The 60,948-nt window shown below is 39.6% G+C and overlaps 2 protein-coding genes across 3 annotated transcripts; both read right to left on the bottom strand.

Annotated features, from left to right (window-relative positions):
* Positions 1-1,573: 1,573 nt before the first annotated feature.
* Positions 1,574-18,857, bottom strand: FAM149A (family with sequence similarity 149 member A). Of its 2 annotated transcripts, none has more exons than XM_086464500.1 (14): positions 18,790-18,857; positions 16,391-16,501; positions 15,041-15,173; positions 13,124-13,266; positions 9,760-9,885; positions 9,444-9,620; positions 7,453-7,643; positions 5,906-6,060; positions 4,752-4,855; positions 4,289-4,516; positions 3,847-3,967; positions 2,893-3,033; positions 2,410-2,488; positions 1,574-1,647 (listed from the first exon to the last, which is right to left on the bottom strand). In XM_086464500.1, exons 1-14 carry the CDS (start codon positions 18,855-18,857, stop codon positions 1,574-1,576), a joined length of 1,851 nt encoding a protein of 616 aa, XP_086320626.1. The 2 variants fall into 2 exon arrangements, with proteins under 2 accessions (XP_086320626.1, XP_086320627.1); XM_086464501.1 differs by having other exon boundaries at positions 2,401-2,488; positions 2,905-3,033.
* Positions 18,858-36,292: 17,435 nt separating this feature from the next.
* TLR3 (toll like receptor 3) lies at positions 36,293-45,652 on the bottom strand. The gene is made up of 5 exons (XM_009953213.2): positions 45,623-45,652; positions 42,217-42,665; positions 40,573-40,764; positions 37,184-39,009; positions 36,293-36,536 (listed from the first exon to the last, which is right to left on the bottom strand). The coding sequence occupies exons 2-5, from the start codon at positions 42,655-42,657 to the stop codon at positions 36,308-36,310; spliced, it is 2,688 nt and encodes an 895-aa protein (XP_009951515.2). The 5' UTR covers positions 42,658-42,665; positions 45,623-45,652; the 3' UTR covers positions 36,293-36,307.
* Between the last annotated feature and the right edge of the window lie 15,296 nt (positions 45,653-60,948).

The raw sequence follows: 60,948 nt of genomic DNA, 5'->3' as shown, positions 1-60,948 counted from the left end.
TTTCTCTGCGTTCTTGTCAATGTCTATATAGCACAGGAGGGAGCACTCACAAAAAGTATATTTTGGACACATTGCTGAAAACTATTTAAATGTGAATTGTGAATATTATGTCATTTTTGACATGAGATTCCTGAAGAAACTGCATCAAATTGACCTGCAACTGTATGAAATCAACCTGAAACTTCAAAGCAAAAGTATTCTGCTTTCTCACATACTATACCATAATATCACCAGTGAGTAAACTTATTGTAGCCAAAGAAGAAAAATACTAAGCCAGGAAGGTAATTTAAAAATGCTTTCATTTACTCAAAAGAATGCAGTGCTTGATGACCATTTACAAAAACCAGGAATCTGATTAACAGGACAGATATAAAATATACATTACAAATGCTTTGCCTTGGATTACCAATCCTTGAACATTCCTAAAAAGAAGTAAGGAGACCTGGTGTTAGTTCCCAAGTAGAAGAAACTCATTCTATACTTAACTGCACAATTTGGGCAAATAATTAAGTTTCTCCCCTCCTCCCTTTCCCGTTCAAAAGCTCTTCAAGAGCATCTACTCAAAACAGCTTGCTTTCTGATGGAAGAAGGAATCCCTGACTGTGAACGCATATTACAAACAGCCAAGGACCTGATCAAGGCTGTTATCTCTGGACAGAACACAATCCCAGTCTCCTCTTTGATCTTCCCATTTGGGTCTATGCAAGAGGTATGAAACAGTGCTTTCATCACTTAAGTACATCTTTTCATGTTAAAACTTTGAAGGCTCGGGTATTTCAAAGTATGATTAATTTGTACAATAACAGGCAATATTTTATAAGAAATCTCCAGAAGTGGGAACAGTCCTACCAACTTGTCAGCATGCAGCTTCAACTGCTCAGCATCTATAAACATTTTTAGCGTGGCAAGAAAAACAGTACTTCCTGTAAACAATGTTTATCCCAGAAGTTCCCATAGTTACTAACAATTAGAACAGCATAAGCAGAAGCAATGAATGAATTCCATCCCAAAAGAATTACAGGAAGAAAAAAAAGTAGGGACAGAAAACATTTACAAGAAAGCAACTGCAATTAAGCAGACAGACTGAAAAATGAAGAAATGTTAAAACAGCAGTTAAAGAGGAGATATCACAAACTCCTGTTTAAAAGTATAAATTTTATGTATGACTGATATTTGGACAGACTAGAACATCTTTTAACACTGAGGAAACATGAAGAAGTGGAAATAGAACTTCATGGTCTAAACATAACTTACTTGGTTCTATAAGCAGAATAACAATTCCCTAAGGAAAGACAAAAAAAAGGGGCAATGCCTGAGCAGAAAGTGCAGCAGCAGCATCTTGACTCTGCAAACAGAGCAGACGCCTCAATCATTTATTTTATTTTGCTCTAGTTTTTAATCTAACCTCTGGTCAGACAACTTTAAAAGAAGGCAACAGGCATCCTGAGGATTGCAAGGCTCAGAGAAACCAGCATACTGCACATGTTCTCTGTTACACAAGATAATAGCTGGCAAATTCAGCACTTCAGTCTTCCATTCAGTGCAGGGGGTTTCTGTTGCTTCCTAACTTGGGTTAAGAAGGAATCTGAAATCTCTTCCTTGAGGTTGGAGGATTTCTCTGAAAGGACCTGTAGCAATGCTGTGAGCCTAGAAAAGATAAAACATTGTTTATTTAATTGTGGTAGAATCTGAAAGAAACTCCAAGATTATGTATGAGTTACTTCCATCAGCGTGCTCAGATCAACTTTTTGATTTGCTAATCTGCTCTTATTCTTACATCACCTTTATATAATTATGCCAATCATATAATTATTTAAACTCAAGGAACTTCAAAATAAACAAAGGTTATTACAAGCACTCAAATACCTCAGGAACTAGCTAGACAGCTTTACTGTAACAACAGAACTAAATAAGCCATGCAGGGCTGCTCTCTTTTTTCGTGTTATAAATCGAAAATAAGGTTGTAAATCAGTATTTATTTTTTTCTTTATTTAAGAGAGCTTTATACTTATGTTAAAAATGCACATTTCCAATTTTATTTTTCCCCACATAAGTTTACTGATTTGGTCAACTTACATTTAGGGCTAAAATAGAATTTATGTCATGAAACAGCTCACAAACTTGTATTTGTGTTGCTACTCTTAACAGCCGCAAAACACTCTTGCCGTAATTGTAAATATGCTGAAATCTTAAAAAAAAAAAAAAAAATTACGTTGAGATGGAAACCTTTTCCTTCCACGTCGTAACAACGAAGAGAAGCACTGCAGGATTCCTAACAGTCCTGCCAAGCACACCTGTTTTTCTTTAATGCCGAGATGGCTCTCCCTGAGGACTTCACTTCTCAACTGTACTATGGGTTAACAGGTTTTGTTGGCCTTTTGCCTTCCAAGGGATTCTTACTCTGCCTACCTATTAAAAATCCTTGACCTGTCCCTCTGTGATTAGCAAAATCCATGGGAGTCAGTGATCTCTTCTGAGGCGTATCTGTCTGTAAAAAGGAAAGACATACCATTAGCTAGTAAGGTACGCTTACCTAATTAAATGGTTTGATTACGATTTTACGATCTAGTCCAGCAGAGTGAGTCCTACCAAGCTGCAAAGCTCCAAGCAGTACTAGAACTGCACACTTCTAGCGCACGAACACCCACAAAGGAACTATTTGATCAATTAGACTTGGAGAAAAAAAAAAAAAAAAAAAAAATCTCCTCTTCATACACTAGGCCTGCTTTTCAAGGTCCGATTTCCTCCAAAAGCCTTTGAACATCCTTCTCTCTACAGGTAGCAGGAATCCCCGTATATTAGAAATCAGGACAGACCCAGTAAATGAGACCTTCTGTAGACCAATAGTGGCCATGAATGGAAGCTTCTTCACTTTTCCATGTCTCTACCTACATTGTAACATACCCTGAATGTATGAGTTGTGTTGGGCCTTGAAAATTGATCAATAATAACAGTTCTTTCTCTGAGTGGCCGTTGCTCTGTGCTGCCAGGCACTGCACTTGACACTCTGCTATGAGCATATCGTCCTCGATGCTGAGAGAATTAAAAAGAGCATTAAGGGAATGCAGAAATTGTGTTTGTTAAAATAACATTTTTTCCGCTGTCATACAAAAAAAAAAAACAAGAGAAGGAGAAAAGGAAAATATGTTTTCACTAATCAAAAGCAATTTAACATAATTTAAGGATACTCATGTTTTTCAAACAGATTTGAGACTGTTCCCTAATATTAGTCTATAATCCCCAAAAGCTTATATTAATTAAAATAATAATAATAGACTTTACATGTGTCTAAATTCAAAATATTGTTCAGGAGCAAAATAGTATCAACATGCCAATTTACTTTCATTCTGGTGATGTATTATTTCCCTGTCCTTCAAAAACAGGCCAGTTATCAGTAAGATTTTACTTTTTTTTTCCCCATTAGTATCCTTTTCTACTTCAGTCAGCACTATTTTTCTACTTCTTATAACCTAGCATTAGTGATTAAAACACTGAAAAGAGATACTTAAATCCAGATGCATATGACTGCAAGGTTACTACCTGGTTGGCTGGTTGTTTTTCCTCTTTTTTTTTAAAAAAAGAAAAAAAAAATAAATTAAAAAAACCCCAGATTTTTCTGTTGTCAGAGAAAAGTCTTTCCACCATGATCTCTTTGTGACCTGAGGTTCTAAACTGGCTTCGCTTGCATTCTAATGGCATACTCCAATGTAACACATACTAGCATATTAAGACTATGTATTAAATACAAACAAACTGTAAAATTGCTCATTTCAACCGCTAACACAGAGCAATTTATTTCCAAATACCTTGAAGCTCTTCACCAGTACAAAAACAAACACAACTTACAGAGCACTGTTGTAATCGAGGTACTGAAAGACATTGTTCAACAGCCTCCGAGTTTATTGGTGGTAACTTGTTCCGGGTTGTAAATGCACGAGCAGAAGACAAACGACCCGAGCTGGCACCCCTGCAGAATTTTAAGGGTTCCTCTTTTAGAAAAATTCATATTAAAGACTTCTTCACTGAAATAATATGAAATTATTAAGCAGTACATTTCTTTATAGAGATCATCCACAGAAAGTAACAGCATCTAATACAGCAACAAAAAAATAAAACAAAAGCCTCTCCTCAAAAATACCCAAACAGTTCTGCTTGCTTTCTTTTTCTCTCTGAATTCTAGAGTGAATAATAAATCTCAAGTTAGTTCTCAAGTATTTTGCAAAATCCTTCACTGGTGAAATTTCAGTAAAGATCTGAGGAAAGCAAAGAATAAAATGAAAAAACTCACAATGTAGTCCCCCTAAGGATTTCATCATTGTACATATTAGGAGCTTTTGAGGAGAGTTGGTCAGAAGTGAGAGAAGGTAACCTACAATGGCTTGGTAGCTTCCTAGAAGATGCCAGCAGTACCCGAGATGATGAGAGAAAACTGTTATCAGCAATTCTCCCCAACCTAGTATGCACTGAATTTGGAGCACTGGAGCCAATGTTATGCTGTTTGTCTTCTTGCTCATTCCTAGGGAAAAAGGAAAAATGAGATAAGGAATGAAGAAGAAGGAAAAAAAAAGAAAAAAAAAAAAAAGGAAAAGGATTTCTTAACAGAGTATCATTGCAACCTCTACGAATCACTGTCACACCAGTGATAAACACAACGGAGATGACTGCCTCCTTATTGCCTTTTCATAATTGCAGAACATCTTTTCATAATATGAATTATGCCTCATTTTGAAAATGTCAATACCGACACCTACTGTATTTTTTCTACTGTGGCGACGTGCCTCTGTTGGAGAGGTTTTGCTTGAATTGTCATTACACCATTCAAATCACTACAGAAATTGCTGGAGAAACGGTGAACCTAGTAAAAACAATAAATATGCATTGACCATTACCTTTTTTAAAGGAAGACCTCAAAAAGCATGTAGTTAGGAGATATTTTACTTGTTTCTTAGAAAAGTTGCTGTTAAGATGGTTCAGTAGAATTCTGAGTAGCAGATGGGCAAATCCGTTGTTTTGCTTATTTTAAACAGATTCTTACAAACAGAACTTCAGTAATTTAGTTACTGAATTGCAACTCAATTTGCAATGTAAGTTTCAGTTGAAGTTGAAGTTCGATTCTCTGAAGTCTCCATTTTCAGCCCAGCCCATAGGCACAGAGCCTGGGCATTACTTATCTAAGCATTTTACTACTTCTGGCTGCTGGGACCACTACAGAACCAAGCGTGCCCATGGGGAGCACCAAGACTGCTGTGCTATCTCTTCTGGTTTTATTTCACTACCTAACAAGCATGGAAAAAGAGCAGATGGAAGAGAAGGAAGTCACTTGAACTGAATAGATGGAGGTGGGGGCAGGGGAAAGGACACAAACAGAAGCAGTGGCTGGAAATGAAAACAAAAAACCACCAAGACAGGTAAGGGCCAGCATGCTTCTGGATGTACTGCACAGTCCTCTTTTACAAGAGGCAAAGGAAATGAAAAGGAATGAGAGACTCTGAAACTCACAGGGTTGTGAGTAAAGCACTTGAAGTTGCAACCTTGCTTCCCTGCAGTTCAGGGAAGAGCCTGATTTGTTTTCTTAATTCTACCAAGGGGAAATGACCAGATCACAATAAAAGCAGAATTATTTTCTAAGGACAGAATACAGTTTAACAAGTGTTCTTCTGTAAATCAACTTCAGCAGTATCTTAGTGGTAAATGGCACATTTAAGAACCACCAAAGAAGAACAAGTGATAGTAAATAAGAAAGGTACATTTAATGAACCTTCATTTTAAATGAGATAATTTATTTTAAGTATACCTAATTGGTTTTAAAAAAAAAGGGAAAAAAAGAGCCTTTTCTAGCTTCAACCAGGACTCTGTCTAAGGTTAGCAGAAAAAAGAACACCACGTGATGGAAAGGTATTTTTACCTGTGAGGAAGCAAAATGAGACCCAAAAGATACACTTCGTGCTTCAGAGCCTTTGGAAAGAGGAACACTCCCAGCATCTGCTACAGGACGAATGGCTGGCAAATGTGGCAGTTTTGCTGTAACAGCTTCCAGTTTTTCAACCTGTTTGTCACACTCTAACCAACAGCAAAACAAAAGTAGAGGGAATAAGAGGTATTTTGTATGTTTATCAGCCATCATTTGTTGATACTCAAACAATATTACACTTCACAGTAAACAAAGACTTTCATATAGTTTTATGTTTCCATGGTATTTAAAAATCTACCATAAATTATGTTTTTCTGAAAGCATTCTCATTTGTTTATGCTTTCTCTGACACTGACAAACAAGTTGGTCTATCCAAAGTTGGAGGAAGATGTTTAAGAAAATACTGCTAAGACTCTTGGAATGTTACTTATAAATTCTCAAAGATATTTTTAAGCAGAAAAAAAAAAAAAAAAATAAAAAAGTCTATTGATCCTATCCTTGGCTGACAGCAGCTGCACACTCCTTCATTTAGGGTATATACAACCATCTTTCTTCTATTATAAAACCAAATTCTTTTACATTCCTAGTTGAAATACTTTGGTTAGCTATTTGTCATAAGTTTATGCTCTTCATAAAGATAAAGCTGCTAAGCTATCCTCCCTAAACTATAATATTGAGCTAAAAAAATCTACCTGTGCTGCAAAAGGCCCTTTTATGTTTCAGTAGCACCTGAAATGTTAAGTTCTGATGCTGCAAGTATTCTGAGATATTTTTGCAATTTCTTACATTGTTGTCAGCTTACATTTGAGGTTCAGCATACCTTACATTTGAGGTAATTTCCAAAACCCACCCCCGGGTCTTCGTCTGTTACTGTCTTTTTAAAATACATTGAAAGAAGAACTGAAATTTCCCTCAGGCCTCCAAAGATGACACAATAAATAGAATTTCACTTCTAGTTAATTTTCCTAGCTTTTGCTTTTCCTCACTATAGTCTGTTAGAATACGAAAACACAAAATAAAATAAAATTACATGCATCACCATTTCTTCATCCTGTATTAAACTCATGAACTCCAGACTGTCTATCTCGCTTTAACAACCTGACTACCTGGTTCTTTTTATTAACAAAGATCAAACAATGAGGACTAGGAGACTTTGATTCCTAGGTTCCAGATTCGGACCACATGTCAGTGATACTCTGCTAACAGCATCAATTTGCGTCCCAAGTCTGTGATTATTTTTTTTTTAACATGCTCTCCTGCAATGAAGCTCTTTCCATCAGTATTCCTCCTTTTTTCACACATCTCATACAAAACTCCCTGAAAATTAGTAGGAATGTTTCTATTTTAGGTGCATGCATGTGTGCGCAGATGCCCATGGCAAAGCACTACACATCTTACACTGCTGTACTACCAACATGGTTATCTTAAAATAACTAGACTTCCCAAGCTTTATTTAATGGGAGGGGGAACATAAACAAAATAAAATATCTCACTTTTCTGAGTTAGATTCAATAAATACCATATCTGCAAATACCAAATACCTGTGATACTAGTTTCCCAATTTTTTTTAATCAGTTCCTCCAATATTCCAATTACACTGCTCCAGATACAATCAAATACTTCAGAAGCCACAGCATCTTTGATACAGGCATTAGGAGAAACAGGGGGAATGCCACGCTTACTCCTCTTCTCAGCCAGATGCATTTTCTTTTGTTCCCAGCTCTCATCATCACTAATAGAGGAAGCAAATTCAAATGAATTCCCATGGGTCCTGATTTTTTTTCCCTTCCCTCTAATACACCGAATGAATAGAAACATACATATGGAAGAAAAAACCAGTCAGATTTAGATCACAGAAAGCCTCCAATTCAAATGTGCAGAGTACCTATGGGAACAGAACCTATTGAATACATATAAAGATTTCTTTTTCTTTTACTTGCAGGTGAAAGATTAAAAAATCCAGTCATGGCATTACAACAGAAGGGTCTGCAGCTCTAGAAGGAACAGCTTTATATGTGGCACTTAGTCATCTGAGACTAAATCCTATGCTTTTTACCGTAAGGGAACTATTGTCTGTTGCATTTGGCAGGAGGACTACAGATAGCATCCTGTGCACATGCACACATCTGCAACACTCCACCACCGATGAAAGACAAACAAATTTAAAGGATTTCTGCAGCCTGACAAGAATAGCAGAGCCCATAGCCTCACACTCACCACCTTCCCTTCCACTACTGTGTGTACAGTTACATTTTTTTATTTTTCCCCCTCCCTCCCTACCTAGGGAAGCATAGTCTAGCAATATTTCCTAACTTGGTCTTCTAACACACCTCTCAGGAAGAAAGTTTTAACCTTTTTCTTTTTTTAATGCCAGCATATTTCTTTCTAAGGAAATGCAACTTGTTTTGAGGTTACAAGGATGATCAAATTCATGCTGGTTTCTACTATCTCCCTTTCTCTTCTCAGTCACTTCCTCACTTCTTCCTCAAACTGGACTGCAAACTTCTTAACTATAACTGAGATTTGACTGAATGGTCCAACTCACAAAATGTCAAGCCATTTTCGTATCAGGCTTTGTAATGCCTAATGTTTTAGTTATGGAGAACAAGATATTTCAGAACTGAACAAAACAAAAAACAACATATCAAGGAGGCACAAAGGACAGAAACACACCTTCTCTCCCTCAAATTAAGTTTGCTTACTTAACAAAACAAATAGAGAAAAAACCTAAGAGGATTCTTAAACCCAAACCCCTTCCAAAAAGGCAGCCAACCAGGCCCTCTCTTTCAAAAACAGGACTAAAAGGGTCTCAGTCTGGTTCCTCAGCTTTTCAGAACAAGCTTTTATTTTCCCTGTAAATGCATCAAGATTTAGCACAAAAAGTTATGCCTTGTGCCCCACTAGTCCTACCGAAGTTTCCCCCTTGTAGAGACCTTTTAGAAAACAGCACATTGTTGCCCTTCATCCACCCAGTAGCCTAGTTGCTGGAACATTCAACTGGCTCACAGGGAACCTAGGTTACATTGCAAAGAAGACAGTTACATGACCCCTGTCACTCACAAGAGTGCCCTAAATGCAGGCTGTATCCTGGATATCTCCTCACAAAGCTGTTACACGCTGCAGAGAAAGAATTTGAGATTTATTAGGGCAGACAATGAGAACATGTGCAGTGTAATAACCCTAAACAACCTGGTGGCCAAGACACTCACTTAGGGAGAGGGGATTCCTTCATTCTACTCCCTGTCTCAAAATTAAATGTCCATTTTACTGAATCCTCATACACAAAATGCCTCAAAACAACTAGTGGCTAAAACACATTCCACTGACATGGGAGATGTGAGTTTTGAAGAACTAGAAAGTCAACATCACTAATCTTCCACAGGCCCAGTGAATACTCTGACCACTGTGCTACTGAACACAGGGACAGAAGGAACTGTATTCTACAGAATAGAAACACAGTTTATGAACCCTGACTGGCTTCACTGATAATTTTTCATTATATTCCCCCAAAACACATATATCTGTTATTTACATCTCCTTGTTATCAAAGGCAAGATATTCTTCTATTTTTCCATCCACATCATAGATTTCTTCTTCCAGGAATGAATACATGGATGAATCGGAGGCAGAAATCCTAGTGGAACTTGAATCTAGTGATTTATGTATCGGAGATGGTATTGGGATCAGTTTAGAGCCTGAAATGCAGAGCCTGAAAAAAATATAAACACAATGAGAATTAAATATTCAAAGAAAGAAGAAAGTGCGTATTTAATTATACTGAAATGTTTAAGTAATATTTGTACACATTTCTGAAGAGGGAAGACCAAAAAAAAAAACAAACACCATACTCTTTTATATTACTAGTACATTCATGGAGGCCAGGTGAACACGTAGTATCGACACAGGTATCACTTCTGCTCTGAAAATGCTGAAAGCCTTCATCCTTGGGCAATAGGAGCTGCTTTCCTAGAACCCTGAATAAAAAAGGAGAGAGTAAGCGGTATCTTACATGGAAATCCACTCCATATGCAAATATCAAGAATACAAATACCTGCGAACAGTAGGCAATGCAAAAGCACACCTTACCTTTGCTTCGAAAAAGCAATTTATGGAGGGGCCAGGGCCTTGTGTAATACGTTCACATTGTCTAGTATTTAAGTCATTAAAGTTACACAGACTTATGCAAGATGAGATTCTAGCTTATATTTTTTAAGAGCAAATAATCAAACTTGTTAGATTGTTCTAAAGGCAGATAAACACACTTTTCTTATCAAAAGAAATGGATGCAGAAGACAAATAGCATCTGCTATGACTTCACTTATCCAACTCCAGTACCCATCAATGTAAGCAAAGTCCTAATCCAAAAATGTTTACATGAATGGTTAAGGTTAGAATTAATCTTCAGAAAATGCACAAACTCCAACATGCATAATGTACAGAGGCAGAAAGAAAAGGTAAAATCAACTCTATTTAGATATACACATATTTACTCCATACAATAATTTCTGAATACAGTATAAGTGAACAGTAATCACTGCTTACTGAACCATTTTCACTAGAATCCACACAGGATCTCGAAAGAATTTACCAGTCACATCTGTAGTGCAAGCAGCAATGTTCAGACTCACCTGAACACATTTTCTTGAGACTACCTTTTACAGAACAGCACTTCATGCCATGTGAAACTCAGCAATAGCCTTTTTTACTTTTTATTTTGTAAGCCAAGAACAAAAAGCTTTCTCTTTACATATATGATCTTTATCTTATTGATGGCAGTTCTAAGTATATTTATTCCCACATGCTAAGCTAAGTACTCATATATCAACATAGCTGGATTACAAATTAAAAAAAGGACAGGCAGCAAGCTCTTTGAAGCACAACTCCCAGAAATAAATCTGGCATCCCAGAAGCTATTCTTTAGTGTAACTAAACACCTTAAAATGAGTTTTAAGGTTTAAGCTTAATAATGAAAATAACTTTTTTTTTTTTTTCTTTTTCAACCACAGGATGTACTACATCACCGAGTTGTGATCAGTGGTGCTGAGTCTAGTTGGAGGCCTGTGACTAGTAGTGTTCCCCAGGGGTCAGTACTACGTACAGTCCTGAATATTCAATATATTCATCAATGACCTGGATGAAAGGACAGAGTGCACGCTCAGCAAGTTTGCTGACAATACAAAGCTGGGAGGAGTGGCTGACACACCAGAAGGCTGTACTGCCATTCAGCGAGACCTGGGCAGGCTGGAGAGCTGGGTGGAGAGGAACCAAATTAAGTTTAACAGGGGCAAGTGTAGGGTCCTGCACTTGGAGAGGAATAACCCCATGCATCAGTACAGGCCGCAGGCTGACTCGCTGTAGAGCAGCTCTGCAGAGAAGGACCTGGGAGTCCTGGTGGACAGCAGGATGACCACGAGCCAGCAATGTGCCCTTGTGGCCAAGAAGGCCAATGGCATCCTGGGGTGCATTAGGAAGAGTGTGGCCAGCACACTACTCTGCCCTGGTAAAGCGACACCTGGAGTACTGTGTCCAGTTCTGGGGCCCTCAGTTCAAGAGGGACAGGGAACTACTGGAGAGAGTCCAGCAGAGGGTCACAAAGATGATTAGAGGACTGGAGCATCTCTCTTGTGAGGAAAGGTTGAGAGACCTGGGGCTGTTTAGCCTGGAGAAGACTGAGAGAGGACCTTATCAATGCTTATAAATATCCAAAGGGTGGGTGTCAAGAGGACAGGGCCAGGCCCTTTTCAGTGGTGCCCAGTGACAGGACAAGGGGCAACAGGCACAAACTGGAGCACAGGAAGTTCTGCCTGAACATGAGGAAAAACTTCTTTACTCTGAGGGTGGCAGAGCACTGGAACAGGCTGCCCAGAGAGGCTGTGGAGTCTCCTCTGGAGATATTCAAAATCCACCTGGATGCAGTCCTGTGCAACCTGCTGTAGGTGAACCTGCTTTAGCAGGGAGGTTGGACTAGATGATCTCCAGAGGCACCTTCCAACCCCTACCATTCTGTGATTCTGTGATCCCTTAGTACTATATGACAGAGACATCCCAGATTCCTTCAGTTCACTCTCAACCTCTTGGACTTGGTTGGCACTGCCAGCATTAAATTTGAATCAAGAAAATCCTAAGCTACAGGAGATCACTTACTTAAAAAAAAAATCCACCTACTGAAAATACTCTGAAAAGATAGTGAAATAACTTAATATTTTGAGTGAATTACACAGCACAAAAACCTGTCTCAAATTTATGCATGTTCTATTAATTTTTACAGTATCTCAAAAAGGTAAAGCATGGCTTAATTGTAGCGAAAATTGCCTCAGATTTATTTAATAATTCTCTCTTTTTCCTGACAGAGTGTGACAAGCTTTGTTAGTTGATTTTAGTTTACATTTACTAGTAACCAGCCTCTGCAAATTATCTCAAAGCACTGAAAGCATACAGCAGCTATTCACAATATTCTTTTTAATGGTGTTAAAAAACCATTGACTAGAAGACAGACACATGCAGGTCTACGTTCAGAATAGCTTAAGAGTCACCACATCTCAGAAAGAATGATATGCCATCACGTATGAAGGCAGGCCAGTACACCACAGTGCAACACTGACTTCTGTCCCATGTTGTAAGAAGCAGTCATCAGGATGCCTAGATATTTTGCATATCTATGCAAAACAATTCTGCACATATGCATCCTGATATCTGTTCCACTAGTTATTGGCAGGTTAATATCATATGTTGTTTTACATTGATTTACATAGCCTAGGAAGCATTATAGCTGTGCAGTATGTATGTAGCATGTGGTCACCTTAATTTTTGCTGTGGTTTATTTTTAGGAGAATCAATAAAATAACTAACATTTAATTTCTTTTAATTTCACAGTATGTCTTCACTTACAGTAAAAACAAATGTTTCTTTATAAGATGTATTCTTTAATTAGAAAAAGTCATTATGAAAATAGTGCATTATTTTCTCATTATATTCTGCTAAAATATCTTTGCCTGCAGCCACTGTATTAAGCAAAATAGAGCATTAGCTGCCAGTGCACCACCCTCCAGATGTACCATGTAACTATGGCACTGTTCAGTCCCAGAGATTCAGATCTAAATGCAAAAGTGCTATTGATACAACATATCAAGAGCAATTCATATGAGGGTATTGCAAAAATTTAAATTACCGTGGCAACTTGTTAAAACCAGTACCAGCAAGAAATTTCCTTACCTTATGTGCGGAAATTGTTCAACCCAGTCTGCACATTCTGCCTGCAGGCTCTGAGTTTGGGAGGTCACTTTTCCTTCAAACAGCATTTCATCAATCTCCCAAAATAACTGATGCACTCTCTGTGTGTTGGCTTTATCAAATTCCTATATATCATGAAAGTAACAGTTGTTAGTAAATACGCTTATTTATATTAAACCCCACAATATTTAAAGAACAGGACAACTTGGACAGATTTAGCTGAACATCTCAGAATGGATCTTCAGACTACCTACTTTGGAGACACAATTTATATGCTGCAGTGCAAAAAAAAAACCCCACCCCCCAAAACAACCCAGATAGCTGGCCACAGCTGGCCTAGGCAAGGTGATTTAGCAAAAAAGAACTAGCCATCTAGTATTAGCTGACAGAAAATACCAGTTATAAGATGTCTAGACTCCCGCCTCCCTCCCTGCTGCAGTATGGAGTGAAGCATGCACACTGCATCTCTGGGACCCACAGCACCAAAGCTCCCTGCTTTTTTGAACAGCGCTTTTCCTTTCTGAGTAAAACAGCTACGAGGGCAAAGAGGGGGCTCCTTCCTTCTGCATGACAGTCTGGTGGTTGGGAAACTGCCCTCAGTGTGAGAAATGATCTTCCGCACCTCTCCACTGAAGCTACAACTCAGCGCAACCAGAAACAGGTGAGCGCAGGGGCATATGAAGGTAGCAGGGAAGAGCCTGACTTTATCCTGTGATGTGGAAACAAGCACTTGGCTGAGAGTTCCTCCAGTGGGACACTGTTCATAATGATATTTGGCCACCTATATTAGACACTTTGAAACAGGGAAAAAGTGATAATTCTAAGGGCCCAAACCATATCTGTTCACTGCTAGCTGCCCCAACCACTTCAGGCTCCAGAAGGGATCCCACTTAAAAGGAAATGGGAAAATAACTCTCACCCAGGTTATTGTACAGGACAAGAAGTAATGGTTTTAAACTAAAGGATGATAGATTTAAACTAGATATAAGGAAGAAATTTTTTTACAGTGAGGGTGGTGAAACACTGGAACAGGCTGCCCAGAGAGGTGGTAGATGGCCCATCCCTGGAAACTTTCAAGGTCAGGTTGGATGGGGCTCTCAGCAATTTGATCTACCTACAGATGACCCTACTCACTGCAGGGGGGGTTGGACTAGACGACCCTTCAAGGCCCCTTCCAGCCCAAACTACTCTATGACTGTATGATCCAGGGTCAGGCTTTCTCCTGGAGGGCTGGCAGCGACAGATGGGGTCGGTACCCTAAAGGTTAGGATATTATGCAAAAGGTATGGCAGAACTACCACCAGCAGCCACAGACAGCTTTTCAAAATGAAAGCAGCAGTGACCACAATGCTTTTGGATTTATTCAACACGGCCAGCCCGCGCCAGGCCTGCCTCAGAGGTCAGCCTCCCTAACAGGCTTAACCACTCTCTGCATCATCTATGAACCAGAACCGAGCCTAGCTAAGAGCTACAGATTTACTTGAACTGTGACATTTACATGCATGCTTACAGATGTACTTTATGACTCAAAACATCAAGAATAGTGCAATTTAGACACTACCTGCAGTATACAGTATTTGAAGACACATATTTTACCATTCTCTTAGACACAGATATCTAAGCCTACCTTCTCTAGTAAAACAGGATTTTTTTCCCCAGATTCCATTATTTCATATTTTTATTCTATTTTCCTTTGTTACACATCAGCTGCACTGATATCAACTTGCAAACATGAACTATTGTTTAAATATTCAACTAATATACTTACTCATTAGCCTATAATGAATGAAAGTGGTTAACTTCTCCTACAGGACACATGCTGCATGTCCATTTCCTGTAAAAATCAATCTATTCTACAATATTTAGATAAAGTGTACTAGAAAAGTTTCTGTGACGTACATCATCCCTCCAGGAGTAAATGGAGCTTCTTTCAGTAGACAAACCAGTACTACAGCTGTTTATTCCAGACCAAGAATTATTCAACTCCGTGGGTGTTGTACGGCCACTTGATGAAAGTGATGAAAGCGTTTCACTGTGAAAAGAAGATAAATTAAAATGAAGAACATAATGGTTTTCTGTATAAACATTTTAAAAATAACGCAACTGATCACACCAATAGACAGTGATATACATTCCTGTTCGATGCAAGATTTTCAGGACATGCTGTTAGAGTCAATGTGAAGAGTTGCAAATGTACGTTTTTAAGTAGAGAGCAATGAGTGCATGCTCCTATGTGTACCATTTACTGTCTTAAAGGCAATTCCTTCTACAGCATTATGCTTTTATATTACGCCTATTATTGCAACCGTAAGGGCACTCAAATCTATCCACACACACATATACACACATGTACCAAATATTTCCACCTCTAACAACTATTTTGTTTTCTCCACTTCAGCTAATGGGCACATCAAAACTATACATTAAAGAGAACATAAGTGTTCTTCAAGTCTAGTAAAAGCTTTCACTAGAAAATTATGCAAAACTGAGCATAACATCTCTACAAATGTTTCAAACAGCATTGAGTTACGTATCTGTACACAATGTCTTTTATGCTGTTAGACCCGGTGCACTCTAAACCTTGAGCTCTGGGATTCCAGTTCTCAGAAAGCTCTAGCTGGTCCCTGCCAGCTACCACCCATCCTAGGATGCAGTGAAACCAGGCAAATCCTAACCAGTGCCAACTGGAATGAAACTTCTTGAAAGTTAACTGACCTGCAATGCTGGTGAGCATTATTTGCATTCAACCATGAAGTATGACTTCCCTTCCGGGCTTAATCGTTGCCCTTCACTATGCTTTAAAAATATGCAAACCCATAACACAAACGAGAACTAAAGTTCAAACCTTCTCAACAATGGTCTAGATCAATTTATATCCTGCGCTATGTGTAATCTGCACATTTCTCTACAGAGAGAGGAATTACGCAGCCGGCAGAAGCAGAAAACACAGCAATATATTCTAAGCAACAAATACCATACAAAAGTAGTATGTAAACTACAGAAAGCAAAGACTACAGACATATTTTCTTAGCCCTGCAATGATAAATCAAGCTGGAACACAGCTATTTCAGCTGATTGAAGTGCTGTTTTGCCTGCAAATTCAAATAATCTCTTAAGTTAAATTCCTTACTTAATAGTTGTCATCCATGAGATTGACTAGAAGCATGACTAGTGAAAATGAGTATCAATCTTTAAATAACTAAGCCAAGAGTCTGTTAAAGAAGTACTATTTCAGAAGTGAGTTCATACCAAGTATAATTGTCGATGGCTTCCTGCACATTTCTCTCAAAAACAGCTGGAAGAGATTCTCCACTTTTTCTGGAAAGACACTGATTCATGGAACCTCTGGACAGTCCCTTCCTACAAATACAGAAACAAATCATTCCATAATATTAAATAAAGTTAACCGACACTTCCACTGGAGAAAAAAGAAGGATGACAGCAACTCTTTTGAATTTTTCGATCCTATCCATCAACACAAACATTTGCTTGAACTACCTTATTTTAAAATACTTTTTATTTACCTTATTTACATGTTTTTTTCAGAAAAACGTACATATAATTGAGATTTATTTTACTCCACAAGCATTCTCCTTCAGCTTTGCACTTTAAAATTTGCATGAAGCACACACAAACGCAGCAGCACCTCACTGTTGCAGGAAGAGAGCAAAGGCACAAACCAGTAATTGTCCACACAGTAACTTAGCTATGTGTTTCTGTTCAGCCATTAACATACAGCCCATTTTCTCAGACATCTCTCTGCATAAAAAGAAGTTACAGATATAATGCCAAACAAACAGTGGCCTTTACTAAAACAACGAACTTTTAACTTGTCTGTTTTAAGTCAATCGAGACACTAGTACATCTGGAAACATGGGCATATTCTCAACAAATTTACAGACCACAAAGCAACAGCTCCTCCAGTACCAAAGACTCCTTAACACTGTTTTAAAAACCAAGCCACAAACTTTCTAATATTACGCATTTCCAGCATGAGAGATGCGAGAATATGTATTTTTTGTTTCTCCAAATACCTGAATACACACCTAAACTTCAAAACCTCTTCAGAATACATTCAGATGTGTCAAAGCATTCCTCAGAAACACTTTTAGAGCAACAGATTACTTCATCTGTGGAAGTTCTTATTTTCATCTCACGTAAGCCTCAGGTCATAACCATGAATAGCAACGTGACTGCATCAGAGTACATTTGTGAATGAGTAACTGTAAGGAAACAGCTGACAGTTTGAGTTTCCTTGATTTCTTTAGCCAAGAACTATAGACTGGCCCTGCAACAGAGCACTGCTCTGCCTTCTTCCTATCCTTTCCTGCCTTTACACAATGCATATGTCAAAATCTAACTCCTTATGCCCTGGCTAAAAAAGCCACCAAAAAACCTACCACAAGTTTAAACTTCTCATCGGAGAAGATCTTGAATGCCAAATTCTTGGAGGCTGAGACAACAGCAGTGGAAAGCATTTCTATGCACTTGCTCTAATCCTCCTCCCTCTTCCCTAGACATCTGCTTTTGACCACTGTCAGAACCAAGACAGCCTATGAAAAGTGATACAGTCCAGTCCAGTGGAAACTTCATTTTGTCGTAACACCAAGACCTATCTCCCAGGCAATAATGGTGAGCTCACAGCTACATGGAAAGCTGGTTCCCTCTAATCACATACATCCTTGCCGTGCCCCCTCCCCCCCCCCCCGCCATTTCATTTGCCATGTTATTGCCCATGCAATCTTATAAGGTCTTTTTCAATTTTTTTTCATAGCTGACCCTTGTCCTTAGTATTTTTCCATAGCTTAATATCACGACCGAGCCTCCTCACTTCACTGCTCATCCCCTTACCTGGTCAACTAGCTTGAACTGCCCAGGACAGATCCCTATGAAACACCTCTGGAGGAGGAAAACATTTACTGCTTCTTTCTGTTTCCTATGGCAGTGATTCGCCTGTGCAAGAACACTTTCCTCTTGTATTCCAGCTGCTGCTTTTACTTGACAGACTTCTGGCAATCTGCACTGACTACACTGATCGGGTCTCCTGTATCTACAAGGCCTTCTGACTTTTCAAAGATCCCCAGGTGGGGGAGTTGGGGTTCTGGCTTTGAAGGAAACCTGAACCTACAAACAAGAAAACACACAAACACCACCGATAAAATCTCATCGACTTTTGCTGTGAAACAAAGCATATGCATTATACTTAACGGCATAACACATGATGTGACATGGAGCCACGAAGTGTTTCTGCCACATCACTCCCCATCATGCAGCGGTACTACTCCTCCTGACTCCTGGGACCACATGCCTTCAGGAGATGAGCCAGGGAACGATTGCAACAAAATAAAACGAAAGGGGAAAACCCCTCCCAGCACATCCCCAGCGCTGGGAAGCGAACGCCAGGGTCTGCAGCAGCCAGCTCCCGACTGCTCGCCAGCCCCCGCCGAAGCCTCTGCAATCGCAGGCATTAAACGAGGCCGTTACGACATGATAACGCCGCCCGCCTACACCCGCGCCAGCGCTCCAGCCGCGCCGGGGGGGCGGGTAGCAATCCGGCCCCGGCCACCTCCCCGCGGCAGACTGCAGCCCCCCTCAGCAACCAGGCAAGAACTTGGGCGCAGCCCCCCGGCCCTGCAGCCCACACTCACCCCACGACGAGGAGCCCCCGGCCGCTGCAGCAGCCGCCCAGCGGGCCGGCGCCCCGGGCCCTGCGCATGGGGCGGGGGGGGCGCGGAGGGACAGGGTCGGCGCGGCGGGAGCCCCCGGATGGCTCCTCGCACCTCCCCCGGCCGCTGCGAGGCGGCGAGGAGGCGGCCCGCCGGGGCCCGCCCCGCAGCGCCTCGCCCCCACCCGCCCTGCCCTCGCCCGCGGCTGGGCCGCGCCGGGCAGCGTGTCCCGCCGCGCCCCGGGGGCAAGGGCAGCACACACACCCCACCCCACCTCACCCCACATCACAACACCCACCGAGGGCTCCCGACCCAAAAGGTCGCCCGCAAAATTAAGCCTCGGCCTAAACGGGAGGGGTGCGCATCTCCCCCACCTCTCGCCTCCGAATACCGCAGCCAAAAAAGGCTCAATTTAGGATCTTTCCGCCCAAAGGGGTTTTTCCTTGCCTTTATAGATGATAAAGTTCGGTAGTGCTGGATAATAGAATAAATAATATTCCTGGTTAATTAATTGAGTTCTCCCAACTATCCCTGTGCATGTCAGTGATCTCCCGGAGGAGCACAGGTGACGGGGCCGAGCACGGGCGGTCAGCTGCGGATTTACGCTGGACCATTCATCTCTAGCTCCCGTGCTTAAATTCTGGTGCCTACGAACTTTCCTGAAAGCCCCTCACAGAGGAGGAAGTACATCTACTCATGAGAAAGAAGAAAATAAAAGTATTCTTGCTGGGAAAGAAAGGCAACACTAAAAATGGTGAAAATTAGGACTGAAAGTATGGGATAGGAAACCTGTCGTTACAGGAAAATGAACAGCAGTATTCAAATGCCATTTACAGTTTCACAGCCAAACAAAATGCTACTCACAAAGAAAAGTGCATGGAAAATAACCATGCATTTTTCCTCTGATATTTAAATAAAGTTATGTTTGGCAAGAATTCCACATTCTTCTGATCCAGTAAAACATTAAGAAAGATTTTTCTTTGACATGTGTTGTAACAACTCTCCTTGTCCTTAGCAACTGTTCTTCTTAAAAGCAGGTTTGTCCTAAATCTCAAACAAACACAGAAAAAAGCATAGCTCTTTGTCAAGCTACACATAACCAACAAGCAGCTGAAGATCTAGAATAGCAAATTATGTCCAGGATAAGAAAACACAATTTTAACTCTAAAACACTGCACGTATATATGTTCATGAAATGCAACTTTTATGAACAGAACACTGTAAATCTCTGAGAACTACAACTGTGCTTCCAAGAATATTTAGAACATGAAGCAAATTATTTCTCTGAAACCTTCTGAAGATTTTTGATATCTTATTTCAAACTATGTATCCTGAAAGCCTGTTTTGAGCTAAGGGAACTGAAAGCTCTAGTGCTATGCAGGCTCTAAAGGGATTTTGCTATCTAGCTTTCAGTCACTTCTGTCCTAAAGACCTATCCACACATGTACATAAATACTCTTTACGAGTATTGTACTATTTTTTTTTTCTATTTTCTAACCTGCTAGAACAGATTAGAAGGAAAGCAACACACTGCCTAACAAAGGGTCAAGACCATGCACCCCTAAATTCCAGGCAGGCAAGCTTTGCAGCAGAGATTGACACTATCAGTCCAGGGACGATGCATATTTACAGACTTCTGTTCACATATGCAAGCAGCAGAGGATGGCAAGCAAAAACACAGATACAAAGCTATCAATCACTTATTCTTTTTAATTCTTGTGTCAACAGTAAGAATTATGGATGTTACATAATTAATTATGCTCCATGGTCATTGTCCGATATTCTCACCTTCTGCTGGTTGTTCCATCCCACACTTAGTTTGTAAAACCAAGAGATAACCATCATTTGTATTATTTTTCTGACAGATCTATAGATAACTGTGATATGAGTGAGATTATAGAGAAAAATAGTCAAATACAAGCTCTCTCTAACATAAACATGTATCTCTGTGGGAAGAAATTGATTTTGAAATCACACCATTACACTGGTTTGGGACAATGACCATGGGAGCCTATTTCTTACTCTTCTTTGAAGTGACACAATGAACAGAAGTTGTCAGACCACAAATCCAGCCTGCTTAAATATTCCTTTGTAAAGGGCTACTCCCAACACGGTGCCCACCTCTCAGGAGCATTTTCATGCAAGTGAATAGACCACACCTGGCCACTATCTTGTTCACAGAGCAGAATGTACAAACTTCATTACAAACGACATCGAGTTACTGTCAGTGCACAAAAGGGCCCTTCCACATGTCCCCCAGCTAATGATGCTCCACCTGTGAAGCAAGCAAGAAACAGACATGACTATTTTCTGCATCAACGCTGAACAATATTCCAGGCACACAATGCAGTGTTTACATCCCAGAAAGTATAAAATTCATCAGAAATACACACATCCTTTTCCACCTAGGTCAGTCATCTCTCCAACTTGGTTGCAGTCAACCATGGTACGCTCTCCCTGTATTGCTTGACAAAATAATTTTTTTTAAACAGACTCAGAGGACCTTTAAGAAGATAAGAGCACTTTTACCCCCTTGTAACAACCTTAATGACCACAGACTGCCAAGTGTGACAGTATTGAACATCGTTGGCAGATCCTAGAGGAGGTGTATCTGAACGATGGTGCTCAGGGCTGAGCATACTTACACATGGTTAAAATGACAGCAACAAACTCTTCCTTCAGCAGTCTGGACCTTTTATGACACAGATCCAGTGACTTTTACAGCTGTTGAAAGCAGTCGGTTTGGCTCAGCCTTTAATTACTTATCACGGCAATAAAAAGGAAATAAAGGTAGATGAAAACAATGTCTGTTCCTGCTTACAATCCCTATGCCTCAAGCTTTCTCAAAGTTAAGACAATTGTGGCATATCTTGAAAAGTCATTCCCAAAATAGTTTAGCTGAGGTAACCCCAGTAAGTGCACAGTAAATGAAGCAGAATCATGAGAAATTTAATAAATCTTTCATCTAGCCTTCTGCAGAAAATTGTTTTAAGACAGCTGTAATACCCATTTGGCCTGTTTGCTTAGAAATGACATGGCTCAGTGAGAGGAAGAAAGACAAGAATATGCCTTGGAAGGTGGTATAGCAAACATTTACCTTCTAAGCTCCTAGCAACACAACATCTTTATCATTATCATTACTGAACATGCCAGAGGCTTGACAGCTAGCAAAGATACACCCCAAAAAGTGATAGCACATGTCTTTGTTGATAAGTGTTACTCCAGTCACAGAGATGATTTTCATTTTGCTCTCTTACCTATTCATGAGCATTGTCAAAAGCATTTCAGTCATCTTGGTCACTGTTCAACAAAGTATTGGCTTTATCTGAACCTTGAAAATACAAACATTTATCAGAGATTTTCTATTGTCAGCATTTAATCATAGCACCTGATTGGGCCCTTCCTTTTTCAGAAATAGCACTTACTATCTTTGAAGCTATATATGAGTAACTGATGCTTTGATGATTAGACTACCCTGGGAGCATTCATATAGTTGAACTGTTAGTAGGTGACTATCTTTTTGATCTGACCAAATTAACATAATTTGCCACAATGTAAATCTTCTTCATATGCAGCTAAAAATCTCTTCCTGAATAATCATGAAAGCCACACTTGGTTCAAAAAGAAGATAGCTTTGGAATACACTGTCTTCAGCTCCAGAGAGGAAGTAATCTTGAAAGACTTTGCCAAAAGAATATCGCTCATCAGAGTAACACAGCTGATTAATATACATCCTCATTATCTCATGGTAACACTGCAATGACTATGGTCTGGGTAGGCAAATGGCCTCCAGGAAGACTATGATTTGATTTCAGAATCATAGAATGGTTTGGGTTGGAAGGGACCTTAAAGACCACCTAGTTCCAACCCCTCTGCCATGGGCAGGGACACCTTCCACTACACCAGGTTGCTCAGAGCCCCATCCAACCTGGCCTCGAACACTGCCAGGGAGGGAGCAGCCACAGCTTCTCTGGGCAACCTGTTCCAGTGTCTCACCACCCTCACAGTAAAGAATTTCTTCCTGATATCTAATCTAAATCCACCTTCTTTCAGTGTGAACCCGTTGCCCCTCATCCTATCACTACACTCCCTGATCAAGAGTCCCTCCCCATATTTCCTGTAAGCCCCCTTTCAGTACTGGAAGGCCGCTAGAAGGTCTCCCCGGAGCCTTCTCTTCTGCAGGCTGGACAACCCCAACTCTCTTAGCCTGTCCTCATAGCAGACGTGCTCCAGCCCCCTGGTCATCTTCGTGGCCCTCCTCTGGACCTGCTTAAGCAGGTCCATGTCTTCCTTACACTGGGGACCCCAGACCTGAACACAGTACTGCAGGTGGGCTCTCCCCAGAGCAGTGTAGAGGGGGAGAAGTGTGGCCAGCAGGCCACACTTCTCTTGACGCAGCCCAGGATGTGATTGGCTTTCTGGGCTGCAAGCACACATTGCTGGCTCATCTCCAGGTTTTCATCCACCAACATCCCCAAGTCCTTCTCCTCAGGGCTGCTCTCAATCCACTCATCTCCCAGCCTGTATTTGTGCTTGGGATTGCCCCGACCCAGGTGCAGGAACTTGCACTTGTTGAACTTCATGAGGTTTGCACGGGCCCACCTCTCCAGCCTGTCAGGGTCCCTTTGGATGGCCTCCTTTCCCTCCAGAGTGTCAACTGCACCACACAGCTTGGTGTCATCAGCAAACTTGCTGCGGGTGCCCTCAATCCCACTGTCCATGTCACAAACAAAGATGTTAAACAGCACCAGTCCCAACTAAGCCCTGAGGAATGCCACTTGCCACTGGTCTCCACTTGGACATTGAGCTGTTGACCGTGACTTCCTTATCCACCCAGTGGTCCATCCATCAAATCCATGTCTCTCCAACTGAGAGACAAGGATGTCATGTGGGACAGTGTCAAATGCTTTGACACTTATATCTCAGTTTTGGGGAGCAATTGCACAATGGCTAGACAGAAAAAAAAAAAAAAAAAAAAAAAAAAAAAAAAGCCAGCAGTATGTTAAGAGAAGGGCCCACCGCAGCTCAGAACTACCACTCCTCTTTGCTTTCAGGTAGCACAGGTTCTGAGAGAACCTGAATCCCAGAGCACAGAGGTTCCTCAGTGCTTGCCCACATCACCATCTGCAGCTTGTTAGTCCTCTGTGGCAGCCTTCTGCACACAGCATTCACTAGCTGCACTCAAAATCACCTCTTTTACCCAAGACCTCCTTCTTCTTAGCTTAAGGTCGTCTTTGTTATTGCATCTGGAGTAAAGAAAAGCAAGAAGTAAGTGAGCATCATTTTTTTTTAAACCACTGACAACACACAGAGCAGCACACATATAGTACCCTCCTGTGTCTTCAGGGCTGCTTCTAAAGACATGGAATAGGGGAAAAACAGACCTTAATTTTTAATACAATAACAATACGTGTACATACAACACAGCATCTTAGGTGGATATTTGTAATACATACATTTAAGTGGAATGCCTACTATTAGGCATTTTCATAGTAAACCCTGAAATAGATTTAAGGCTTTTGCAACCATGATCTGTGTTGAGTTCTGCTCCTGTCTTTACAAGACAGAGTAACAATAAACTGTTTCAATTTTAAAGATAGGCTTATCTGTATATATTTGAATGTGTTTCAAAATTAGAAAGCCTTTAAGATGGCATAAGCTTGCTGAGTATTACATGTATACTTTTAAATCTATTTCTAATCTTGTTTCACTGTGAAAATGTAAACACAAGTATAATACTTGGTTCTAAGAAATATAAACAATTTCCAAGAGCAAGATATGCATCTTAAGTACCTCTTCTATTTATAGAAGTAAATCTGACTTTTTAATATAAATTGGGAATTAACATTAAGAAAAATACTGTCATCTTAATTAACCGCAAGAATAAAGAATGCTAATTAGTGTCTTCGAGAAGGTGTTTTATTTCTTTGGATCTGATAGGAGGCATTTGCTGCTGCGGGATCAAGTGTCTGTGAACAGACAGGGAGGGAGTAGCACCCTAACAAAACACTTGCAAATGGTTCACAAGTCTTTCCCTGTATATCCTTGTTACTGTTGCACATTTGGAAATCCAGCTAATACATTTTTATTACAGATTTCTTTCATCAGCATAACATCAAAGAGATCAGAACATTTTTTTCCATTCTGTTCATTAATCTCTGAAGAAAATCAGACATACAATAAATCATTCAAAACAGGTGCAGAACTTTCTCTCTGAACACTGGGGGAAAAAAAAAAAAAAAAAGTCTTTGAAATGCTTTTGAAATGTTGTATAGCAACAGCTCTACAATACAGAGTTAAGCAATGCAAGTGTGGGGAAACCTTAGTCTGTATATTCTCAGGAATACTAAGAACCTTTCTCCTTCCTCTGGGACCACAGGCAGCCCTGGCTTGAGATGGCAAGATGTCACATCATGTCTCTAAAAGCTTCTGTAGCCCAACAGACTTGAGGACCAGAAACTTCTCTTCTACCCTTGCTATAGCGTGACTTCCATGCTGTTGGACTAGAAGAAAGGCACTACTGAAAAACAAAGAAACAGCCCTTCATATATCCACAACCTCAACCCCATTCCTCCAAAGAAAAAAAAAAGATACCTTTTATATTGAAATTTCAAGATCTCACAACATTTAAAGATCACTATACCCACCACATAAAGTAACGTCATCTGTCTGCTTATACTGTAAACAACTTTCAAGCAATGAAGTTGTTTAATATTTTCTGTTTCAAATACCTTACAGAATTTTGCAGTGAGGTCAAGACATGGAGTTTATAATGTTAAAAAAAGATAACCACCATGTCTAGTCTGCTCTTTACATGATTAAAACTGTACTTTCACTTTTGTTGACTTAAACTACCAGATAACATTCAATACTCTATTTCATCTGCTATGTTGCCATTAACATTCAGTATCAAACAAGTCCTCCAATACTCTACCAAAATATTACACAGCAGAAGGCTCTTCCTCCAATTCTGCAGCCGTGAGCAACAAAAATGATACAATTGGAATACTGCCATTACTGTGTACACATCTCTTCCAGTGCTTATCTCAAGTACTAAACAACCTTGCAGTAAGTTCTCAAAGCAGCACATCCTTATTCAAATTTTTTTTCTTTTTTTTAAATACCAAGAAGCATTAAAGACCATATACCCCACATTTTAAAGCACAAGTGCTCACTATGTAAATATGCTGAAATAGCGGCGTGTCAGACAGAGCAGAGGGATGGACAGTGTTAGGTAATCTCCTGCTGCACATCCATGAGAAGTTCCTCATACATGCTGCCACTTTCTGATTATTGGTTGCAGCCTGTGGAACAAGACACCACTATATCACCCAGCACCTAAACAGCTTTCGCCACACGTTAGCACCTATGAACTGAACAAACTTGCACAGCAGCGTTCAAGCTGTGTGTCCATACACAGGTCAACAACAGAGGCATTTCTTTTTAACATAGGAAGAAAAAAAAAAAAGTACACTACGATGTACACTTTTATTATTTTTCTATAACTTGAAATTATTAAATCAATATTAAATTCACAGGTTAAAAAAATTAATTAAAACCTCTGGTGACTGTTGAGATAAGATGATGTTTTTTAGATAGTAGTTAGAAAGACAGTAACCAATCTATCCAGGGGAAACTACATGGCCAAGAGAGGATGTATTTTGAAGACTGTTAGGAGTTCAGCACACCTAGTCAGAAGAGGGAAGAGTAAGGATATACAAACTATCACTCATTCAGAAAGTATTGTGAAAGGCAATGAGCAGGCGGAAGAGGAGGAATAACATGAAAAGGAGAGGAAAACAATGGAAAGAACATGAAAGCCACTAGAAATACACTGTAAAATAGATGACAAGACAAAAGGTTTGGGTTTTTTGTGTCATGTTTTAGTTTGCCTGTATTAAGTCATGTGGCATAATAACCCATAATAAACATTCCATAGGGATTTACATTTTGGTGTAGAAAAGTTCCCAATATGCTCTTTGTAATAAGCTGGAACACGGTCATGTCATTAAAATACTTAAACAGTCAAACAGTATGACTTTGGGCAATTGGCCACATTAACTATTTTTATTGGAATGTGTCTTCCTTGGTTACAAACCAGACATACTTTGTAAACATATGTTGAACTCCAAACACGTATTCTCTAAAACCATACACGGGGCTTGTTTGTACTCCATCTTGGCAGCTATGCATTATTTAAGGTTTTACTTGTGCACTGCTTACGTTATTGTAGCCACACTGATGATTAAAAAATTGAGATAGAACTTGTTCAACTTTGACATATGTCTTGGCAGGAGCCAAGAATTTTCTGCCTTATCAGAAATACTGGGATGGGGGAATTGATCTTGTGCCACTACGGGCCAAAGCTAAACCAAAAAGCAAAACACCACAAACAACTGCACATTGAACTCACTGATGAGCAATTAAAAAAACCCATTATAGACATTATAAAGTAGAATGCATTTCTAGGCCCCCAACTCACAAGACTTTAGAGGAATCCTCAGTCACAGTTAAGTGTAACACATGGGCCCAGGGCCCTTCCTCTTCTCCTTTCCATGGCTAATGCTGGTGATCCCGCTCACTGAGCACGGGATCAGAAATAAAATGCCTGGTTGTAAACATACCATCTTAGTTTCCTTATAAACAATGCAGATGAATATTAAATGTGAACAAGAATAAGTTCTTAGCATCTGAAAGCAATAAAAGCACTTTGAGGAAAAGTGGGACTCTTTGGTTTTAGCTTTTTTTTTTGTGTGTGTCATTTATTCTTTAGCTTATTAGCTACTTGCTGAAAACTTCATATGACTTTACCAGAAACCTAATGTTACATAGAACGTTATAAAATGTTAGGAATTATTTCCTCCATCTAGAAGAATACTGACTTCCATAGTACCATGTAAAATTAAAATTTACCTCTAAACTCTTTTACACTTATTTGCAATTAAAAAAAAATATAATATGGCAAACCACCACATTATTATATTTAACTATTTTATATCAGTTCAACAATGGAAATGGAAATAAGTAACATTGCAATGCTCCATCTAGATTAGTATGCATTACAGCATGAAAGAGATCTATTTCTTTTAGTGGTTAAAACAGGAGACAGGGAATCCAAGTTTCCATCCTCTTCTGCAGCTCATCAAGTTACTTATAACCCACATCTTCAAAGTTAATCATTTTGAAGGCCAAAGCTTGAGGTACTGAGAAATAAAAGCTGACAGAAGACAGCGGCATTTTTACATCACAGATAAAGCTACCCTTCTCATACTAAGTTCACAAACACGTTTTCCATGTGTTAGAACTATCCTGAAAATGGAGAGCAGCGCAATTAATTCCTACAAAATATTACCTGCTCCTGAACAACATGACTTAACCCTTGCCCAATTTACCTTTAGATCAGTTAAGGGCTGGTATCTCCCCTAGTTATTGCAACATGGTAGGATAGCAACAATGTTTCTTAAAAAAGGAATCTATGTATGTTGGTGTCACCAGCATATCGTGGTAAGTGCAGCATAAGGCATCTTCTTATCCTCCCAAGGAATTTCATGATCTTAAATAGCAGAATATATTTGGGGTTGTTTAGTCTGGAAGAGAGGAGGCTGAGGGTAGACCTTATCACTCTCTACAACTTACCTGCCTGAAAGGAGGTTGTAGCGAGGTGGGTGTCAGTCTCTTTTCCCAAGTAACAAGCGACAGCACAAGAAGAAACGACCTCAAGTGCCAGGGGAGGTTTAGATTGGATATTAGGAAAAATTTCCTTACCAAAAGAGGGGTCAAACATTGGAACAGGCGTCCCAGGGAAGTGGTAGAGTCACCATCCCTGGAGGTGTTCAAAAAACTTGTTGATGTAGCACTTGTATACATGGTTTAGTGGGCATGGTGGTATTAGGTCAACAGTTGATTTGATGATCTTAGAGGTCTATTCCAACCTAATGATTCTACGTTTTTTTTCAAACAACAGTAATAAAAATGGATTTTTTTTTCTCCATTTGAAGAAAAAGATATTTATTAGTTACTGCTCCTTCAATTTGGTTAGAAGGATACAAAATCACTATGTAAATAAACATTAAATGTGAAATCTTACAAAGTACTACTATAGTTTAGCCCTACACACTATTAGGACCGGTTGTTGGTAGTTGTGGAGTACATGGGGAAAAAAGGAAGAAATCAGTCCCAGATTTTCACTATTTTGCGCTCTCAGTGTATTTTGATTGCTATAAACTTGTCAGCTCCTAAGAAAAAAAAATAATAAGACTTACAATGGATCCTTTAATTTATTAACCAATTGCCTAGTTAAATGGTTATTAATGAAAGTACAGTAGCCATTCATAAGGTCTTCTAAAACATTTTAAACAGCAATAAAACTTGTCACAGAGGAACTTCATTTGGGTCAGCAAAAGCTTCCTATGTGTAACTATCAATAATAAAGATATCGTATTCTGTAACTCACAAATTCAAATCTGAACTCTAGGCAAGGAATACTAAAGTTTTCAATATTTAATTAAGACGCTTCTTCTAAAAGCTTAAGTGGAACCATCTAATTAAAAAATGCTAATGTGGAAGTATAGACTTTCCTTGTCAAAGTGATGTATCTTATTCCTTCTTCTACATCTTTCTGGCTTGGTTTTGTTTTTTTGAAGACAGACAATAGCTTATCAGAATAAGCTGGACTGCTATGAATAAAATATTTGAAATGCCACCATGCATACAAAAGTATAAGAGTGGATAATGAGGGGATATCAGTTAGAAGTGCTTCAATAGCAAGCCGAAATAAGCATTTTACTGCACACAACCAGTTTTAATGTAATTGGGTTTATTCTTCATCCCAATACAAGCAATTTTTTTTCCTTAAGAGTGAATTTCATCCTTTTATTTTTTTTAATGATAAAATCAGCAGCACTTCAACAGCAATATCGGCTCATACAGCATTATACTTGGCTTTATTTTTGGTACTAAAAAAAAGAAACAACTAGTGCTAAATTATAGGCAAACAACACTAATTTGGTTCTGGCATTGTTTATACAAAGCATCAAATACCTTCTAAACAGAACTCTGTCAATACACTTCAAACCAGACTAACCTCCCTACTCCAGAAAGGCTACACAAATACAGAAAAAGCCTGAAAGCACTTACAATTTATTCCGAAACAAAACCAAACGCATTACACAGGAGTAGGGGGAAATAAAGGAAGTACATCATGGACTGTTTGTTTTCCTACTTGTGTTATTTTCACAGTGTTACATAGCTTAGTTATCTGTCAATCATAATAATTCATTTCATATTTGCTAAAATATCTAGATAAAAGTATGTATTTACAAATGTGTATTGTCAATAGTTATCCAGGAACAAATAATCTAAAGCACCTTTACATGATGTTGCCATTTGGACTAGCTGTTACAGTGCAGAAAGCAATCATGGACTCGTCATGGACTCAATATGTAGTGGCAACCAAAGCCACCACCAACAGATTGGTCCACATCAGGAAGGATACAGAGACAGAAATGGAAAGCATCACTTAGCTGCTGTGTAAAACTTTATTTTATCCAGAAACAGAATACTGTGTGCAGTTCTCATCGCTGCACCTCAAGAAAGACACACTGGAGGAAGAGAAGGGCTACAAACATGATTAAGGGAATAGAAAGTCACCTTCAGAAGGAAGGCTAAAAAGGCTGGGACTCTTGGAGAAGGCTAAGAGATGATGTGCACAAGGTTTACAAAATCATAGAAGAAGTAGGTAAACTAGAAGGTGAATGAATGATTACTGTACCTTGCAACACATGAACTAGAGACACTCATTGAAATCAGTAAATCAAGTTCAAACACACCTAAACCGCTTTTTTTTTTTTTCCCACAAAATACAGCAGGCAGCGACCTCCAAGAGATTGTTGCTACCAAAGCCTACAGAAGCAAACACTGCTAGCACATTCAAAACCAGATCAGTCACATTCATAGACACCAGGCGTATAAGCTGACTCCAAAAGGGCTAAATAGGTGCCTACCTTGTAACATATCCATGCTAATGACCACGGACACTGGGGAATAAGCACAACTTCTCTGCTGAAGAACCAGCAACTAATTCAGAAAGCCAGAGGACTATCATTTACACACCATGCTATGTGGAAACCAAACTAAAAGTAAAGTTTCTAAACCCCATCTGACAGGCCCCCCGTCACTTCTGCTGTTGAAGGCGCTCTGTCCTACCTCTAGCACACCCCGGGGGAAGGACACCCCAGCGTAGGGCGATGTTCAGCGCCTCTCAGGACACGCACAGGCAGAACTGGCTAGTGACCGGAGGGGGCGGGCGGGGGGCAACGACGACGACAACACCCCACAGGAGAGGGGGACGCACACCCTCCTCCTCCCCCCCGCGCCCCCGTTTTCGGGGGGCGCGCACTCACCGCGGGCTGCAGGCTGCCTCCTCGCCGTCGCTCTCCGCCGCCGCCTCCTCCTCCCCGATGTCGGGCAGGGTGATGAGCAGGGACCTGGCGCCCGCCCGCCCCCCGGGCTCCTTGTCCGCCGCGGCGGGTGCCGGGCGCGGGGGGCGGCCGCTCGCTTCCCCCGGCGGCACCGCCCTGCCCGGGGCGCAGCCCCCGCCGGACGGGGGTCGCGGGCTAGGGGGCGGCGGGGCGCGGCGAAGCTTGGCGAGGAGGGCGCCCAGGTCCAGCGCTGCCACCTTCATGGCTGCGGGGCGCGCGCCCCTTCCCACCCCCCGCAAGGCCAGGCGGCGGCCCTGCCGTGGGAGCTGCCCGCCGCCTCTGGCCCGGCCCGGCCCGGCGGGCGTTGCTAGGCTAAACAAACCCGCGGGGGCGGGGTGCACCGCGCAGGCAAAAAGCCTACGGGCCGCCATCACCCTGCGCGCTGGGGAGCCGTATGTAAGCGTAGGGCGGTAACCTGCTGCAGCCTGCGAGCGAAGGAAATGAACCGTGGCATCTTCCCTTTAATTAAAATCCCACCTCATATCGAGGGGCAGAGACCAGCTTCATCTGCCGGGGTCGCAGGGTCCCGCTTCTTCACACCCTTGTGCAGAGAAAGGGTCTATCAGAAATGGGGAGCGAGATCACATAAGGATAAACATGAGGAAAAACTTTTTTCACTCTGAGAGTGACAGAGCACTGGCACATGCTGCGCAGAGAGGTTGTGGAGTCTCGTTCTCTGGAGACATTCAAAACCCACCTGGACGCACTCCTGTGTGACCTACTCTAGGTGGTCTTGCTCTGGCAGGGGGGTTGGACTAGATGATCTTTCGAGGTCCCTTCCAACCCCTACCGTTCTGTGATTTTGTGTGATCAGCCCCATCCAGTACACTTTTTTACACCATGTCAGGCAAGGGCAGAAAGAAGCCGTGGAGGAGCAACAGCCTCTGCCTAAAGATGCTACCAACAACCCCAGGCAGCTTGGAGAGCAGCAGAGGGTATCAGGATCAAAGACCTTTCTCTCTTTTGCTACAAATACCAGCAGCAGTGGCACAAGCCAGGCAGCTGGAGGCACAGGACTTGGGGCCAGGGCAAATACTGCCCCAGCTTTTCCACACGTGGCTGGCTGGCTGGAAAGAAGCATCATCAATACCAGAAAAATGGCTGATATTATGGACAGGGTAAACATTGAGTCAGCTCAGAATATGGCAGGTAGCATGGCCCTTGGCAGCATCCAAAAAACGAGCACAGGCTGGAGGATATCACAGTTGCTTTATATGTACGAGCCCAGGATCATACACCAAGCAAGCAGCTGCACTGTCAACTTAAAGCTGGCAGCTGCTGGTAGACAACAACCAAGGGCACAAAGTGGGGAATTTTATCCCTGTCTTGTCTTCCTAGCACATCAATGAGCCCAATGAGCTGGCAAAGCGGAGCACACATGACACCAAGTAGAGGACTGAGATTTGAAATTAGACTATTCTTGGCCTTTTTTCTTACAGACTGAAATAAATATGTTCTGACCAAACTTATGGAATAGGTCCACATAAAACTAACAGCAGTACAATCTGCATTTATTCCACACCGTGCCAAAAAGCCTTGACTGAGCTGCAGTGAAAGTAGCATAATTGAGCACTTTGGTGTGTAGTGCATTTATCTCAGCTGCAGCACCGAAGCAGCCCTGCATGGAGACCTGGAATAGAATCTGTTATAAACATCACTGTCTGTAACTTGTTCATCACTCCCTGTCATTCAAGAACCACAGAAACAGTCATGTTCCACCCCAAATCTACAGACTTGAGTATTCTGACTCACTCTGGTCCTTTTAGATATTCTGCTTTCAATACAGATGATTCCTCTTTAGTCCTATGTAATATCTTTGACACTACGAGTCTGGAACTATTTTTCATTTATTTGGTATCCAACTCCTCAGCAAATCAGCATAATGTAGCCTGATGCTGTCCACTGCAAAGAAACTACCCAGATCAGATATAAACTGTTAATCCTGAAAGCACTTAAAACTTTGCCATGGTAAGCTGATTTATTTCCTCTCAATAATATTGTCAAACATACAGGAGCAGAGCAGATGTAGGTAACTTCCAGACAAACAGGGAAAATTTATATGAAAATTTTATGTCAAGTAAAATTGATGATTATCATTGGCCCTGTGGTTATTGCTTTTGTTTTGTTGGGGTTTTTTACATTTGTCTAGTTCTCATTGTGAGCCTTTGCAATGTCTTCTTCTGTTGTAAGTTATTCTAAACTGAGTGCAGCTACTAAAATAACTGTTTAGAATACTTCATCATATTTTTATAATTTAACATTATTTTCACTCATCAGCAAGTACTTTTCGTTTGTATTCTTAGCTATTATTACGAAACTAAGCATCCATAACATTTTTTCACTGTTCTGTGACCAACTTTGGGGGCATTTATAGTAACAAGAAAAATCTTTATAGAATTTAGACACATTGTCATTTGTCAGGGTTTAAGAGCCAGAAAAGACCATTTGATCATCTAGTCTGACCTCTTCATCACATTTCACCTCAGCATTTCTCCATGCATTCTCTGCATCTTTATGTCATTTTTTAATATCCATGTGAACTGCTAACATTTTTGAAACAATTTATATTGATGTGGAATGAGAAATTCTGCTACTGTGTGTCATTACAGATTTAGGAAACATAGGAACCCTTTCACCTGTTAGTCTTTAAATAAGGGGAAGAATGACTGACACGGTGCATACCTGGCACCCCATCCTTAATGACTTGCCTCCTCAACTTTCATGGCCTAAGGGTGAAGAAGGAATTTGTCACTTCATCTGAAAAGGTCAGAAAGATGAGATGAAAGCATCACAATGGGGATAATCCTATTACTGTAATTAGGGAATCATCATCTATCACTTCAAAAGTAAACAAAGCCTTTTTTTGTTTTCACTCAGGACTTCCTGAGCAAGAGAAGACAGTGTACACCCTTTCCACTCTTCTGCTGCATACAAAATCTATTTCATTAATATTTTTCTCATTTATGTTTTTTTATCACTATGAGACATACAAACCTGTTAAAAACCAACGTTTTTAATCTATGCATATTACAAATCTTGAAAAAAGCTGCTTAAAATGTTAAGTATTGACGATCTATCTGAAAGCTGTTTTCTAAAGCAGTAAAACAGCGTTCTTGGAGTAACGGTGGTGTTGAAACTGATGAGGGAAATGCTAGGGGAAAAAAGCAACTTAAAAATGTTCCCTAGCTACTGAAGGATCACACGCCCACTAAAAACTGACAAAGTTTTATAAGGTCCTTGGAGCCACAAGTAAATATTTACAAAAACATATAAAGGACTGTCTAGTGTCTAATTTACAAAAATCGTGTTCAAACACTACATAAAATTGCAACTAGTCTCAAACATTCTAAACATCCTTTCAGAGCACACTTTGCTGGTTTCTCAGCTCTCTCCAGATCAAGCTACTAGCCCATACGTTTGAACCTTAATGCTCTGGCAATTGCCAAGTAGCTCATGTTTCTGTAAAGTATGTTAAGGAAAAAACAAATTAGATTAATATGTAAGAAATTAAACTACAGAATTCTCTCTGGTTTCTTTACAAATTTATTTTTAGCTACCAAAGGCAAAACTATATACACTCATAAAGAAAAAGGAAACAAAAAAATTTGAAATTAATCTACTCTTGAAGTTTTCCTCCTGCTCTGCCTGTAACTGTAGTCACAGTAACATTTCTGATATGGTTTAAAACTATTTTTTTTTTTGAGGGGGTAGGGGGGGTATTTTGTTGTTGTTTCACCAGTAATAAAGTTTTCAGTAATGAAATTACAGTAGCACCACCTCTCCCACAAAGTTGTCTTCTGGCTACGCTACAGAAATATCTGTGCCTTTACTCATTTTGTACAGGTGCACCATCTGTGCCTTGGCCATGTTTCACATTGATTTCAAGTTCTATTTAAAGGGCTGCATATAGTTTTATGCACATTCAAAGAATTAAGGTGAAATCTCTCAGTATAAATGTTCTTCTGCCAGCTCTCTGAGTTTGAGTAGCGAAGAGTAATAAATTTTTTTTAACTATAGCACATTATTAAACTGATTAAATCAGTTGACTCATTAGTCTGAAAATCTGTTCTTGACAGTCACCAGTACTAGCCCCACCCAGAAGGCATGAGCAGTGCTCCACTGGGTGTTCTGAACAGACTGCTTGCAGGGTCAAGTTTCTTACTGTGGCTTTCTCTTAAAACAAAGGTTTCAAAACTCACTTTGAAAATATTTCTTGGTTTCAACTACAGAAATAATTTTCCATGTTGCTTACTGTGCTTCACAAGGAAAGCTTTAAAATTTTAATTTCATTGAATCTCCCCTTGTGTTATGAAAGCAAGCAGTAGTGTCCACTTTACCTTCTACAAAGAATTTGCTATTTTGTCATTATTGCATTCTGTTTTGCATATCTCTTTAACATAGAGACTCTATGTCTTTTCTGTACTACATCAGATTGACATCTTTTTAGGAGGGCCTGTTGCAATAGGACAATGGGTAATGTTTAAAACTAAAAGAGGACATATTTAGACTAGATATAAGGAAGAAATTTTTTACAGTGAGGGTGGTGAAACACTGGATGCCCAGAGAGGTGGTAGAAGCCCCATTCCTGGAAACATTCAAGGCCAGGTTGGATGGGGCTCTGAGCAACCTGATCCAGCTAAAGATGTCCCTGCTTACTGCAGGGTGTTGGACTAGATGACCTTTAAATGTCCCTTCCAGCCCAAACTATTCTGTGATTCTATGACATTTTCCCTAGAACATCAGTCTTTCTCACTGCTTTTCAGAATTTCTACCACATTTTTGATATACAGACTGAAATGACTGTCAATTATGATCTATTTTAACATGTCACTTCAGTGCAGGTGAATTAAAATATCAGTAAAAACATGAATATAGACAAGTAAATTTAAATTATAGTGACTCTTACGTATCTTTCCAGCATGACAAACTTTTTCAGGTCTTCCTGAAATCTTGTTAAGTTTTCCAATGATAGAAAATGTGTAAAAGAATGACCCCATAATCAAAATCTGTACTTTCAAAATTCAGTGCACTTTACTATTAGATTTAAGTGCCATCACTAATTGCTGACGAAACGCACTGACTCGTTCTTTCTGGGCTGGCCAGTTCAAGATGCAGCGAGATCTGAACATTCCTCTTCTCAGGTGAAGTGCATGATACAACTTGTAATCTTGGATATCATGAAGAAAGATCAGTATGATGGAGTCCCGACTTTGTTCAATAGCTTGCTGAAGAGCATGATACACCTTAAAACTGAAGCAAAAATAAGACAAAAATAAATGTTTTCTTTCACGTGGAGGGAAAAAATGACACATAGTTATTTTAATAGCTCACATAATAGCACATTGCAAACTCAAGGACAGGACTCAAACAGAGGCCTTAATGCTATTCTATGATATAAAATTGTCATTACTTAAATCAGTTGTCCTCTAACTAAAGAAAATAATAATTTACAAATATAACTTAAGTCTACTGTCTTGATACAGCCTTGTTTAGCAAAGCTGCTTTCTTTTCAGGATCACTGCATAAGAAAGGTGAAAAGACTCATTTAAAGGCAAATAAAAATCATCTTTGGATGCTAGTAATCTCACCTATTATTGTTCTTTTTCAAACATGCAATTTTAAGGAAAGCAATCTGCACAGGTGACAGCTTCACTTTTTGAAAAAAATATATTGACTAAGAGATTCAAATTTCCACTGGAGTATATGTAGAGCAATTAACTTAGGAATTATTCTGAATTATGATATATTAAGTAAATATATTAAAGTAGAATTTGCATGGTATTTTTTTATTAAATGACATTTTTTATTAAATTAGACAGCAAAAATATTACTTTGTTAAAAAAAAATTCTGTTAAGAAATTTTTCTCCTTACATATAAAATTTTATATCCCACTCACTTTTTGCACCAGGGATCCTGTAAGAGGTGTTCAGTCACAACAAAAATAATCTTCCTGCTCATTTTTATACTGTTAATTGTGGCTTCAAATTCAGATATGCCTGCTTCAAAGTCCCGTTCTTCTAAACAAAACTTAATTTGAAAGTGGTTATTTTTTTCCAGAGAGATGAAATTCTTAGACACCCAATTCTTGTCCTGTCTTGCATGAATAACATAGGCATCATAATCAAACTCTTCCTGCTGTCTGTCAAGTTCTTTAAAACCAAGTATTCGATTTACTAAAATGTTCCAGTAGAAAACTATTCTCCATTCTTCAAACTCTATGATAAGAACAATAAAAATGAGTACCATCACAGTAGCAGTAGTGATCACAAAGAGGAGTTTAAATGGAGCACTGTCTTTGCAGGCTGAGCTATCAAAATGCAACACTAGACTACCGTGATATTTAGGTGGGGTGTTGCAAATGTACTGGGACTGCAATCCAGGTATATATGCTTGGGTCACATTAAGCCAATCAGCAAACCAAGCAATGCTTTCACAGGTGCAATCAAAGGGATTGGAATCCATCTCTAATATTTTCAAGCTCTTGAAAGCTGGGCCAAACACTTTTTCTTCAACTGAGGTTATCAGATTTTTCTGAAGGTTCAATGAATTCAGAGAGGCTTGGTCATCAAACAGAGTTGCTGGAAGCAAATTCAAATTATTCGATCCTAAATCCAAGTGTTTTAATTGAAACAGACCCTTGAAAACCTGAACTGGAATCTCATCAAGCCCATTTGATTTTAAATTAAGAATATGCAAGTTGGGAAGATCTTTTAAAAAAAGAACAGGGCCACCTGGGTTTGCATGTTTCCAAAGTCGGGCTAAATTATTGTGCTCCAAATCCAAAATGTCAAGTTTGTGAAGTCCATCGAACAAGTCTTCTTTTATGTTTGCTATGTTATTATTGCTGATGTCCAGGACAGTCAGATTTTGCAGAGGATGAAAAGGCGAAGGAGAAAGTGCCAGATTACTGCAACCTACCTTCCTCAGCATCAGTTTTCTAAGGCTTGGAACGAAAATGAATGACTCGCTTTGCAAAGTCAGGTTTTTATTATAGGAAAGATATATATCTTGTATATTATTGAGACCTTTAAACTCACGACCTGTGAGCTCTTGACTAATTTCATTAAGACCAAGATCGAGAATTTTCAGGTGTCCCAAGGAGGAAAATGCCCCACTGTCCATTGTATAGATTCTTGTTTTAGTAAGGTTGAGAACCTGCAAACTGGAATTAGCAAGTGATGAAAATGTCTTATTAGTTATTCTTTGTAAGTTTATGTTGCAGTTACAGAGACTCAGGTATTTCAGGTTGCTCAGACCTGTGAACATATTAGCAGTAATTCCTGGAAAATTATTATTATCCATTATAAGATACTCCAGGTGGTATAACCAATGAAAAGAAAAATCCTCAACTTTCCCATTAAGTGAATTTATCAAATTCAGATGTTTGAGGCTAGATAATCCATAGAATAAACGTGAAGATACATGAATGTTATTATCCTTCAGGTTTAAGTACTGTAAAGTGGAAAGCCACTGAAACGAGTCATCTTCTATCACAGACAGAGAATTCTGGGAAAGGTTTAAAACTGTAAGATTTGTTCCTTGCAGTCCCTGGAAAGTTGACTTGCCAATGTATGAAAGCTTCACATGGCTCAGTGAGAGGTTCTGAATCGCTGTGTTTGATAATTCTGTACAAAGTTTATTTGTGCGATTTTCACCAAGTTCAACATTGTTCAGTATGAGGCCAAACAGATTTCCAATTGCATGTAAACATCCTATGTGAAACTGAAAAGAAAAAAAAAAATAAAGTTTTGACCTAAACAAGGGGATTATGTAAGAAAGTTGACCCATAAAGCCAAAATTTTGAAAGGTTTTCAAACAAGATTTTCAAGCAGAACATACACTCAGATTTTTCCACAACAAAGTTTAGACACTCCTTGGAGTTTATACTTATTGTGATAATAGTTCTAAACTTGTAACATGGTGATCATAATTCTGTGTAGTAGTCTTTTAGAAAAAGATAGAAAGTTGCTTAGTGAGATGCAAGTTAATTACAATTTTGTATCCAACTACAAAAACTCTTTCACTAGCAATATCTTCAAAACTGAGATAATCTCTTTCTTCAGCTTTCTTTCATTGGTATCTGCTAGGGATATTAATATACTAGTGCAAAACCAGATATACTGTAAAAAAGTTATTTAGGCCTTCAGACAGCCAAGAAGAAACCCAGTTTCTCTGCGTGAGCAGAAGCTACACTCATGAAATGTGATACTACACATTTGCTTCCACAATATAAATCACAAGCCTCCATCATAGTGCTGGTCCCTCATCTTGATTCAGATTAGCAACTGAATTATTAAATACTCCATTTGTCAGAATGATTCAAATGCATAAGGCTGCTTTTCAGACCGCAGTACTGTAAAATCAGAGCAGCTTAAACTAGCATAAAGTAGCACTGCCCAAGAAAGGAGCCATCCCATCTACTTACCCACACGCTGTACCCTTCTGCCAATATGGCCATACGTGCAGTCAAATGGTGAAACAGGCAACCAGCCTGACTGCAAGCTAACCAAGCCAAAAAATCTGTAGAGTTTCCCCGGTGTTCCAGTGCATAGCCTCATTAAAGCTTGTACCAGAAAGAGGGAGGGATGAAGCAGCCAAAGAAAAGAGGATGGTGAGATTGCCTGTCAGCAGCGGTACAAGCTTACGCAACTTAAAAATATTCTTGTAATTTCAATGTACATGTTCTTTACAGATCAATCAACTGGGAAAAAACCCAAGCAATTTCAATGCAAATTCAGTATTCATATGCTGAGGGTCAACGAGTTTAGAACTGCAACACTTACCAGAGAACAGCGAGGTAGGTGGCAGAGAAAACACCCACTTATGTTTTTTTAAAGGAGTGAGTATACTTCTACAATTATGACTTCTCTGGGGTACCCCACAGGCACAAATGAACATTCATCTTTGATTAACTAGGAAGTGAGACCTAGATTGTATAACTAGCCTCGCATAATATCACACTTTTCCCCCATTTAGTATGTCAGCTGCTCACCTTCAGCACATACAAAAAAAATCCTGCATAGAAAATATGTGGTAAGGGTTCACAGAGCTACTTGATCTAGCTCTTGCTTGAGACCTTTGATCTAAATGGAACCCGATTTCAGTGGGAGAAAAATAATTACGTGTATCACTACTGGAGGTCAAGAGTAATGCTGTACACAACAGAATGGCTTTATCTTGGACGTCAGTGGATCAAAAAGGTAATGTAAAAGCCATACAATCATAAATCAGGGTAGTTCTATTTTATACTTACACCTGTTGAATTTCTGTTGAAATTCTTCCTACCTCTTTCAGTGGATTTGATGACAAATCAAGACTATTCAGTGAGGTGTTGCTAAGAAAACTGAAGTCTTCTTTTTTTAACTCAGTGATGTGATTGCTATCCAACATGAGCTCATGAAGGTTCTTCAACTGTTGCTGCAATCCTAAATTTGCTGACTTCAAAAAATTATGAGATAGGTCCAAAATATTCAAGTTCTAGGGAGAAGATACAAACAGAAAAGTACAAAATTCTTTTTAATTTACATAAGACAGAACCATTTTGAAATATTGCATTAGAGTCTAATTGACTAGAAATTAGTTGCCATTAGTACAACAATTAAAATAAATTTGTAATAGAGAAATGGCAGCTTCTAAGCTCCTGTGGGGAAAAAGCCTTATCTTCCACACCTGTAACTTCCATTGTGTTCATGGTCATAACCTACTAAAATATCTACTGCAAACCAAAGAATTACTTTATCTAAAATTCCTTAATTCACTGAAAGCCCTCCTGCTCCAGAAAAAGTGGTAAAAGCAGAAGCCTACAGCTGGCTGCCTTACAACTACTGCAGTATTAAACCTTGCATTCCACCCTGTTCATTGTGGTTCACCCCCGTAAATGGAAGTGAGGAAGGTGAAGAAGAGTGCAGTAGCAGCCTACAGAGATCAGTGCTGTATGCCTTCTAATACTCCAGCTCATGCGCAGGTGCTCGGACTTTTACCGCACCTGCAGAGGAGGAGATGCTACCCTAAAGGTGACTTCACAGAATGTGCCTTGAGGTGCCCCAAGCCTGGCCTCCATCAGTAACAGGACAGCAGCAAAGCATGGAAGGCCAGAACCTCAGTTCTCTTCCCAGCACCGGAGCTGGCTGTACTCATTTGTACTTAGTTGAGAGTCAGCAGTCCTACAATGCAAGCAAGTATATTCTATGTAACTGAACTGGAATATTGAGTTTAGCAGAAAAGTTCAGACTTGTTGAAAGCAACATGCACACTCATTAGAAGATTGTACAACAATTAGTACCCACACGTTGTCTTTGTTTTCTTTTGTCCTTAAGCCCTTCCTTTTGCATGATTCCCTACCTGGTGCAAAGACAATGGAATAGTCTTTTCCTGTCTCCTGTGCTGGTCCCCCAACCTCATAGATGCTACAGGGAAGAATATTTAACCGTATGTAAACTACCAGGAAAAACAAAGGTAGAGTAAAAAACTTTTTTTACTCTTTCTCAATCCCCAAAGCCCTGGGAGACCCTACATTCAGCCTAAGCACTGGCCTTCACAGTCTGAGTAATTAACACCTTGACCTTGCAAATTTAACCTAGCTACCATTTTTAGACCCCAGGCAACTCAGATTCCACGCCATCCACTTTGCCCTATACGTCATCCGCTGCTGCTATTCTCTCAGCACAAATCCTGTATGGAGAGGTGCCTCGATGGGGTGCAATAGGGAAAAGGGGATGGAGAGCATTGACCCGTAAGGATGGCTGAGACTCCAGTGTGCTCTAACACAAAAAGCCGCTAGGCCTTTTCTTTAGAAAAACAATGAAGGAAGATTATATGCTGGGTATTTTCAGATGCAAATAAGCAGGTGTTCTGTACACACACTGGAAAATACAGTAAATTCCCCATTTATACTTTATTTATATGAAAAGGTGCATTTCTAAAGCTTACCTCCAGGGTTTTGAAAGGATCATTTTTTATATCTAATCTGTTGTATCCTAGATTGAGCTCAGTCAGGTTGGTGCAGGAAGCAAAGACTCTGTCAGGGAGCTTATACAATTCATTATGTTCTAACTTCAGAATCTGCAACAGGGGCACATTTTGGCACAATTCTGGTTGCAGTTTAGAGATGCTGTTGTAGCCTGCATTCAAGTAAATTAGCTGGCTGTACTTGGTCAGATTTGCAGGACCTAGCTGTCTTAGCTGATTATGAGAAATGTCCAAACCCGTTATATTATTGGGGAGATCAGAAGGAATCTGAGTCAGCTTTAGGTGACTGCAGTCAGCCATTTCATTTCGGATCTGACATTGCTTTCCAACTGCTGCACTGAGCAAGCAGACAGACACCAGTCTGACAGATAAGCTGCTCCACCAAAGAATAGCACTTCCCATCGTTTTATCTGCAAAGGCAAAATGAACACAGTACAAATTACAAACGTTTTGACAGAACTTCTATCTTAAACTGTAGCCTAAGCAAGCCAGGCTCAAAAAACATGTAGTTTCATACTGAGCAAACACTCAGTATTTTTTACCCATAAAGTAGCATTCATTTCTGCAGAAAAGATATGTCTAATAATCTCTCTAAATTAGTATTTTTCTTTAAAAACAATACTATTGTCTCATGTAAAAATAATTATATTAAAAAACCTACCAACACTTTATCTATTATCAATGCAAATTTCCATCCCTTTTCCGATTAATTTTGCATTGCTTTCACACACGTAAAATACAATAAATATGACAAGTTACACACAAGCCCCCCCATGTTAATCACTGAGCTCTGAGCTTAACCACACTGATAAATATTTATACACAGGCCCCTCAATGTTAATCACTATGCCCTGAGCTTAACTACGCTTTAAATATTCATAGTTATATGAAGTAAGAATGCCTAATGTAACACTTCTTTATTTTACAGTTCTTGCCAGTTTTTGTTTTACAAGCCAGCCACACAAAATTCTAACCACTTTTCCATCTCATAGAGAAAGAAGGAATACCAGGCTATAGAAAGGTGTATGAGAAAGTAAGAGCAGACAAAATAAACCAGTACCAACCTAATCAGAGAAAGAAACAGAGAAGAGCCAAGGTGTAGATAAAACACTGTCCAAAGACTCAATACATTTATCCAAATACTTCCAGGAAAACTTACACATTTAGGAATTTATATACCCCACCCTGTATCTTTCAAGCACTTCCATCAGGATATCAACCTCTGTCCACTGGTGCTCTAATCTTGAATGGCTCTGCCTGTTTAGGCATCACATTTCTGATGAATCTCAGACTTTTTCATATTTTATTCAGTTTTGATTTAGTATCCACAAGATTTAAATTCACCTGGTGATCTTGTAATACAGCTTTACTGGATAATGAAAAAAATTAATTCGACACAAATTCTGACCAGAATAGAGCTATAAGAGCTCAGAAGGGTTTGACTAGTGTCCTGAGTCATAGAGCTTGTCTAATTAAATAGCATTTCTGCTAATCAAAAGGAGAGTCCAGTGTATCTTCCATATCATCCTCTATGGAATTAATCTTTAGTAGAGGGAGAAAAAATAGTTTGTGAGCCCTTGCCAGAATATTTTTCCATGCCTTAGCAGAGTACAGTGAGCTTAGGTCTCCCTGTTTCAATTTTTCCTTTTTTAAAAATATATAAAGCCTATACTTTCACTCCTGAAGCTTTGAGTGTCTCCACAATCTCTATATACACATATCTATATGGCCTTCTGCCAACAAATTTGGAACCTACCTGCCAGCCTCAATCTACCAAAGTGTTAAGTCTTAGCATGATGGACTCCCAGGTAGAGAGGACTATCAGTACCCCACTACTGAACAGGCTACAAAAGGGAATTTAACCTTCCTAGTCTTAACACGAATCTAGAAGAGCTTCTTGAAAGACGTAAGTCCCAGGAATACGAGCTTTCTTAGTTCTGCAGCTCACATCCTCCTTTGCTTGGAACCTGTGTCTAATTAACATGATCTAGCTTTAAGCACATTAGATTATTGCTCAATAGCAAACAATGAAACAAGAAATTAAACCATCACATTTGTACAGAAAAAGCCTTCAGAGCTGACAGTTTTCACTACCATAACAAAACACTCTGAGGAACTGACACTGCAACCTGCAGCCATACAGGAGTTTAGCAGGTCAGACTACAGCAGAGTTTGGCTCTGTAGATGACCTACCTTTTCAGAAGGCATGCATTAGGACTGCTCCAGTGACAAAAAGCCACATTGTGGTGGCCAGAGCGGGACCCTGTAAGTGCCTCTGTGGGAGCAACTTGGCCATCTACTGACAGACATAAGTAAAATCCAATGGGAGTGGGGATACAAGCGAGGGAAAGAGGGACCTAAAGCATTGCAAAGGCCATACACAAAGGACTGCAAGAGATGATTTAAAAGAAACCTTACTGAAAAAACAGTTCCCTGCTGGGCACGGTCTGTGGGCCTGACCCATTCCTGGCAGCTCACACAGCCTGGCTCTCCGCACACCTGCCATTGGCAAGCAGGGAAGGGGAGGGGACAGCACATAACTGAACCTGATGGTCCTGCAGACAGCCTGACCTGCTACAGCTGCTGCTGAACCCAGCACCCGTGTCCCGGTAGCTGAGGAAAAGAAAGGCCCATTTGTCCTGCCTCATTCCTCTGCACCCCAGCTCTGGAAGAGCTAAGGAAAACAAAATAGGAGCTTGTCTGCAACAAAAGCTTTACCTCTGGCCTGCATCCTTCTGAGGGTTTGTTTTAGGGAGATCGGATAGCTGCCAGGCTCCTCGGCAGTTGTGGCTAGCTCTTCTTTAAGTTTGAGAGGCGCAAGAAGTGCACTGCACAAAGATAGAGTTCTTTGTCTGACTTCCAGGGAGGCCCGAAGGGCTGCCTTTTTCTGCTTTTTTCATTGCAGGAAGTCTAGAGTCAGCTTTAGGTGTTCTATGCTTTAATTTGGGATCCAGTGAAGAAAGCTCACACCCATTATCAGACTTAAGGGACAGTGTCACAGAATAATATTTAATGGACCAAAGAAAGAACGACAATTTTAATGTTATAAGAAAGAACTTTACAAATCTGGAGAATTCAGCAGGGGAACCTCCAGCGTCCCCCAGGGAGGGATGTTCCCCCTTAACATATATTGCCTTTTCTTTATTTCAAAACACAAAAATACCTCCTGCTAACTGGGGACACCGCATCCCGGCACAAATACCAAAGCACACCGTTAAGCAAACAGCAATGGCACCGATTTTGCCAACTTGCAAGTTAAGAGAAATCCAAGATCAAGGAAATCGCCCAAACTCCTGAGCGGTACTTTGGCTTTGTGCCTCTGATGCTCGCATTTATTAGGAAGAAGCGAAGAATGGCATCGACTTACCGCTGCAGGCTCTATCTCCTTCAGTTTGGAGTCAGCCAGGCACTGCAGAAGTTTCTCAGCACCCGAAACCCATGAGGAAACAGGCTGCCCAGGGCAGGAAGAAGTGAAACCGAAAGCGGCAGCGGGCGCGCCGTGGAAAGCCGGGGCGAGCGGTGGGGAAGAGGCGGCGGCCCCTGCCGGAGGGAGCTGGGAGAGCATCCCCCGAGCCGCCGCTCTCTCCTCCGCGGAGCAGCTCCCCGGCCTGAAATGGCCCAGGGGTGCCGGGGGTGGAGGTCGCTCCTAAGCTCTGAGCTGGGCTGGCACTTGGGGTTTGCTGACAGAAGCCCATTTGAGCACACAGACGAGTAGCATCATACAATCCTACTTACAACTCAATTGCAATTTATTCCCAGCTAATTTTAGTGTCTGAAAATCCTCGAGAACATATCCAAAAGCAAATATGCTGACTGAGAGATTACTGACATAGGAATATTACCGTCTTAATGTAGAAACAAAGCACCAACAGGTTCCTACAGAGCCACATAAAGTAACCATTTTAGAATGGGAATTTGTTTATGTGATAGTAATACGTTTTAAGAGATAATAAAATATTTTCTGCTGTATTGAAAATGAGAACTTGTTTTTAAAAGTCCAAGTGGAAGTTTTAGGTACAGCCTTTAGATGTATGTCCTTTCCATATTGTTTGTGAATTCACACGTCCATGCTTTCCTAAGGACCTTCCCATCAGTCCTTGGAGGGGACTTCCTCAGTACGAGCTTCTGGATGTGACAAAAGGTGCTACTGCTTCGACTACGCTGGCATTGGCAAAGCCTCTGCAGGGCTCACTCAGCCACATTTAGGACACACCAACACCACTGAATTCGCCTCACTTTTTGGTTAGTCGTGCTGTCCCTCTTGAGTGGAGAGCGAGTGGCTGCAGACTCCCTCAGAACAGAGTAAACTTGGACTCTAATTCTTCATTCAAAGCATTTGAAATTACAGCCTGCAGCAATGTATTCACCTGCCCACCAGGAGCTCTGGGGAGGGAGGGAGACTATGCTGGTTTCTACCCTATAACCTGCTAAATCTGGGGCTTCTGACAGATTTGCTGTGGAGCTTAGGGATGTAAGCTGGCTACCAAAGAGGTTAGGGTCCTTACTTCCAACTCCCACTCTCTGAATTCTTTCAGCAACTGCCTAACATAAAGTAATATTTATTCTTGAAGTTAGGACACCAAGACCAAAACCACACTCCTTTGGATCTGAAAGGCTCTAAAGCCTGTTTCATTCCCACTTCACAGCTAAACCTTGATTCTCCCTTTCATCTTGCTATGGGAAGAACAAATTCCTGTTCCCTGATGCCTTGTGTGCTTCTGCACTGGATAAGGTCATTTGATCATAAGCACAGCCACTTGAAGTCACATTAAGTTACTCTGAAGAGGATTCCTCCTTTGTGTTTTGTAACTTTGCTGCTTTGGAACAGAAGACATCCCATAGACAGTAAAGCAGCATAGTAACTGACAGCCTTTGTAGATCATTATTCCAGCATGGCAACACTATCAGGTATTTTGACTCTTATCTCCCCCTACACCATACTCATACTACAGATAAAGCATGCTCTTTGATCTCACATCACAATTTATTCCCTCTCAATCTTCTCTTTCCTATACACATAGGGGACTGTTAGGAAGCTGGAGTTGTTTCAGGCACAATGGAGGAAAACCATCTGATGCTGACGAAGCTGCTAATTTTACCAGTAATGCCTTTCCAACACTCAAGCCTTAGAATATTGTCAGTGGCTCAGGGAGACAACAGCACAAGAGTGCCCAAAAGCTCCACTCTTGCACAGCACTTGCACTGGGGGAACGAACAGTTTGCAGTGTGATTCACAAGAACCAGCAGATACTACTGTGCAAGGTAAACTCTAGGGCTTACATAATCAGTGCAGGTTCAGCCAGTATGGTATTTCTGAGGCGGAGGACAAGGTGGACACATCTGTGCTTATTTCAGTGGTGTGAAATCACACCAGGCTCTCAAGTTGCCATAACTCCACTGTAGCTTAGTTTAAACTATTCTTATATTATAGTGCTGGAAAGAACATGGCAAACTCATAACAGTGAGGAAAGTCAAGCAATCTACATGTCCAGAGAATAATTTAGGAAAAAAAAACAACAGCACAAAAACTAGGCAATACTGCAACACTGTGGTCACTTGAGTGAGTTGATTCTGAATGGTGACAAAGGACAGTCAGCAAAATTCTGGAGATGTAGCCATTTCACATGTATCTTTAACAGCAGAGTAACCAGTTGCTGCACAGACCTAGCTTAAGCTTATCCAAGCTCTAAGCACAGAAGGGTGGGGATGTAAGTGCAGTATCTCACAGAATACTCTCAGAGCAAGTATGCCACCAAAACTTAGCCTAGACAAAAAGCAAAAAGGAAGTCTACTGATCTTAACATGATCTTCGGATACAAACAAGTGTATTAACTTAGCAGATGGCTAATTGGACTTCAGTGTTTTTGTAAGCTGCAAGTCAGACTGCAAACATCAGGGGGAAGATCCAAAATGACAGAACACTTGCAGACACTTCCCATGACTATCAGCCGCTCGAACAGTGAAAGGATCATGTGTTGTGGTTGGATTCAGACATCCCATGCAGCAATGAATGGTTCATGTAAACAGAAATTAAAGATGCCTGGAAGTGAGCCTAGCTACTAGGAGAAAGAAGGCAGGAAAGATCAGAACTGAACAGTTAGGACCCAAGGCAAGTCTTGAAAAGGGACATCCTGCAACATCAAGGCAACTAGAAGGGAAGACAGTGTGGCAGACAGTATCTACCTCCTGAGACAGGAAAACAGATGCTTCTTCTGTGTTGTGATTACATGAATTCAGCTAAGTTTAATTGTGCTGTTGAAAAATCTAACGGGTCAGGTGCCTTTTGGGTGCAATGGTTTCTTTAAGGCAGCTCACTCATCACTGCTGATTTACAAGTTGTAAAAATCAAATTACAACACTAAGCTTTTTGTGGACACAAAAGTGGAAAAGGGTATCTGAGGACTGACACACAGATTAATGGTAAGGCAGACTATGTTCATTAGCATTCTCTCAAACCTATGGGTGCTCAAAGACAGGAGAATTTGCTTCCATGCATTTCTTTTTTCTTTTTTTTTCCTAGCTGAAAACATGACCTGGGCAGGTAGCTGAGAATGCCAGCCATTGTTTGGGATTTAAGCTATCTAGTAGCTAGTCATGAGTAGTGTTTCTGGCTAAACTGTTCATCGTCTGGAAATAACATGCAAAATGCCAGTGGACACACAGAGATAAACTCAGCAGCATTGCTCACCAGCTTTGACTCTGTGGTGTACACTTTCCTGATGTGTTGCACTATAAAGATCAACTGCAACTGCAGAACAAGTCACATTATCTGAAAAAATCTGTCACAGTAAGAGCATTCACAAAAGCCCATTTCAGTACAATTAGGTTGCTTTACTTAGCCTTGTAGGAGGCAATTTAGAGAACTAAGAGTTCAACTCTAGTATTCCTGTCCAAAACCACCTCTCCATATTGGGACAGTTAAAGGCAGCCTTTGAAACCCTTCTGTCTGCATCTTCCACTGCTCCAGCAAGAATAAGGATGCGTTGCTACCATTACATGTGTAATGTTAATGCCTTTACTTTCCATCCAGGAAATTCTAATCCTAAAGACAAAGCCCAGGAGCTAGAGAAATGAGAAGTCACCACTTTTAAGTTAACCTTTTAGTCAGGGTTAGAGAAAGTCAAAATGCTTCACTTCATTATTTCAACTTTTTTTAAAAGTTGTATCACAATGTATCATGTTTGCATCACTGGAGTGACATATATATTTTGCTAGTAAATGTTTTAGCTTGTTACAGGCTGAAGTAGTAAAGAGGCTGGAATTTAGTATTTGGGCATTCTCAGGTTGTAGAATTTTTTATTTTTTTTTTTTTTTTTGGCAATTTCTACCTCTGAGACCTCTTCCCAAAAGATTACAGCCTTAAAATCTTATTCTTATCCAACTTTATCAATTAAGCATGCATATTAAACATTTTTGATTTGCAGTAGTTTCTGTTTTCCCACATCTTCCCAAAGTATTTGTCTGGTTTCATAATCCCTTCCTTTTTCATTGTTCCCCCTTTTTCTGGCACATTTTCATGTTTGTTTTCACAGTATATTTCCAATAGAAAAATCTATATCCAATGCAAATCATATACAGTTGCCTCACACCAACCGATTTCACTGCAAATACAACAAACGTTAATGATAAAGGAGAAATGCCAGAATTTGATTTACACTCATGCTTGCAACACGGCAGACACTAGTACAAGTCTACCACTTTTAGAAATATTTTCCTGCTAAAGACTATGCCTTTGAAGGCAACGTAATCTCTAGCTTCTAAAGATAAGCTGTATTTAAAAGAATCACATCTGCATTTGATCTTTCCATCTACTAAATTCTCTATTCAGTTATAACCAGTATCTTTTTGCATTGCTCCTTTTCCTCAGTAGTCACTGTGGCCTGAAAGACCTAAATGCTCAGATTCCTTTTGAGCTTACAGAAGGCAAGGTGCACAGAAGTGAATAAACATGCAAACACACCCACATAGTCCACCCTTTTTTCTTCCCAAGAAGAAGTCCCAGTCCATCCAAGAAATATTTGGCTGTGCTGACAAATGACTTCAAATCTAAAATTACCTTTTTACAACGGCCCCTGGTACATCTCTTGTACACACCTATTCTCTGTCGTGTCTCATGAAACTATAGAAACAGTGGCAATAAGTTATTCTTCAGGTTATTTTTCTTCTCATCAAAGTAAATATATTTTCAACCCTACCATATTTCAGTGGTATGAAAAGAGACTGCATCAGCTGCCAGGTATTAAAAGTTTGTAAAGTGTATCACAACAGCCATATACACAAGTTGCTGCACTTCACTTACAAGGTACCAGACAAATCATCAACATGCTTTTAAATGCAGTGGATATTCATCACGAGCCTTCCATAAGTATCACTGCTTACAAGGTGCCAGTGGGCCTCAGAAAAATGATCCTGCTTCTGTATATTCTTCCTAATCATGTTGGACTTTTGGTAATGCTTTGTTCTGTTATGAAGGATACAAGGCTAGTTATGCGTTGCTCCCAACAGGATTTTTTGTTTTTAACTTGTCTTAGATTAACTAAAATTGTATTGGGTTGCTTTCAGTAGCTATAGCTGTTGGTTTGCTTAGCAAAATAACCAAATAAATTCTTAGCGTCTTTAGAAAAACAAATGTTTTAGGGGAACAACTATTTGGACAAAGCTTTTGAGGACGAAATACCAAAACATTTCAGCTTTCTCATTTAATTGTTGTGCTAGAAGTAATTTATTTTAGTAATAGCAAGCATGACCTGTGTGTTTTAAATGTAAAAAATATAACACAAAAATGATACTGAACAAAAGTATAGGATGAAGTAACATGATTAAATGTTCTTGAAACAAACTTCTGTTCTACAGGTGGTTTAAATTTCAATTTTTCATTCTTAATTGGGAGGAAGACAACAGCCATTTGAATCCAATCAACAGCTCTTTTAGGCTCATTGTCAACAATGCCTATATGTAGCCCACACTTTCTACAAGAGGAACAGTGAAAGTTAGGAAAATATTTGCAGAGAAGAAAACCAAGAAAGGTCCATCATAACTGCTATCAAAACTATCAGGCTTTAACTATAATCATGTTAGATTAAAATCTGAGGACTGAATCTCAACACCAGTGCATTAGACTGTTACTAAATTCATCTCCAGAGCCTAAACATCTGTTGTTAGTCAAAGATTAAGATTGTGAAAGCTTTTATCTATAAATAAAGTGTGGAACAATATCTTTCAATTCCTTCTTCTAGCCAGAACAAAGGCACAAAAATAGAGAACTCTTTTATTGTAACTAGCTAAAAAAGTACTAGATTTAACAGTTGATACACGTTTCCTATTTCATTTAATTTGTTAGGCAAGTTTTATGTAAGTATTGGAAATATTACTATTTTGGACAGCAATTATATCTACAAAACACTGAAATCCAAGAAAACATTTTATAAAGAAAATGTAAAGCACTGAGCCTGATTCAGTGTCCTAAAATTAGAGACTATTACTTTTTTTTTTTTCTATGTTGCATAAAATGCTTTCCCAGAGGCCAGTTTGTTTTTGCCTACAGCTTAATGTTTTAAGCAAACAAAATATATTTGGAAACATTTGTTTGCAAATATAAATAAGTGTTTGCACACAAATTATACGATCCCATGCATGGTAATAGCTGTGCTGTTCTCCATTAGCCATACTGATTAGGGGATTTAATTACCTTATGGCCCAGTTGCTTGGCTATATTTTTGACCCAGTGGGGAATTTAACAGAACAATAGTATGGCATTCAGACTGATTTTCATTAGGGAAAGTTGAAACTGCAGAATAATGTTAAAAAAGTATGGGTCACCAGTCTGTGCAGCACAACTAAAACAGCATGCCTGTAACATTGGAAACTGGTTATCAGTTGGGTTTCTCTATTCTCATGTATCGGGGGGTACTTGAGGGTAATCTAGATAGGCAGAGCAGGCAAAAAGAAATCTTCCAGTGTTTTGTGCATCTATGCAAACAATGGAAAGTGAGATATAGAAATTATACACTTAAATTATGGGTCCTTGCTGCCATAATGAGACTTCATCCTAGGCAGACAGAAACCTAGGAAGCATAAGGACCAGGGATCAGAATGGAGCATACAGAAAAATCTCACCTAAAGCTGCTGTCTTGCCCCACATTGGGTTACATTGTCTGAATTCTGACCTAACTTACCAGAAGTAAAGATTTGTCATTTGCTGCTAGTAACACAGGGAAGATGCAAGATGACTTGACAATGAAGGACATCACAGGGGCTATTTAAATGTGTCTAATGAGTCATTAATATCTATTTGAAACTTTGTATTATGCAACCGATTGCTGATCATTGTTAATTTAAAAAGATATTGAGAGGTAGAAAGATTCTGCAAGAGATGATTTTACATGCTGCAGAGAATTCTGCCAAGCAACACAGCTGAATAAAACTGGAAGTGGCAGCCCATGTCACTGAGACCTTCTTCCTGCTTTTACAGACTGTTACAGTCTAGATCAGGAGGATCTGCAGAACATCTGCACTGGCCACCGTCTCAGACCATGAAACACTACCCACAGTGTAATGAACTTAAAACCTATAGCACAAATTGAAAATTAAGCAGAATATTATACAGGAAAAGTACAGGAGTGAAAACATTGACATTGTTTTCCCACAATGGGAAAACAGCTTCCCACAATATGAAAATTTGTCACGGGACAGCCTATAACATGTACAGCACAAAGGGCAAGAAAGCCAGTCATCTGACCACATGGCTTAGCTCAGAGCACATGAATGGTATACCCCGGCCTGATACCTGAGCACGCTTAACATAATGAAAGCAGTGCATCCTGTCTGAACACCAGGAGGAACAAATCTGCAGTGCAAGACAAAGGAAAAAGCCCTACTGTTCAGTTAAAACTAAAACATTCCTCTCTAAATTGAAAGGAGGAGATCACGTAGCCTGAAATCAATTCAGCATACAGATGTTAGAACCCAGAAACTGAAGAAAGGAGGTCTTGGATTCCTTAGCTCTCAGTGATTTCTATGCCAGCCAAACTAGGACAGAATCACCGGCCAGCCATGCTAGGCAGGCTGTTAGCAGTTTTGAGTCAGCTAGGGCAGCTGACCTGAGTTAGCTGCTGATGTAGCCCATCCCATAATGTCATGGTCAGTATAAAGGGGGAAGGTTTGCTAAGGAGAGAGGGCTCTTGTGGGGTTCCTCCTCTGGCTTTTCCTGGCTCCTGAGGATTGCTCTCCTGTTGATTGTGACAGCTGCATATTCATTTGGCTGAGTATAACTTTGTATACCTTTGCTGGTATTAGTGCTGTGTCATTAAATCTATTTTCACTTCAACCAACAGGTCTCCTCTGCTTTTTACAGTTCATTCCTCCTGGCTGGTGAGGGGTTGTTGGGTGATGCAGCAACTGTTATAGTTTACCCTCAGATACAGTCTACACATGGACATTGCCTTACGTGCCTTCCAGTGAATATTAAAGCTTACTGGTAGAAACATTTGTAAGCAGAGAATTAAGTTTGAGGGTTTTGTTTAAGGATGGAGCTTTAAGTCACTTAATACCTGTGCTGGGAACTAGTCTGTGTGGCAGTGTGCTGTACAATCCTTGTTCAAAGCAGCTAAAGTCTTGCATAATAAATATTTTCAACTGTTCACAAATGCATGATACAGTAAGAATCATTAAAAAAAACCCTGATTTACCACAAAATCAGTCTGTTTGCAAGTGTTTAAAGATATGTATGAAACCCATTCAATTTATAAAAAGCTTCCATTCATCTGTAGCACTGATTGCACGGGTGTATCTTATACTGAAAATTATTTTGAACTACTTGAAGGTATATTAGAAAAATGTCACATAGAGAAAGATATTGACTCCCGTGTAGGACAGCCTTCTTATGGTTTACAGGTATTACACTACATGCTTATATATATCAGATACCAAAACTGGATGAAATCTGAATTGCTGGATTGCTCAACAAAGATTAAGAAAAAATATTTACTTTTTTAAAGACACATAAATTCTGAGCTAAAGCTATTTTTACAGAAGAATGTCAGATTTTAGAAATATATGTAAATACCTAGCCATATATACCTGTGCATGTATTGAGAGTTACTAACTTTATACTGATGGTGTCTTTATAGAGCAAGGGGGCAATCCAATTTGAGAACTGTTCTCTTTGTGTCAGCCAGATGTGAAGTACTGCCACTTTGCTACATAAAAGATAAACCCCAAGGGAGTTCTGAGTTTTAATAAAAATTCAGTGGGTAAAACTTTGGCCTTGAAGGACATAATTTCCATCAACTCATTAGGAGTTTCATTTTATAAGAAGTTGATACTTGTATTACTGTTTCTTCTTGATATCGCAGACTCAGGCAGAGCTAAAGTGACTGTAGTCTGGAACAGGGGTAATCCATTTTAGAGCTGGATTTTTAAAAAACATGACAATATCTCTCCAAGTTCATCTGAAAAAATCTGATATATACAATCACATAAACTTAGGTCTACACCAGAAACCTCACTTAAAAAAAAAAAAAAAAAAATCAGGACAAAAAGCTCAGGCTGCAATCCCCCGAACTATACAACTGGAGTATCTACTTTGGTAGCAATCTCCCTTCTGTACTTTGTAAACAGCTGGTAGATAGCACACACCTCTTCTGGTTTGAATTCCTTGTCTTAGCAGCATTGAAAAAACCCTTTAATTAGAAGCACTGAAACAGAAAGTGAAGTTTTCATTTGGAGAAACCATAGGAGGCAGCAAAGACAGCAGATTTGATTATATATAGTGCTACACGGCCAAATACTTAAGTAAATACTGAATAGGTTCATTGAAATTCCTTTAGCTTTTGAGACCTGTGACTGTTAGTCACTGTTTTATTATGGCTAATAGTGGAAATAGATTTATGCAAAAATAACGTATCCAGAATATTTTAAAGATGTTTTTGCACTGCAAAATTTATTTAGCAGTCGACCTAATAATAGAACTATGAGAAATATGATATTTTAGGGATTTTAATTATAAGAAAGTTAGGGGAAATGCATTGAATTACCAATTTACCTTTTCTACATAAGACAGTAAAAGAATTTGAAAAGCACAAACTTCTTATGAGTAGTATCCCCCCCTCCCCCAACAAAGCTGTTTATAACAGGAAATGTCACATTTTGTTAGATTTTGCAGAAGCAGCATCGAAGTATCACGTTAGCAGTCGCACTTGCTGTTCAAGCCATCCGATGTCAGGTTTTTGTACATGCAAAACACTATCACTAGATGTCAGCATTAACTTTCTGCAAAATACAAACGAACTGGTTTCGATTTAGGGCTAGATACAAACCCACAAAGTAGCTCATGAATTCCAGAGTTCCTTAAGGGAAATATTTAACCTAAAGATTGACCCTGCAGCTGGTTCGGGATCAGGGCTACGTGGCTGGCACAACTCAATTTCTTGAACTAAACTTAGAATTACAAATAAATTCCACATTCATATCCTTAATAACATTTAATACACATAAAATTAATCATTTTAAGCATCTGCAGCTAAGAAAAAGCCAAGCTCATAGCCTTCTAGAATCTTGTATGTTTACTGCGATCATTACTCATAAGCCTGCTGCTGCTACTGACTTTGCCAGAATTTTATCCAAATAACATATGGACCTAACAGCATTTTAACAGTTTTATAACAGTAATTCCTGCAAAATTCAGAGTTGCATCATTATGACAGTGGTAAGATATCTGACAAACATGGCTTGTCACTCTTAAGATACAAGCCTAAGCTTCCGCAAGACTGTCCACAAACTATTTATCATACGATTTTCTGGCAGCTGATTCATTAAAATTATGCAAAAAAAACCAGAAAGCTGCAAACACTTGAGACTTTTTTGGCAACTGAAAGCATCTGAGAGTTTCTCTCCTGATTCAGTTAATGTCTATCTGCTTACTTTGCTTACTGCCATGAGGATATATGCCTTACTAAAATGCCTTTGGCCTGTTTTTCCTTTCTGAATTCTTGTGCTTATTTGTAGAAGCAGGCAGGTCTGAACACCAAATATGAAAGTCCCCAGTGTAGGAGCACTGGTGTTGGAATCTAGACTTTTACACTGCTCTTCAAAGCAAGTTATGAAATTGATTCACACATGGTAATGATAATGATAAGTTGTTCAGAATTTGCAGTATAAGTAGTGGAACATTTTTGGACTTTGATTTCAAGACAGATTTCTGTATTTAAGAGGACATGGATTGAAGGGAGCAATGGTGAATAATTTTGGTTTAATAGTTTTGTCCCAAACAGTGTCAATAGGAAATTCATGTTATTAGGCTGACTGCAGCTGAGGGTAAGAGCAAAGCATATTGCAAATAGTTAGTGTGCAAATCAGAAGGAATTCTATCCTTTGATGTTCCCCTACAGTGTAAGCCTGGCCAGGCTATTTTACTACACTTTTATAATTTTCCCTGTCCTATAGGTGAAAGTGAAATCTGTTTTTTATTTTTACAGAAAACTTGGGCATCTGCAGATAAAATGCATTGCATATTGTCAGCTGCATTTGTATGTGCAATTAAAATTCAACAGCCTAGAATCTCACTAGTTTTTCAGATCAGTTCTTCCGATGAGATTTTTGCCTCCTGTATTGAAAATGAGCTAACCATGAAATTTGTAGCCTTAACAGCTTTTCTCAGCAGATTATTGTATTGTTATTTTCTCCACTCTCTTGTTCCATTGAAATGGCTGTTACAGGTAGTTGGGTATTGTGTGAATTATGTTTTGAGTCCTTTAGCACAGGCAGTATCTGAATTTATATAGCACCTGACAACCTTAAACTCTGGACATTACCATAGTGTTAGCAATGGCTGGAAAATTAAAATGTGAAATTTCAAAAAAGTCTGCAAAAGGTCCAGAGGGCAAGTTCTATAGTCCTTGAGTCCAAGAACACTGCGCTCGTTTACCTTATCTAGAAAGTCTGGACACATCAAAGCACATAGCAAAACTGTCTAAAGCAAATGATGCTTTGAGATACACTGTTTAACCTCCGAAATAATTTCTGCTACCAAGGCCATTACTGTAGATACTCAGGAATAGGGAAGAGGCAACAAACCCCTCAAATTGCAAATGAAATCGTTTCTAACAAGAAGCAAGACAATTCACAGTACAGTTCTGTAGTTGTCTGCCTTGTAGATCAAGTCAGAGGTGTATTGCAAAAACAAAAAACAAACAAACAAAAAAAGATGGAGGCAGGCAAACTATTTACAAACTTAAAAATAAAGGGGTTCAAATCTTTTGATTGTCTGTCAGGTCACCTGGATGATTTTTGCTACAAATAGTTATCAGCAAAAAAAAAAGAATAAGATTCACAAAATCCATGGATTTAAAACTGAGTATTGTACCTTGAAATAATGTCTTTTCAATAACTAACTTTTATTATAAGTTAAATAAGTACAAAAAAAGAAGCTGCTGCAGTGCATCACATTTCACCAGTATTGCTGATTGTGACCCATTATGCACACATTATTTGGATTCCCAGAAAACCTGAACTTGGCTTTAAACTGACCTTACATCAAAGGCAAAACTTTGGTGTAAGACAGCTTTATTACTTTTGCATGTTAGCCCAATTAAGTTGGCAACTGGAAGCTCTTACATAAATATGACAGCTAATGACCTTCCCCCTAAACAAGCTGAGATTTTTTCTTTAAAAAAAAACCCCACAGTGATTCTTGAAGCTATGGCCTTAAAAAAACCTGTGAGATAAGCAAGAAAGCAGTGAATCGGGAACACCAAATATACAGAAAATTTCTGTATGTTTTTCCTATGTTTTAAAACTTCTCATATCTTTTTAAATTATCTCATGCCTCCTGCTACAGAGATGCCTGTTTCTCTCAGAGCAACTATTCAAAAGCAATTTCTCTCCATCTGAAGCCATGCTCCTCACAATATTGACAAGGTCATTGAGGTCCACAGGAAGTCATTTGCTGAGTAAGTGCTAGTCATGCAATTTACAGCTGCTTGGATCAGCGGTTTTAATTTACCGCACATTTTTTCAAGTTGCCAACCTGTTTTAAGGAGAGACACCTGAATTATTCCCATTAATTTTGTTGTACCCTCTCCGTAAATGAGAGTGTTACCCAGATTTTTAATCCAGATACAAATAGGATTGTGTTTTTATATACCCTGTGAACTAAAGTGGGAAGTAGTGCCCATTTTATACAATTACAGCCATTTTTCGTTCCTGTCACACATAATATGATATGAAGAAATAAGATATCAGAGCTCTGAAAGCAGTTCAGGAACAAAATTGAAGGAGTGATTAATGCTGTTTCACAGAAAGGATCTCCTTAATCGTTTGGATACAGACTAGATCATGACTCTAAAAATACAGTAGACATTAGAACACTGTTTTCTGCCAGTTACCCTGCCCTGTTTCACAGAAGTTTTACATCAACAACTTTAAAAGTTGAAAAGGGGAAAAAAGAAGGTCAAAGGATATCAAAAAAGTGATTTGTTCTCTTAAGCAAATAAAACATTGTGTGCACAAATACATTCTTGTACAGTGCCTGGAAACACATCACAGAAGGGTTCTCTAATAAAGTGATCATATTATTCATTAACATTTAAAAACTATTCCAGCATACTGCTCTGTGGTATGTTCTCAGCCTGCTTTGCTGCAGTTAAGAAAAAGGTCCAAGGTTCATAGGGGAGGGCTTGTAAGCAGCTCACAAACAATGTGCTTGAAATTCCTTCCTTTTGTGGCAGGAGTGCAAAACTACAGTTGAATAATTAAGCTATTGAACTAGGATTTATGCCGAAAAGACTAATTTGTAAGCTGTGCCCAAAGTGTCTGGGTTTGAAGTGATTTGCATATTTCTTCCTCTGTTATTCTAGGAATGCTATGGGAAACTTGCTACCCCAGGTCTCAGCAGTAGGTTTCTCACGCATACCTTTCCAAACTTGTCTTCGAAAACATGAAAGCAATGAGTGTGACAAGCACCAATGTTGTATTCATGTAGCTTATTAATACAGGTATTCATGAAACAGGAAGTTAACTTGAAATTTCTTATAATGTACAATGAGATTCTGTTTATCTAGGTTACATTAAAAATTAATCTTAATGATTTATGCAAAAGCATAAGGGCTGTGATAAATGCATGTAATGAAAGCCAGCCAAATGTTTATTTGCCAAGATAAAAAGTAAACTTTATATCTGTGAAATAGGAAATAGTGATGACACTGCACAGAACGTAGGGCAGACCTGGGCATTTCCCTGCACACAATTGTTATTCAGTACTCTAGTACAAAGCCTGCTCTTGTAGCTCGAACTGAGCAAAACCAGAATTTGACAGTGACACTTCAGTATTCCCATTATATTCCTTATTCCATTGCATAATAAATTCATTAATTTAATCACAGGAAGTCACTAAGCCATGATCTTAAATCAGTCATCCATATGAAATAACTTTCAAATTCTAGTTTAAGGAATGCACAAAAATTATGCCAGAAGTGTTCACTTAGATCAAGTCAATGGGAAAGCCAATGCAATGGAGTAGCTATTCAGGTTCAGTAAGAGACAAGCAAACAAGCTAGACACTAAAGATACTGGTGGATATAACCCGTTTTTTACTGTGATGTACACATCCAGATGTATCTTCTTCCAGGGTTTGACAATTTATGGGGATTTTTTTTTGCTTTTGGCATACTTTTTTACTTCATATGAGCAGTTATGTCTGTATCCCTTACACAGACCAAAGCAGAATCCTTTGGAAAGAGAGTGGGATAAGCTCCTTTGCTAAAGGGCAACTGAGCATGCCTAATGGAAAGAAGGTTCAGGACACTGCAGAGTGTACAACCGTATCAAAGAGGCCCTGCAGGCATTCAGTGCCACCTCACTGCACTGGCCTGCCAAGCACCAGGAGCAGTGAACCTTTCTAGTACCCACGAGTGCAGCGGGGAATGCATGCAGTCATCTTTGGCAAGCCCCTGAGACACGCTAAAAGAGACCCTTGCTGTCACCTCTGTTCACTACCAATCTTCTTGTGCAGTAACAAACCCTTCCACAACCACAGATCAAGAGCGATGGAACTACATATCCTTAACTTCAAAGCACAGCACCTTTAAGTCAGTCCGCTCTGGAAAATCATCATAGTAAGCCTTATGCTATGAATGGGCATATAACTAAAGTAAATATAGCCCATTAGCATGTTAAAAATGCGAAGGCTTTTTCCTCTGCATCTAAACCACTGCTTGAACATGTCACTTTTCTTGGTACTATTGGAGTTTTTACTTCAGAATATGTAGAAAAGATGCTTTCGCAGAGGTTATGAGACCATGTTTGCCTGCAGATGACAGAGCCGCATAATAGAAACAAATTGTTTGCAGCTTGTACAGTGTTTTACAGATTTTTATTGGACTGCAGTAAGTGGGGCTGCATTTTTTTGTTGATCAGCAAGTTTTTTCAGAGGAACAGCTGCTTAACTAAACTTTTCATACTTTTATCAATGTGTAATCCATTGAAAAGAATTTAGGGCCCTAGATAAGAACAGTTACCTTATTTCTTAGTAACAATGCAGCCATATGAAGTCTTCTCCATCTACTCAAGATTCCTGTGCATATCTGTTGTTGCAACAAATACGTATGTTGTAGCAAATGCAACCTGCTTAACTAGCTGGCTTTTAAACTCTTAACTTCCATTTTGATGCTATAGACGCTCTTGCAGTGACACGCAGCA

The sequence above is a fragment of the Leptosomus discolor genome, chromosome 4 (genome assembly GCF_034619465.1).
Source record: "Leptosomus discolor isolate bLepDis1 chromosome 4, bLepDis1.hap2, whole genome shotgun sequence".
NCBI lineage: Eukaryota > Metazoa > Chordata > Aves > Leptosomiformes > Leptosomidae > Leptosomus > Leptosomus discolor.
The sequence above is the reverse complement of the archived record's forward strand: the minus strand, read 5'-3'. Positions and strand labels throughout refer to the sequence as shown.

Bases quoted from the DNA above. Each gene is read 5' to 3' on its own strand.
- FAM149A (XM_086464500.1), bottom strand. From the start codon at position 18,857: ATGCGCAGGGCCCGGGGCGCCGGCCCGCTGGGCGGCTGCTGCAGCGGC. The intron at 4,856-5,905 runs GTAAAAATACCT...TGTTTTTACTAG, and splicing joins CTCATTTTGCTTCCTCACAG to GTTCACCGTTTCTCCAGCAA. The intron at 3,968-4,288 runs GTGAGTTTTTTC...AAAATTCTGCAG, and splicing joins ATCCTTAGGGGGACTACATT to GGGTGCCAGCTCGGGTCGTT.
- TLR3 (XM_009953213.2), bottom strand. From the start codon at position 42,657: ATGGGAAGTGCTATTCTTTGGTGGAGCAGCTTATCTGTCAGACTGGTG. The intron at 40,765-42,216 runs GTAAGCTTTAGA...TCTTCTCCCTAG, and splicing joins ATCCTTTCAAAACCCTGGAG to AACTTGAATATTTTGGACCT. The intron at 39,010-40,572 runs GTAGGAAGAATT...TTTTCTTTTCAG, and splicing joins CATCAAATCCACTGAAAGAG to TTTCACATAGGATGTTTACA.